Source organism: Amphiura filiformis, chromosome 1 (genome assembly GCF_039555335.1).
Source record: "Amphiura filiformis chromosome 1, Afil_fr2py, whole genome shotgun sequence".
NCBI classification, from domain to species: domain Eukaryota; kingdom Metazoa; phylum Echinodermata; class Ophiuroidea; order Amphilepidida; family Amphiuridae; genus Amphiura; species Amphiura filiformis.
Window position 1 is genome coordinate 50,961,711 of NC_092628.1, and position 72,089 is coordinate 51,033,799.

Consider the following 72,089-nt stretch of genomic DNA (forward strand, 5'->3'; position numbering starts at 1 on the left):
ATCCGTCGTTCCCCCGGTGGTGTTCCCCCCAACAGATAAAAGACAACGTCGACGCCAAGAAAGAGAAGAGACCAGAATAAAAGAGGCACAGGTGCAGGTTAAGAACGCAACAGATGCTGCATCAGAAAATGGCAAGAATGGTGCTCAACAAGTTGGGTTTCGAACATCAAAGAAAAATTGCGAGAAATCTTTTGAGGAGTCTGAGCGTATAGAACGGCATGTTTGTACTCCTGGATTTCGTCTGGTAGACAATGGGAGGATTATCAGTACCGAGATCAGCGAAGAAGAAAGTGAAATAACGTGTGGTGATGGCATATTCACTTCACAACCGAGAAAGGAGCCTCGTGAGACAGTATCGAATGTTAAAAACATTCAGTCAACAAACTTGAAAACTTCGAAGAAGTCAAAGAAAAGTGGAAGATGTGTGAATATTAAAGCACCTGTACCAGATTTGCCAGTAAACTCGGATACGATTTTTCAAAACGCCGCATATCCTGAGCCCATTTCCAAGAAAGAGAAACTCAAAATTAACTTGCATTTGGCTGAAACTATCCAACATGAACAAGCCGATATTCATCCTAAACAGAAAGCTTTCAAAGCCCAGAGGCATGAGAAAGACACAAAGTCCAAGACCAAACACAAAGAGAAATCTAAAACGGGAAAGTCTCCCGTACGCATTTCATTTCACCTACAATTTCCTCCACCCTATATATTTCATATGACTCGTACCAGGGAAGCGTATAAAAGCCTCATAGGTACAAGGTCAATGTTTTTTCGAAGATATAAACCTAGCTATTACGACATGACTAATCGATGGCTAAAATCTTACATTCGACAAAAAATTTGGGATCCTTTGGTTAATTCTGCGCATACCTTCATGGAAGAAGTGGTGGACCGTGCAGTTGATTCTGCAACCGATGTATTGCACCATGGATACTATTACACCTCCTCATTATTCGGTTTTGACGGGAGTTACGCGGACTTCATTAACAATGTGATGACACCGGGTTGTGACCCTGTAAAGAGATTGCCAAAAATGACAACCTGGTTTATTTAAACCCAAGAGAAAAGGAACGTCTTGAGCAAGAGTTTGATGATATGACCATGAACACCAAGGCACGACACACTAAGGAAGATAACACGGATCCTGCTGAGGAGGAGCCTTCCAAAGCTCTAGGAATAACGATGGAAGAGTATAACCAATATCTGCTAGCCTATGCCGGGGAGATAACCTCAAAGTCACCTGATATTAATTTTGAGGTGCTGCGAGAAACGTCGGATGAGACGAAACTGGGGATTATAGAAGAGGTCAACAAACGTGCGTCGATACAAAGACGTTGCACGGAACGTAGTTTTAACAGTCTGAATGAAACGCGTAAGAAAATGGGACTGATGGATATCAATTACGCGGAATACTCACAAGAGGAGACCTACGTGAAACCCCAAGTAATCAGACCTAAGAAGAAGAAGAAAGGTAAAAAGAAACCTAAAAATGCCGTGGAAGCAATCGATCAACTGTATCCAGATTTCTCAAGATTTGATTCAGACGCAATACCATCATGGTATCCTGAGAGTGTAAGAGAGAAAGTGATCGCCAAACGTGCCACCGAGAAAGCTGACAAGGAAGCTGACAAGGAAGATGGGCTAATTAGGGCCAATACCTATCCTCCACGTAAAGGTGTTCCTTCTGGGTTGACGAAAGTGGTAAGTGGGCACGTGTGCTTTACGTTACTGCTCCCCTTAAAAAGTAAACACGCAGCTTAATTGTACTCCCATAACAATTCGTTATCTGTCCCTGAGATGATCGTATTGTCAAATCACCAGGGAAATATTATGATTGAAATGGTGAATCAGTTACATGATGTTGGTCAAATATACTTATCCAAGGAGGTATGGAATATCTAGCTTTGGTCAAATCTCATCAGTTCTGCAGATAGGGCGAGCAGTATAACTCATTTAATTATTTGACCGTGATCAAATACATGTATTGCCTCAAGCTAAGGTCCTGGAATGTGGACTGAACTATAACGTCATCTGATTACGTCTTTGACGCAGTTTGAAGCATTCTGTAATCTCATTATTGGTGCAGTCGCTAAGAGGAACTCTCAGGAAACAATGGGGCCTGCTTATATTGATTATTTTATCTAAATACCATAAGCAAGCTGCTTTACGTTTTTGGGTCTTCATATTATAGGTACAAGATGTAGGGGAAACTCTCAGGATGAAAGAGACAGAATGTCCTGTACAGTGGTCAGATTTGACCAAACCCGAGTTGCCACCACCATCGATTAAGGACTGGCCAGAATGGCGTCGCATAAAGGACACTATTGGTGAGTTATTTATAAGAAATATATTCATTAGGTAGATATGCAATGGACAGCGGATGACTTACAGGTCCACTTAACGACCCCACCACCCCTACGTGTGAACACCCATAATTTTTTTTTAAACCCACCACCACACACCAATAATGCTTCAAATGTGTAGCTGACAGACAGTCGCAAGTTACGGCAGAAACTAAATTTATATATTGGGGGCCTAGCTTATATTTGATTTGCATTTGTCTTATACTTCCTGTCAGTGATCTTACTCGTCCCCCTATTTCTTTCAGGTTTCTTTACAGTTGTTTTCGCCAAACGTTGGTGCAAATGTTTGTCAAACGTGTATAGTCAAACGGTTTATAAACGGATAAGGAGCCGTGATCGCTGAATGTTTGTCAAACGTTTGGTGAAAGCGGCTATGTATAACCAACACGTTTTATTTCCTTTTTCCTGTTCCCGCCAATTCTTCCATAGCAACGTCTGCACAGACAGTGGAGCTGAGGAAGGAAGCACTCTTACGTAAGCAAGAGGAGATTCTCAGATCTACAAGACTCCACACCGTAGCTAAAATGCACTCATTAGACGAAAGGCGACATCTTGATGCCGATCACGAAGTACATCCTAGAATTGTTTCTCGTGAAGGTAAACAAGAGAGGACGACACAACGTTGGCTGCATGAAAGGACACTGGGTAAAGACGCTATGCTGGGATGCGGAGGTTGCCGTCTACAAGGTTATGAGATGAACTTGGGAGGTTCCAGACCACGAAGAGTGCTATATCAAGGAATTACACAGAATGTTGATGAGGATTACGATGAAAGGAGAATTGCAACAGATTTGGACTTACTACAATTGGTTAAGGAAGGGTATGTGGGAAGACTGAGAAACAAGCGTTTTGGTTAAGTGACTGGGCAGCTAGTTTTCCCTTGGTCTTGTTGGTTGTGTGAGGGCAAATTTTGTAATTTCACATTCAAACTGTTTGAAAGGCAGTGTGTAACCTTTGGTCACCTTATGAGATAAAAAATATGATTGTGGGATAAAAAAAAAAAAGTATGACCAGATCAGGTCGGTGAGGCTTTGTGACCGATTTGGACTTGTTAAAATTGGTAAAGGAAGTGCATGGAGTGAGACAAAGAATCAAGAGTTTAGGTTTAAAGCCATTTTTGTTAAAAGGCAAACTTTGACCATAATTATGTCTGTCAGACAGTATTTGAAGACCACAACTATCAAAAGAAATGCCAGTCAGTGTTGTCAAAAAATCATGAAATGGCAAAACAATTCCTGAAAAATGTGCTTTGCCTATACATTTGTAAGGATCATCAGAGTAAAATTTCCTGAAATCAGGAAATTTCCTGAAGACTGGCAACACTGTATCAAACAGACCTCCCCCACCCCCGAAAATGGCACAGGATCGTACAGGGGACAAAAAGCAATTATGTCATATTATTTATCAATTTCACACACAAATAGTTATGATTGGAAGTCAGCACGTCTTATGAATGGTTTATTTATTTTATTTATTTATCAATCAATCAAATAGTAAAAACCCATCAACATGGCAATATTCATTTGAAAGGTTCATTAGGTTTCACTACCTGAAGAGAATTGATCAAAAATTGAATGCCTTCCTCAGGTTGGTATCTGTCAATCAATGAGTTGACAGATCACCAGACTGTCATTATAGCTAGAGGTGGTTTACCACACAAATAGGTCAATGAGTTACATAAAAATGACCTTTTGTGATGTTTAGTTACCATGAAGTGATTTTTGCCTGAAGCAATTTGTTGTTAAATGTTGATCCCTCACTACAAGAGTGATTACCGTCGATTTGGTTGAAAAAGGAGGTGAGACATGATCAATTCTGTTCAGGCAGTAAAACCTAATGTTTTAACACCGTAAGTAACTTTCTAGCTAACAAAAGGAAGTCATATCAAAATATAAGAAATATCTATATTTATATTTACATACCATGAAATATGAAGTATTTAGACAAAATTTACCAAGATAAAATTTAAAAAATGTGCACTGTGTCTTTCAATTCAATTACAATTATGTTTATAAACTGATTTTATGTTTATATTTGTTATCATTCATGAAATGGAAAGCGACACAACAGCAATATATTTTCTTTTAAATGATAATTACAAAATGCTGATATTCCCAACTTCTTAAAATTATACACTTAGATGAAGCAAATTTACAACTAAACATATCAAAAAAAGTAATTGACCCCCCTTAAATAATGACCATTATTCAAAAACGGGTGATTGTATTGCAAATCTGTAAAATGCATTGGAAGCGGAATTTATTTCTGCACATTGTGACACCTCATATGTAGCAATTGACTAAATATTGACGTCACAGCGTACATTTCAATCAATGTAGCCCAAGATCTGAAAGTTGCAGTGAATTCTATTGATTTTGCATTCAGTGTAACGGAAGAAAATCTGTGTAATGATATCTGAGTGTTTTTGTATTGTACACATTTGTATGTAAGTGCAACTTTCAAATCTGGACCTCACTACATTAAAATGACCGGTGTTTTAATGTTTTCTGGGCTATCGTATCAAATGAGGTGTCAAAATATGCAGAAATAAATTCTGCTTCCAACGCATTTTTCAGATTTGCAATACAATAGCCCCCTTTTGAATAATGGCCATTGTTTAAGGGGGGTTAGGTACTTTTTTTGAGATGTTTATATACTTGTAAGGGAACAAGCCAAAAGTTTAATGACGTTACAGGTAGGGGTCAAAAAGTGTGATTACATTTGTAAAAAACTAGCTACAATATCAAAGTTGATCTTTGGAGGTTGGAATTCTCAATATTTCACACTAACATCACAAAGAGGGAGGGAGGGAGAGAGGGGGTCAGCCTTCTAACGAAAGCACCTTTCGTTTACAGACATCATCAAACTTATGAGTTGTTCACCAAGAAAACAATGAAACATAAGTGAACATCTGGAACAAGCACATAAAATAATGCATCATACAACAACACTGCAACAACATTTTATATACAGTACTTCTAAGGCCAAAAAAAACCCATGTTTGTTTCCTGTAGCAGGTCAAATGCGAAATGCGTTTTTTTATTTTTATTTTATTTTATAATCCATGACTTAAAATGAAAAAAAAAATACCTTTTTTGCTGCAAATTCATTGAAATTGGAATGGAAATTTACAGTGGGTCTCTCCGACACACACAAAAAATCATATTTCTTCATATTCAAGAAAATTTATGATCCCCTTTCAACCTGCAGATTAAAAAAGTATTAAAAAAATGTGTGATGTTTTCTCCAGTAGTTTTTCACTAAGCTTGTTTGTTGTGTTATGTGTAAATGCTTACTCCAGTAGTGTTTTATATTATTTTTTGCGATTTTTTCCGTTTTTTTTTTTTTTTTTTTTCAAAAGTGAAAAAAAAAATCTAAATGTGCAAAAAAGCCGTCAAAAACGAAATGCACTTGCGCTACAGGAAACAAACTTTTTTTTAGGCCTAAGGGACTGTGCAATAATTGTGTGTACCAGAGGGGATTCTCAAAATTGTCTGCCAAAATATATTTTTCCCCTACCTTTGATGTGCCACAAACATTTTTTCCGACCTCCTCTTTACACATGCCACATCTTAAATCCTTACATTTATATAAGCATTATCACAATTAGGGTTTAGGATATATAAATGTTGTGATGCTTACAATGAAGTTAAGACCTTGGCTAACCATGTGGTTATGCCTTTTTAGGGCATAATATCAAAAAGGTGACCCAACAATCTGTGCCAATATCACTTAGAACCCACTTTTTGATGCCCCTTTATTGTTTATATATGATTACCATTATAATATCCTGAATCAACAATAGCTTAACTGCCACATGATTTTAATGCATTAACCAAATCAAATTACATTATTTGTAATATTGGAGTGCAACAGCTGCAATTGGAAATAAATAACAGTGCCTCTATATGTGATTATAACTTTCAAAATCTATACCGTTACTACACCTTTAAATTTAATCATTTTAAATGATTAAAACCTATGATCTCAACACAAAATAAAGACAAACCTCAAATTTTTGGTCACAACTTTGACCTTCATCAGGAAACTGAGATCAGTGAACTTTTTGACACTTGACCCCTGGTAACTTAAATTGGCCCCTGTCGCATTTGAACGATGGTTGGTTGACTCTCTGAAGTATCTTGCGTCCCGGGCAAGGATTCCAACTTTGTCCAAATCAACTTGATGGCTGGGGGAATCAGTGTGGATGTGCTGGGAGACTTCCAAGCGAGGTTGAAATCGGACGTGTTCAAGGAATCAGGTTTTTAATGATCTTTCAATTTTGTGTTGTGATCATAGGTTTAAGTAATTAATTACGAAGTCTACCAACACGATTAATTATCATGCTGGTATCTTATATTTATTTAAGATATAAAACCCGAGAATTATAAACTTAAGAAAGTTCATACATAATAAGGTGGCATTCCCCACAATTATAAAAACAAAAGCAAAAGTATGTTTGTATTTCTGATATTTATCTTAGAATGAACACTAACTGTTGATGGTGAAAAAAAAACCCAGTGCAAGTGCAATTAATATTTTGAGTCTAATATCTCATCGTCCTAATCATGTACATAAATTACACTACTTTCAATTGTGACCCAAAATGAGCTTTATGTAAGTTTGTAAAAATTAAGGTTGGTCTGAACCCTGGAATTATGAAAACTTTCGGGCCTCATAACTGCTTAATTATTAGTCTAAAGAATATAAAAGTATACATTTTAGAATGGAAATGACTTGATGAATTCATCTGTGAGGCCCAATTTGGGCCAAAATGCTCATTTTGGAGAAAATCCTAAAAACGGTTTTTTGGCCCAAATTTTTTGTCAGTAACGTAACAAAAAATTGTTTGGCCAAAAAAATTTTTATTGATTTTAAAACTAGATAAAAATATCTAGGAGCGTTTTTTCATTTTTTTGAATTTTGAACCACTTCACCAAAAAAATTTGAAATTTGGGCGCAAATCAGGCTTTTTTATGATTTTTTGGAAAATTTTGCATTTTTTGACCATTTTTTTTTCTTATTTCTCAAAGTTGGTCAAAATTCAAAAAAATAAAAAACGCTCCCTAGATATTTTTATCTAGTTTTTAAAATTAATAAAAATTTTTTTGGCCAAACAATTTTTTGTTACGTTACTAAAAATTTGGGCCAAAAACCCGCTTTTTGGGATTTTCTCCAAAATGAGAATTTTGGCCCAAATTGGACCTCACAGATGAATTCAGCAAGTCATTTTCAGTCTAAAAATGTATACTTTTATATTCTTTAGACTAATAATTTAGCAGTTATGAAGCCCGAAAGTTTCCATAATTCCAGGGTTAAGACCACCCTTAAGTGCTTAAAATAACTTTTTATATAAATCCACAGTGACTCCCTTTCCTTTGTATGCTGTATCATAAATATGTAACCAGCTCCAACAAACCCAGAACAAGTCGCCAGACATGCTTTTGAGTTTATAGGCCTTTAAAGATGACATTCCCGTACAAACAATCAAATTTTAGAATTCTTAATTTCATGGTATTTGACTGTGTGCCTAAATGGACTTTCCAAGGTGTCATTTACAAAATTATCCATATCTTGAAAAGTATTGATGTTATTTATATAATTTTGGTATCATTTTATAGCTTACTGTCTAGTGCTTTCATTCTTATTCAAATCATGAAATGTCAAAAATGCGACTTGTTCCTGGTTTTGTCAGAGCGGGTTACAATATGCTAAGGCCTAAAAAAAAATTTGCAAAAAATAAATAAAAAAAGTTAGGGTCGGGTCTAATTTTAGGGTAGGTCTGGTTACGCCAATCAAACAAACTTTTTTTAGGCCTAATTACAACCAATGATTAACCCTTATCCATATAATATTTACTCTATTGATTAGAATACTCAAGAAACAGTATATCAAGGTATTGCCCAAGTTTTGCACATGTTGAACAAATTTTAAATTATTATCAAATTTCTACCAGTGACATACAGTAAGCAAAATAATTAAAGTACCAGTTGTGTTCACCCCTGTATATCCTAAATAAAGACAAATGTGTCAAAATTAAAACAAGCAGTTGACTCCTGTACTCATTGATGTCATTTTACAAATATGTCTACTTTTTTTTACAAGCCGCAAAAAGCTGGTTCCAAGCCCCAGGGTCTAGAATTGTATTTTGAGATGCGCCTACTGCCCATCTAGCGCCACCTGTAAAGAAAGTAAACATACTAATGAGACCATTATTGGACCATAATGTACATAAGGACCAGTGATTACACTGACAAAATTTCATCAATATAGCTCTTTTTCTTCTGGTTGATGTCAAAAACTTTTGGATACCCCCTCGTATATTGTTAACTTTTTGTTACAAAATAAAAGTAAGTTGATAAGATGCCAGTCAGTGAGCATATAACAAATATGATCCTGGAGCAGTGTACATTCAAAACTTGCTCCTGGAACATGTTGGACTTAGAATAGTACTCCAGATTATTCATGCTCCAGGAGCATGCTCCTGGAGCATCTGCTCCTGGAGCATAATTTCGGGCCAAAATCTCACAGAAGCAGTCAGTGTTGTCAACAAATCCAGATTAATTTCTAGAAAATGCGCCTTTGCCTACACTTTTGTACAGGATCATCTTAATATGCTGAAAGATGTCATGACTATGGCCGGCAGATTGGCCGCTAATTCTTATCTATTACAAATTCGACTCAAAACAGTGGATAAGTTAATATTTTAATTCAACATTGATTTTGTAATGTTGCATTACCACAGCTCTTTGAATGTTACAGTTACCCCATATACTCTCTTAAGGGATCTGGAATGAGCGTTTTAAGCGTTTCGACAGTATTTTTTGTGCAACATGAGAGCACATAAGACATATTGAATTGCATTCTGAATACGAAGAATGTTTTCTGATATCAAATAATTTTCATTTTTTGAAATTTACGATATAATACAAATTTTATTTTTCACATTTTTGGCCTAATTTTTTTTTGGTGTTTTGGGGAACAAAATCCATATCTTCAATACTGAAAGGTCAAAATTTTCAATTGATCGTCGGCTTTTCATCCCACCTACATACACTTTAAGTATAAATCATCAGATTTATAAAGTTTACTTCAGTACTGTTTAATATCAAAATATCAATTTTTAATGATTTGCCATAAAATGTGTATTACATTGCAATTTCAAAAACCAATATTTGATATCAGAAGGACATTCTTCGTATTCAGAATGCAATTCGATATGTCTGATGTGCTCTAATGTCCCACAATAAATACTGTCCAAACGTTCATGCCCCACCCCTTAAAGGAGAAACCAGTATTAATAACCAGAACATCCTTATGTTCTGGTTATTAATACTGGCAACATTTTGGAAATAGCAGAAATGTGCTAAAAAGCTTCTTTGAAATAAAGACAGACAGGTCTGAGAAGAATGCATGCTACATACTATCATATTGATGAATACATGACATTCTTTCAGGGGTCACACACAATGTAGGAATAGCATTCTCATACAAATGATACCAAGAAAATACCTGGTATAAAGTTTAAGCTTGCAGATAATCATGGAGTCAATGAATGGTAACATACAAGCTCCCTTCCAACTCCAGTTATAGTTGATTATGTGTTAATCCAATGGCAATGGCCCATCCACAGGGCACCATTACCAATTGTGCTCCAATTGCAGATTGCTATTCAAAGTCACAGGCAAAGACTGCAGAAAGCACTTGCCAAAATGTGTACTGAAACCACCGAGTAATGTTTGTTTCTTGACAAAGTCAGCATGTACATCTTCCATGGATGGATTCGGCAAAGAGTGTAAATCCTCAATCATTGTTGGCAATTTTCTGCCATAGTTGCATCATACATTAGTAGCACCCAGAATTTACCATCACATCATCTTGTGCTCAATCACAGCAATGTTTTTCATTTCATATCCTAGAATAAACAAGAAAAACACAAGAACTGGTAAGTGGGAATAAACTATTCTCTTTCATATCAATAGCTTTCTATTACAATTAAGGCAATATGTGCCAGGTTGCCAGCTTGATTGCCCGGGGAAACTTCAATTTTCTTTTGAGTTGGTACAGTTTTGCAAGAAATATGCCTGTTCAAACTTAAAGACCCATTCAGTGATCCCAGCAAAAGAGTGAAAAAAATAAAATTGTTTATAAATTGCTTAAAAATGAAGGATAAGTCATTCAAATTGTCATTTGGTATTTTTGAAATATTTGTCAAAAAACAAAGAAAACAGCAGTATTAACGAAGTTGAAGCCCCATTTGAATATAATGTAGCTAATTTAGATACTGTCAGTATCTAAATTACAGATTCATGTAAATTCCTTATTTTTGTCTTAAATACACGGCTTTCGGCTGAACCACTAGCAGGCTACGTTTACATATTTATGACAATGACAAAGGTACCAAAAGCTGAATTTTGATGATTTTTACGATCGTTCGGATGAGCAAATCACTGAATGGGCTTTTAAGTGAATTTACACAAGCTAAAATTTCATTGACACCTGCAGTAATGAAAAACTAATAATGTTGGCCAATTATAAGCTGAACAAACTGTAATACGAGAAAAATTGGTCATTCCAGTTTAGAATGCAAATAAACACACTGCGCTACAAAATCACACAGGAAAACAAAAACAAATCAAGCACAATGAAAACAAAAACAAATCAAATACAAGGAGATAGTAAAGACATTTTGCAGGCTATGCTTGAAGGCCATCATCATATGATACCAAAGGCAGATTACTTATTAATCTGGATGCAAAGGATTGCAGATAACATTTCACACCAGAACCTGGCATGTCTCATGAGAATTACGAGTAATATGGCCACTTCCAGTTGCAAATCGCCAGCCATTAAGGGGGTACTACACCCCTGGTCAATTTTGTGCCTATTTTTGCATTTTTCTCAACAATTATATAGCGCATTGGTGACAAGTAAGACATGCATATTATAGGGGCAAGGACTACAACTACTGCACTGACAATTCAGCAACTCAAGGCAAGTAATTATTGATTTATTGATCAAATATTGGTTTTCCCTCATTTTTGACTGTAACTCCACAACTGTTGTCTGTGCTGAAATAAAATTTCCAGTGCAGTAGTTGTAGTCCTTGCCCCTATAATATACACATCTTACTTGTCACCAGTGCGCCATAATTTTGGTGAAAAATGCAAAAATAGGCACAAAATTGGACAGGGGTGTAGTACCCCCTTAAGCTTATTCCCAGGGGTGTGTGCTCCTACGATTCAAAAATACAAATATCAAAACAGCATGTCTGTATTCAATTCCTGTGTAAACTTTGGATCACGCACCAAACGATTGAAATTGTACACACAAACTCTACAGGGACAATATAGTTCATTATTATGTTCTCAGAATCTTCCTTCCTATACTTTGTACAGAGTTGAAGAGTCCAATATAATCAACACTTGGACTCGCAAAACTTGGACTGTGTTGGATAGGCTCACTTTTTCCCAAAAAATTGTTTTCTACAATTTTTTGACCAAAACTCATTTTTGACCAAAAAAAATCACATTTTTGACCAAAAATCACATTTTTTACCAAAAGTCATGTTTTTGACCAAAAAGATTCTGAAAACATAATAATGATAAAATTGGATGGTTTTTTCACCCAATACAAAATTTATTTGTCTCGCTATGAGTTTAAAAATATTGGACTCGACTTGTCCAATATTTTAAAACTCATAGCTCGACCAATAAATTTGTGTATTGGATTCAAACCATCCAATTTTATATCAAAATTCTTCAAATCCAAATTTAATCCAGTCCAACCTCTCTTATCCAGCCATAATAGGACTAAGCCTTGGCTGGATAAGTGAAAAATCCGGACAAGGGAGCTGACATTGATGGCACTGTTTGGTTTAGGACTTGGTCATAAATATGCGCAAGGAAATAGTTCCCCTTGTCTTAGTTGTCATATTAAGTACGCCATCTGGATAAGAAACGGGGGAATCAAAATACTCAACTGAGATGAAGAGAACTATTTCTTCAGAATTTTGAGCTATATATTTCACTGACAATTCTGATGAATATATTTGTGAATCTATATGGACAAACTTCACAGATGATGATTTCTGACGGGAAGTAGTCATATTACCCACAATACTCTTGGGACCGACACTGCTCCAAAGCCTTTCAAACAAGCCTGCCTGAATTAGTAGTATTAGTGAAAGGTTAGGGTTAGGGTCCATGCACACTCTATGGATCCCATACCTCCTTGTTTCTTGTATTTGTCTTGACATCATCATGTGTTTTTGTCTTCCCTTGCTTTGCAATGACGCCTACTTGTTTGAACTGATTGTTAAGCTGCTGGTCTAGTGAATTAGCCAACTCCATGTTCTGGTCTTCTTTGTCATCTACTAGTACTTGGTGTTCATCCTCTGTAAATAAGAAGAACATTTTAACATTAGCAATAATTAGGAAATGAACCTAATTTGCTTATAACAAAGCAGGGCTGTCAACTCTCACGCATTGGCCGTGAGTCTCACGCATTGGGTCACTTTCTCACGGTCTCACGCCAAGGTAGTATAATCTCACGCCTAGGCAGTAAACCTCACGCAAAAAGCTGGAAAATTAGTACAATCTCACGCATCATCAAAATAATTTGTTGTCCCTACACCCCTTCCCCCCCCCCTTTTCAGATTCTCGAGTGCCGTGGCTGAAATATCATGGGTCAAAATGAACATTTGTAGTCGGCAATCCCGGTACACCTCTGTCTCACGCCAAGCAGTTCCAAAAAGTTGACAGCCCTGCTAGCTAGTAGCTATAGTGTGTCTTGTGACTCGTCTCAAGTTGAGAGTAACGGCATGTTGGATTTTGCAGTGGCAGATTCAAATCAGTGCGTTTAAGTGGTTACGTCACCAGCATATGGACAAATCGCCTTTCTATATGTGTGTACACGCCCTGCAGGATTAAGTTAAAGCGTGCAATTCAAATCTGCCACTGTAAAATCCAGCATAGCATTACTCTCAACTTACTCTCAACGAGAGGAGACAGACCATAGACAAAAATGGTTTGTGATCATCATGTCAAAGCAAGCCTGTATCATAAAACATCTTAGTATTATGCATATTGATATTTAACCTGTTCCAGGAACAATTTTACAAAGACGGTCAACCCTTTGTAAGTGTCCAAACAAATAATTAGACAAGTTCCTTATGAATTTGATTGTATGGGATTACAGGGCTGCTAAGGATGGCCTTTTGGTGCATATAATATATTGCAGGTCTTTGTAAATTGGGATTCACAATAAATTTACCTGATGACCCTGATTAAGCATGAATTCTAGACATTATGTAAGATATAGTATACAAATATTGACTGCTATGAGGGGAATGGTTAAAATTATAGGCCCAAGGTGATCTCAAAACCATGACTATGGCCCGAGACGTAGTCGAGGGACATAGTCATGGTTTTGAGATCACCGTGGGCCTATAATTTTAACCATGCCCCGAATAAAAAGCAGTCAATATTTGTTTTATATACCAAATCTTAAGATTCTTGTCATCTGTTTGGTTAAAGCATCGATTTTGGGAAGAGAAATTAATAGTTTTAATGTGAATGGCACAGATCATTACAATCCGCGAAAGCATTAACGCATGCGTAATATCATTTTACACTGGGAACAATGCACACGCAGAACTATGCCCACGCTTTTACCCAATCAGATGACGGGAATCTTTAGATGAGGTATATAACAGTCAATATTTGTATACTATATTTTGCTTTTAAGGCCAGAGTAATGGAAGACACATTCGTTCACGCCCGAATTTTAGATTTCTTGATATTTATCAACACTAAGATGTATTCTTTCACTTAAAACTGATAAAATACAACTTGCTAATATTTACTCGTATTTTTGCTTGATTTGTTTCACTCTTTTCAACTCTCACAAGTCACATGGCTCAAGACAGCTTAGTAAATTGGCGGAAAATAATGAGTCAGAAATGCTTGCGAATCGAAATATTGTGATTACTGCCAGCGATTCGCGTAAGCGTGACGCCGGCGCAACTCTCTGCGTATGTCCAACGCAGTCAAAGGCGCATTCGGTATGTTGTTCACGCCAGCAAATGTGGTGTAAACAAAACAAAAATTTGCAGTCAAAATGCCACTTAGATTTTTTAATTATTTTGAATTTTGGCGCACTGAAAGCAGATATTATAGATTTATTGGTGCAAAAAGATGCATATTTAGACCATGCACCAGATACACTCGCTTTTACAAGCGTGAAAGTCTTACCGTTTTAAAATATAAGGACGTTTTGTGCATAATTTTGACATTTTTTTACTAAAACGTCGATTTCTCAGAGTTCACTTTCGACAATATTGCACGATTTTTGTGACAAGATAACTCGAAAAATATGTAAGCAAAAGGTAAACTTTTTGCACTATCATTTAGAGTACATTAAAGCCTAGGGAAGGTTTTCTCATTTTTTCAAAATATTTGTTTTAAACAAAAATATACACTATTATGTGCAATTTTTAGCTTAATAGAGTGACAAAATTGCTTTTTTCACATGTTTTTTTTAATATTTCGAAAAAAGAGACGAATTTCAAAAAAATAAAAAAACCTTCCCTAAGTTCATGTCTCTTCTTTATGAAAAGCTAACTGAATTTTTTTTACTCCCAACGGATATTTTTCTAAGTTGTCACAAAAAAATTGGGGTAAAAAAGTGAATTTTTGTGATTTTTTCAAAAACTCGAGATTTTTGAACAAATCTGACGTCACCATGGGATTCCTTGACTAATTTCCTTTCCAAAAATGTATAGTTTTATATACTTTTGACATACAATTCAGAAATAATGATGTTCTAAAAGGTCCATGTTCGCTCCCATTACACTGCCCTTAAGTTCATAAAACATTCCCTTTGGCTAGATTTAACCAAATGATGTGACAATGTTTTCTGAATCAGTACTATAATATGTGCCACACTCATATTAATTCTCACCATTTTTTTCAACTTCTACAACCTTGCCTTCCTCTTCATCTTGTTTAAGGTCCTTAGCCTCTCCTTGTAATAATGTATCATCATCATCATTTACATCCTGATCCTGCTTAGTTCTTTTCCTTTCCATTTTATCAAGATCTGTGTTACGCACTTTCTCCTGTTTCAAATCATGATCTTGTTTTGAATCTGTATTTTTTAGCTGTCTATTTGCAGCATTGGAGTCTATTCCTACAGGTATGATAGGTTTGAAATCCTGGTCTAATCTCTTCTTTTCTAATATAGGTACTTGCTGATCAATTGGTTGCTGCTGCTGTACAATGGCACCTTGATTTAGTTGCTGCTGCTGCTGCTGCTGTAACATTTGATTACCTTGCTGTAACCCAGAATCTGGATTTAGAGGTACCTGTCCTTGTTGCTGAAAATTATTGCCCTGCATAGGAACCATCTGCTGTTGTGGCAAATTCTGCTGCTGATTAACTAACTGCAGATTCTGCTGTTGCTGTAAATTACCACCTTGTGATAGTCCGCCATCAGCCATACCCTGCTGTGGTATACCAACAAGCTGCTGTTGCATCCCAGGATCAACTTGTACCCCATCTTGCAGGCTACGTTGCTGTCTGTCTAATACCTGCTGAGGTATACCCTGCTGTTGCTGTTGAACAACTTGTCCTGGAAACTGGTCCATGCCTCCTTGCATACCTGTAAAAAATGTATAGCATTACATAATTAGATGCCACCTTTGAATATTTGAAATCATAGACTAATACAGACTATCCATCAACAGTGCTTTGTATGCTGTGAATTCTGGCATATTCATGAGGGCTGATCATTTGATTTTTTACCACACCATTATGTGCACATTTTTTGTTTACCCAAAAGAACATTTCTGTACCAATTGTGAACTGAAGCAAACATAGCATATTTTGTGCATTTTTTTTTTATATATATAGATGCTAAAGGAACATTTCACTTTTATTCAAGGATATCCCCCCAATACTTCTTGATTTCCTTCTGTACCACATTGATAAACAAGTTCATAAATATGCATAACCAAGCAGTACACATAATTGGTCTAGAGCCAGTCACAAACTAAGTTAAGCCCATAAAAGGGGGAAAATCACATTTTTAAATGTTACATCAAATGTTTGCATTTTGATGAAATAAAATAACTATATATTCTAGTTTGTAAGAACAGGTTAATTTGTAGCATGGGGCGTGTCCACTGCTTACCTTGCTGCATATTCAAGCCGCCATCTTGCACGGGCATTTGACCTCCGACCTGTTGTTGAACAATGGCTTGACCTGCCACTCCCTGTTGACCTATGACACCAGCCTGCTGTTGCATAACTCCTTGCTGTGGCTGGAGTACCTGTTGCTGTAAGAAATAATTATACAATGTACATTGCACGAATTTTGATTGATAAGGCCAGACCGACTGACCCTACTTGAGCGATCTATATATATGCCCTTAGAACAAGTTTTGTTTATTGCTTTCTTTTTGCCAACATCATAGTATCTTTACTGAGGCATAAACCTGAAATAATGAAATTCTTATGCCTTAATTCTTTGTGCAATTTCACACACATGCATAAATGTAACAAGAACAAATACTGTAAAACACTTTAATTTCGCGTCAACTTAATTTCGTGAATCGCCAATAAGCCACATTTTCGGGCAATTTAAATTCGCGAATCGAGAAAAAAAAATTAGAAGCTTAAAATGCACTCTATTCTATGTCAAAGTTTCCGAATTGATAACCTCAATTTTCTCTTGTTTTCGGGTAGAATTTTTTTAAACGTTTCCTAATATAATGTTGCAATTAATTTAGAAACGAAATATGTCTGTTTTATTCTCAGAACTTAAATGCAAACTATGAAGAAAATTATTTTTATTTGCGAACTTTGACCAACACATTTTACAATGGAGGCTGCCATTTTGGATAATCCCACCATGCCTTTGTACATCTGGGAAACATAATTTTAAAACTTTATTTTTTCATCCTACAACACTAAAAAATAATATTTTTATCATTTCTAAGGTGTGAAAAAAATATTTAAAAACATTCAGAAGTTATTTTTACACAAATGATGCGAGAGAAAGCATAAGATTTCAGAGTCACTATTTTTCAAAGCAGTGAATGTATCAACACAAGCAAATCAATCCTCCAGCAAGTTTTATGTTTTTGGGAATTTATATGATCTTTCATTGTCATGATAAACAAAGTAATGTTAATGATGCTACAAGGTAAATGACTAACAAATAATAATTTATGCCATAACATTACGATATTATGGTTTAATTGGTTGAGTTGGGTTGTCAAATTCGGCACCAGTTACAAGTGTATTTTCACAAATGTAATTTCGCGGCAATTTAATTTCGAGAATTGGAGGTGCTCGCGAAATTAAATTGCTCGCCAAATTAACTTGTTTTACAGTACCTGAATTGCAGCTGGTTGTTGCCCGACAATTGGCATCTGCTGCTGCTGTTGAAGCACACCTCCATCCAAGACAGGTTGTTGCTGTAAACCTCCACCCATTCCATCTCCAAGACCTGGCTGGAATTGTTGCTGCTGTTGCTGTTGTTGCTGCTGTAGACCTAAGTCACCAGCAAAACCATCTTGGGGTACATGTTGAGGTACTTGGTTCACTGGTTCCATTCCAATACCACCACCAACCTATAAGAGATGCAAGTTATTATATACTTAGAGAATAAACGATAGGAATTTTTATTTTGACTATCCTCTACCATGTGATAGACAGGCAGGTCCAATATTTTGAGTAGTGGATGCCAGCGCAGCCGGTATCCACTACGATAAAAATATTGGACCTGCCTGTCGTCCATCATAGGTAGAGGATAGTCAAAATAAAAATTCCTATCGTTTATTCTCATTCTTAGTCAGTTAAATATTATTTTAATAACTGTAAACTATATTTTAAAGCAAAACTTAAGTTAACGTCATAAAAACTCCCTTTTTCATAAAATCAACTTCTCATCATTTGTTGCGCGTACTGCTAGCGTGTGCGAGTATTCAGCACTGCGTCTACGCATACAACGCGATACATACTCGCACCTCTATGATCGTGTTACATGTTATCAACACTCATGATGACGTGGGGTCGTCTACCGCCTGATAGACGACACCCAAAATCATGCAATTGTCCAATCAGATTTTGTGGCGAAAATTGGGCTTTCTTATGATTTTTTTGAAAATTCAGCATTTTTGACCATTTTTGGTGCAAATTTCTCGAAGTTGGTCGAAATTCAAAAAAATGAAAAAACGGCTCCTGGATATTTTTATCTAGTTTTTAAAAATTAATAAAAAAAATTTTTGGCCCAAGAATTTTTTTTTTACGTTGCACGATTTTGGGCCAAAAATGAGCATTTTGGTCCAAATTTGACCTCACAGATGAACTTATAATCAAGTCTTTGCCATTCTAAATATGTATACTTTTATATATATACTTTAGACCAACAATTTAGCAGTTATGAGGCCCGAAAGTTTCCATAAATCCAGGGTTCAGACCAACCTTAATATAGTATGTATGTGGTATGGACCAGTGGACTTAAATTACTATAAGGCCAAAAAAAAAATTGTTTGCTTGCCCTCGAATGGATTTTAAAAATTGGGTCGGTCGGTCGGTCGGGAAGTTTTTTGTTTTTTTGTTTTTCTTTCCGTTTCCCAGAAACAGACATGGCGAATACCGAATGCAATTAATGGTTCAAGCATTTCCGTAGCAGCAACATCACGCCATGGTCCAGCATCTGTGCTCGCCACTTGCACCTTAAACAATTGTAGCTCTTCTACATGTAGGCCTACGTTTAATGAAGTGTACAATTCTCCTACATGTAGTGTTTTCTGCTTTTCAAAACTATCATATTAATCAGCGTGTTCGGTCCCTTTCTTCACCTGTACAGCTAGCGCTACTGTTGTGTCCGCCATGTTTCAAGTGAAATCATATTTATACTGAGCGATTTGTGCTCTTAATAAAAGTAGCCTCAACAAACATGTTGAAAAAAATAGTGCAATGTTACTTCCTAGTCGATACAAACAAATATCATGAATCTAAATATTTATAAACAAGAAATGAGTATCTGGTACAACTGTTTTCAAATTGTATCTACTTTTACCATATTTTAACATCTGCTATATTGTATCCATTCTTGCACGATATGCACGGTTATATTTTGTCTGTAAATAAACTCATCCCTAGATGCGCTGTCCGAAATGTGCAGGTGGAGAGCAAATTGTATTAGAGCTTAGACGCTGAGGTGGTATACGAAATTACGGAACACGACAGTCAGGTACAGCCGGACACGTAAGCATGCAGGATACGGTATTTTACCACGCTTTTTTAAATCATCGCTTTTTCAGATTTAAAAATACATGCCATTTTGGGAAAATCGCAAAAAAAGCTTTTTCAAATAAAAAAGTTCTACGGTCGGGACTGCCGAGACGGTCGGTCGACGAGGGCAAGCAAACAACTTTTTTTTTTGGCCTAAATAAAACTCTCCTTTTGAAGAGATTGAACTGCACTGAACATACTTTCTAATAGATGTTTGATTTCAGTCTTCAACCAAATTTCGTAGTCTAAATGTGTAACAATCCATTTAGGTTTTCCACAATGTAAAATACTTGATTGAGTTATAATTTTCAATTTCTTATAAACCAAACAATCAAACTCTATTATACAATTTATCTGCTTGGAATTGACAGTCCTAATAATTATGATTTTATGGTATACATACCGGTTGCTGGAACTGATCCTGACCAAGACCTCCTTGTCCTTGGAATCCACCTGCTGGAAGTTGCTGTTGCTGTTGCTGCTGCTGCTGCTGTTCTTGTTGCTTCTGCAGTTCCTGCTGCTTCCTCTGTAGTTCCTCCTGTTGCTGCAGCAACGCATCTTGTTTGGCTTTCCTTTCAGCTTCTTCCTTCTCTTTTAGTAGTTTCTCTCTCTCCTCTCTTTCCTTTTCTAGTTTTTCTTTCTCTTTCTCCTTCTGTTCTTCTTCATGTTGAATTCGGAGCCTGTCTAATTCTTCTGCTTGAAGCTTGATGATCTCTTCTTGTTTGTCTTGTTTTTCCTGTAAAAGATCATACATAAAATGAAATTGTGTAAACCTTAATGAGTAATAAACCTTCCATAAATGTAACATATTATTGGCTCCATGAATCTTCTGAAACCATCTTATATTGCTGTTCAAGGTCCTTTTCTCTGTGATCAAAACCTTGAAAATTTGAGCAAACCAATGTTAACCTGTCAGAGAGAGAGTCGGCAAGATCAGATTGCATAGTTACCAATCACAGAATAGTGATATAATGCACATTACATGCCCCATGCTTAAAGCCATAATGTACAATCTTATAATATGAAATTGGTTAATTTTTTTCAAACCTGTTTTTTTTGCATATTTGTAATGTTTACACACGTCCCAACTTGCACCGAAATGGAATCGGCTACATTTGTTGTCTTTGTAAGTCAACAGAGCAAAGTTCGACATATATATGTCCTCCCATAGAACTGTGTGTTAAATGGCCAAAATAACCAGTCGGATTTCTTTCACTTTACCTTGTTATTTCAACCTAAAATGGACAACAACCCTTCTTGTCAGATATTACTAATATTATTTCAACATTTTGAATAAAGAATAACAAAATCAAAATTTGACGGAAATCGTACATTAAGGCTTTAATGCACATGAAACTAAGAAAAAGAGAGCAGATACTTTCATCAAGTCCAGTTATACATGTACAACAAGCTAGTATGACCAGTCATGTCACAAGGGAACACTAATAGTGCATAAATTGAATTTCATAACACAATCGTTGCATGGTCTTGAGTAAGATTTAATCTTTCCCTGGAGAAGTCCTTTTCAACACAATCGTTGCATGGTCTTGAGTAAGATTTAATCTTTCCCTGGAGAAGTCCTTTTCTAGGGAAAGATTAAATCTTACTCATGTTTACCGACCTAGAGTACCAAGTAATTTTAAATCGTTGCACAGTCTACTTCAAAATCAGCAACTTAAATGTGAATTTGTACTATTTTTAAATAGTCTTTGCTTATCTGACAAAACTGAATAATTTTTAAGCCCTTTCAATTAAAAAATACCGTATTTCATCAAATAAACGCCCCCGGGGGCATTACATTTTCCCCAAGGGGGCGTTTATTCAAGGTCAATTTTAGAACGATAATTCCAGTTAAAATCATTAGGTAAACTTAAAACTCACGCTAAAATGACGAACTATGAACTAGAAACACTGACTTCTGGTTCACTTCCGGGTTTCCAATCCAGATTTTTGCCAATTATTGACGCTATTATCGACCATGTGGGCAACTTGGTAAGCTTACTACACAAGATAGCATGGAAATATTGGCATTTTTGAAACATCTTGGTTGAAAAAAATGGTGGGGGCGTTTATTTGAGGGGGGGCGACTATTTGACGAAATACGGTAGGTCAATATAAGGAAATTTAGAATCACAAATTTAAAAACCAAGGGAGCCAGTTGGCAAAGTGCTAGAAAATAATTGTGCGAAAATTTCCTGTTTTTTACAGTAAAACAAGGTGTCACAGAAAGAACTGTATAGTCTGAAAATTTCATTTTGGAGTGTTTTAATGCTAAAATTAAACTCTGATGGTACAGTTCTTTCATGGACACCCTGTAATCATGAAAAAGATTGTGAACAAAAACATATTTTTGTAGATAAGCAGATAATTTGGCCACTGTTTTTGGATCATTATGGACAATTCATACACTCCTACATATAGCTGCAAATCAGAAAAGCTGTTAAAAAATGCAGAGTGTATAAATTGTGTCTAAATTGCACACAACATACTACCCACAGTGCTTGTGAACTTGTTTGCATACCGGCGTGGTGGCCTAGTGGTTAGAGCGTCCGCCTCACGATCGGGAGGTCGCGGGTTCGAACCCCGGCTGGGCCATACCAAAGGCTTTAAAAATGGTACCTACTGCCTTCTTGCCAGGCGTTCGGCATTGAAAGAATGGAGTAGGGAAAGTTAAACACATGGCTACAAGTGGACTAACCCCCCACTGTAGCTTTTCTGCTTGCAGACATGTGGCCTAGGGTTATGAAATGGAGATAGGCACCGCCCAATGGGCCAAAAGGCTTGGGAAGGATTTAACTTTTAACTTTAACTAACTTTTAACTATGATTGATTCATTTTCCTTGGAGATGGATGCATTTATATTTGCTCATAAGTTAAAAATTTTGATGGATATTTTGTTTTTAAAAATAGCAAAAATCATAGGAGTTTTTCCTTGTGTATAAAATAGTTTAAAACTTTATTACTTGTTGTTTGAGAAATTGAACAAAGTAATGCACTTGTGCTGAGATGGTGACTCATCTAATGCACTTCCCCTTTGGGGCTTGTACATCAGATGCATCAGATCCAGTGCAAATGGGCAAAGTCCAGCCTAATCTGTTAATAAGGGTCAATTGTTCCATGACGTGCATGAGATGGAATTGCTACCATACGCTCACTGTACACTTTATAACTTCATGTTAAGCATATTTTTCAAAGAATAGTCATGATATCTTAAAAACCCTGTGTGATTTGTTACAAGCAGTTAATAGCACATTACACCATAATACAACCTACTGGGACTTAACCCACTTGCGCTGCATTGGTTATTTTTAAAAATCTGTGGGCATTATTCACATAAAATATAATGGCAGAATTACAAGATTTGCAGAAATGCAGAATTTAGCAAAGTTGTGGCTTTGTGAGTTCAGCAAGTAGAAAAGTAGCTATAAATTTATTTAAAAAATTGTACTTGCAACGTCAATATTTACTCAATTGCAAAAACAATTCAAAACTTCCACATAATTTTTTTGCCATAAAGATCAAACCCAGAACTGAAAATAAAAATGCAATCTTCTGGCGAAGTTCTTTAAGTTAACAAACCTTAACATGCTCCAGTAATACTACGTCAAGCTTAATTCCAATAATTTGTGAAAAAAATACATAATCTGTAATTACTTATGAATAAAATATAAATTTCACAAAGTTAAGTTGTTAGTCAATGGAAGTTCCAATACCCCAATTCTAAACAGAATCCAATAGAGGCCTTGCATGTGACGTATCATCCCGTAAATATGGCGGACTATTCAAATGCATTCAACAAAAGCATGATTGCAATCTACCATGACAGTTCGTCTCACACACAGAACCCTGCACTACGATCAAATAGGTTGATGACAACATTTGATTGAATGGACTGCACTCCGCCATAACTACGATGAAGGACACCGGTTCAAATCCTTTGTTTGGAGCCAATCGATAATTTCATGCAGGGCCTCTATTAGCAAAATAGGTTAAGTCAATTATTCCAACTTGGGATCTCTGCATTGCGGAACAATGAAGGTTACAAGTTTATTAAAATCCCAAATGAACACCTGATGCCCAGCTATATGCCACCTATAACAGTAAGTCTGCCTTTTTCCCAACTACATCTACTTACCATATCAGAGCTATAAGGGCAAACTACTTGAAAAAGTACAGTAAATCAGGTACTTCTTTTTAAGACAGACATTTTACAAGATAGTACCCTAAAAAATGGTCCTTACTACATGTGTTCTGTTTTTGGTGTATATATTTTTGCTATATTTCTGGCACAATTGTTTCTTTGAAATACCTCTATCTACAAAAGTAGGTACCACTTTGTCTATCCCCCATGGGTCCCCTAGGTCAAAGGCCATCAAATAAATTGTTTTGGTATTTATTTTGTCAAAAGGAGTAGTTTGAGACAAATTTCCATGAAATCAGAGCAATTTGAAAATTTGACTTTTGAGTAAAAAAATGTTGATATTTGCTATTTTATAAGAGGAACAATTAGAGGTACAGTACCAGATTCCAACTACGGCCGCCTGTACAAGTATTTGGTTGGTACTGTGCAGTGCCAGGAAAGTACCAGGTAGTACCAGTGCAGTACCACTGCTGGTGGGTCCTGTGCAGTTGCAGCATAATGTACTTTGTATGTACTGTGTGTGTACCAGTCAGGTACCTTGGCGATGGTGTAACTGTGCAGGGGGCCGCAATAGGAATCTTGTAGTGTATATAAATATACAACCCGATAGGATAATTGTGAAATTTTACACTTACTGTAGACCATGGGGTGGCAGGACCTTTGAGAACAAAATGGCAATATAACCCTGGTTTTGTCATTTGAGGTGTATGGATGTCCACATTGGTTCCACTAAGGCTAAAAAAAAAAGGTTTGTCTCAGGACCCCATGCGCATAGCATTTAAAATGAGATTTAGCTTGTAGCACAAAGCGGCAGTGCATTTTTTTTAATGATAAAATCACTGTTGTTTCCAAGAAAATTGGGCACAAAACAATTTACGATCATTTCAGACAAAATAAATCAAAAATAAATACTAAATGAACTGTATCACATCGTTCGCTCTGAATACCGATCTGTTGAAACATCATGCAAGTAACGGCTCTGCGAACGAAATAGCGGGACAATATAGATCTCTGCCTAGTATAGAAAACCATCACTGGGAAAATTTTACTGCTCGATTTCATATCGGCATAGTAGAGAAAAGATCGTCATTTAACTAATTTGCATGTCATGCCGAGTAAATATGTGACCATCCATCACAAACCGCTCATAAAGTCGGCAAATTGTATTTCGAGTTACAGTGCAAAGTGTGCATAAAGGTTGTATTCATATGTACCTAATGTTTGTCCTACATGTTTCTCATTTTAGTCCTGTCAAACACCAATCTTTAATCCCATTGTTGAAGAGGATAATAAGCTTATACTTATGTCTAGAATAAGACAATAAGTAAATAGTTTTAGTCTTTGTTTGCTTTGGCTAAATCCTGTTCAAGTGGTGGGTGAACCAACAATTAACAATGAGAGGACATTTATGACCATTTGATATTTGATACCAGCAATGTGGAAAAAGAGAAATAATGTAGCACCAAAATAATGTACCCTTTTACTGAAGGAGCAAAGTTTAACAGCCATCACTCCGTTTCTGGATATCATTTGAAGTCAAATGATATATCATTGTAAAGCTTATGATATATATTTTCTAAACACGGAAGAAAACAAATTTGACCAGGGGCCGACTTTACGAGCGTTTCGTCGTGGATGGTCACATATTAGAGTTTCCTCAACACATGAAAGTCAACATTTTGTACTCCTTACTTAAGGTGATGGTTTAATGCAGGTTAAAATAGTGGTAAATTAGTGCCACCCATCAACATTTGGGGTGCTGAATTTTGCATCATTGACATTACCCACAACATTGCATTGTCATGCCACGGCGCGCCATGTATTGTGATCGTGATTTTTCAGAACTGCATTTTTTAAGGGTTTGAATAATTAACGGTTTGAATTATTAAGGGTTTTAATTATTTAGCATATTGTTAGTTTTAGGTCTGGGTTAGGATTTAGTTAGCATAGGTTAGGGGTTTAGGAAGTGACGGTTAGAATAGTTAGATTAGAACTACGTTTTCGTAAGGCATGTAACTTGGGGTGGCGTTCTTGCTAAATAAAAAGCCCTAAAAGGATTGAAAAAAAAAAATCGCATAGGACATACCTGTTTTTCAAAAGAAAAAAAGCATAGCACATGGCTTTTTAGCCAAAAGGTTCAGAGACAAACCTATTTTTTTTGCCTAATGTAGCAAGAAAAATTTGCTAACTAAAAAATTACTACATGATACCATCCTTTGCGAGGAGATAGACAAAGATTAGGAAAGGAAAATTACTCTAAGAGGATGGTACACTGCAATAAGGTTGTCTTGCTAAACTTGATTGTGTTCTACTGTTATAGAAAACTATCCACCACACCCAACATTAGGCCTAAAAAAAATTGTTTGATTGGCGTAACATGAAAAAAAAAAAATTAGGGTAGGTCGGTCGGCAATTTTTTTTACACACACATTTTAAGCTGAAAATTTTATTTTAATCTTTTTTTGATTTTTTTATTCATTTTTTGCAAAAAAATAAGAAAAAAAGTCTAGGGTCGGGCATATTTTTAGGGTCGGTCGGGTTACGCCAATCAAACAATTTTTTTTAAGCATATACCAACACCTGAGTAGTGATACACCAATGTATCATTTGATATGTGCTTCTATCTCTATACCAGCAAACAAACTCGCTATAAAGCAAACTACTTGAGATTGTAAATGGGCTACTTCTTTCATAGGTAGAGAAAGAACATCAAATGGGTAAACTGCATTAATGAGCAGGTATAGTTAACTTGTTATGTAGTCTACTGTAGTATAATCCAACACACCAAAGAATGGCTGGCAATGACAAGAAATCACGCAGTAGATGCTGAAGTAAACATCCATATATCAAGGATGTATCCCATGACATATGTTTCTACTTCCCTGCAAGCACACACAGGGATTTCAAGCACATTTTGATGACCTCACCTTGATTTCTTTGATCTCTTTATCGTGTTCTTCCTGCCGTTGTTCCTGTTCTAAGACTTCATTAATCTTTTCAAGACTGGCCTGGTCTGCTGTTTCCTTCTGTTAACAAACAAACACTGCATGTCATTTGTCACCTTTTTATACCGCTGATGATTGCCAAATCTTTGACATCATGATGCTCTGTCTGCAGTCTCTTGCCATGCTCCATCAGTCAGAATAATGCTATCCCTCAATCATCCAAACAAGAGGCACACCATACATTACCTGTCTATAGGTACATACCGTGTTTGCCTGAATTCCTGACTCATTTGGGGCATCACATCAAAACCGTCAATGCAATGCTCATGCTACATTCACAGTGGGTATTCAAATGACCATGGATTACTTTTTGTTAAATCTTAATGACTTGCTCAGCTTATGTCAAACAAAGCCACATATTTTTAGTTACAAATCCTGAGGCCTGCACATTTGATTTAACAAGGTTTGATGCTTGATGAATCGGACATATGAATGATCAAGAATCTTTGCAAAACAGCCATCAGGTTGTTCCCATATTATGTGGAAATAATGTTGGTAATCTTATACACTACTCAAAATATTTTAAGGATCAGAAACAGCCAATCTTGATTTGTATGCATTCTCTTCTGTTCTCGTAAAGTGTTTTTGGTGTCATGTGACTCCAGTACCCGGTAATGCAAGTGAGTGCTCTGTTGCCTAAAATTATTGAACTAAATAACACTCGCATGATTTACAATATTAGGCCCTATACTGTTGTTTTAGAAAAAATGCTAATAAATAAGTCTGATCCTCTAATTATTTTGAGTAGTGTAGTTTTTTCCACCTTTACATACATGAATGCAAAGTGCAAATCATGTATGATGTTTCCGATTTTCAGTTAGCCCTCAAATCAGTCAGGAATTTTGCAAACACAGTAGTTGTGAATCGTGGCCAATGTGGTTCTTCCACCTTCATCTACAGCCAGTTGCACTGTTAAACACCATGCTTTCTATATTACCAAGAGGGTGTTATTCCAGACCAGCATCACAAATTCAGATCTCCTCCAATCTTACCTAATCTTTCACCCTCATCTGTTGCCTGCTGCACTGCCAATCATCATGCCTTCTACATTACATTGATACAAAGACATTCTCCAAACCAGCATCACCTGTTTCCAAGGGTTGCACTATCCATGCTACCCATACCATGCACTCTTCATGTCAACCTTACCTTCAGTTCTTTGAGTTGTTTATCTTGTTCACCCTGCTTTAACTCCTGCTCGACAACTTTGTCTTGTACAATTTTTTCCAGGCTTTCATCTTCTGTGTCCTTCTGTTGGCAAATAAACACTCATTGTAATTCCTCCACACACCTTGGAGATGATCTAACTTTGCAGTCCATTGGACAGGTTGCTTTTTAACGACAGTTCAGTCCCATATACTATACTATTGGCATCTTTGATTTGTTGGGTGTTTTTTTTTGGGGGGGGGCATTTCTAACTACACTTCTATCAGTACTAAAATGGGCAGAATATTTCTTATCATAACAATACAGAAAACTTCAGTGTAGAATTACTTTCTTATGAGTGTATCCTTTCATTTTCGAAATACATATATTAACCCTAACACCCAACCCTGCTTTTTGCTATCGAGCGGTAGCCACACGGGTTAAACTGCCCGCGGCAGCGATGTTGTGAGCATATAGCACTAGGGTGATTGCGTCATCGCAGACCCTGGGGTTCACACATGCGCAGTGGTTTTCATCATGGTATTTTGTGGTATTTATGGGTGTCAGGGTTAACTGACTTTTTGCTTATGTTGTCACACAAAGGGCATACTTTTACGCAAGATATCCTGCCTAATAAGTATCGATAAAAAGTGTAGTTATTTTGGTACCAAGCTGCAAAACTTGCCTTAATTTCTTTGAGTTGTTTATCCTGTTCTTCCTGGCGATGCTCTTGTTCAATCACCTTGTCTTCTACCATCTTGTCCAGATTGGTTTCATCGTCGTCTGCTTTCTGTTGACCAAAACACATTTGAATAGCACCATGAAACACCATAACCGTAGATCCCAGGGGGTAAATCCCCCCCCCAATATTTTGATAGGGGGAATGGCCCATACAATCATCCCCTCAATGTTGACGCCTGTTTGTGGATTTCCGACCAAATTAACCTTATATTTGGCCATTTTAGCCTAAAAAGGGCAAATTTTCACACGCATGTATTCTGCTTTTCCACCATATTTCACCAGTTTAGCTGCAATATGGCAACAATTTCCCCGGGTTTCGTGCGCATTTGTACCATAACCTACATTCTATTGCCAAAAGGTGCTGTATTCACTATACATCAAGAAATTATCTTCAACTCCATCCTCCCAATGTCAAAAAGAAATCTATGCCACTGTGAAACACAAAGTTGATCTTTTCACAACTTTTGATTTAAAACATTGTAGCCTGCAGGTGTCATCCACTTTGGGCCTTATAGTGCCATACCATGACAGCTGTTAGGTTTTGACCATGTCACATTAATGATGTAACTGTTAGAAGTGAAGTCATCACAATTGATCCTTGTAATATAGTGCTTCAGTTTTTTTTCCACACTTGCTCTGCATAATGACCATGTCACACCATACCAATAAGCTAACCATATTTTAATTATACACTTGATTTTTTTATACATGTATTCACAAATGCCATGTATCATAATATTGTATCATTGTACTGCAAGTTAACATGCATATATTTCTCAATTGACTTTTTTTATATGCCATTGCAAACATCATTGTCTGTCTGTCTGCACTAGTCTTATCAGTCTGCCATTTGCACCCCCGTCCTTGTCTTCTCTCTGTAGGCGTCTATTTGTTTTTTTTGCACTGAGGGCAATCACATCTTTCAAACTTTGATCTTTTGATTGGCCTACCATCCTCTTTTTAATATTTTGTTGCCGTGTATATATGATATGATGATGGTGAAATAAACTTGAACTTGTATTAAGTAGAGAGGGGTAAACAAGACATCTTTATTCTTATTTGAACTCAACATGCCAGTAACATTACAAGAACTTAAAATTATTAATACACTTGCATGTGGGGACGTCCATGAGAAAACAATATCTGAACATACAAAGTTCTCACCAACCCTACAATTAATAGTCATTAGACAGACAATAAGATTATCTACTATACCTTGTGTGGTTCGTCTTCCTTCTCATCCTCCCTGGCCTTTGGATCTTTCTCCTCTTCCTTTTCTTCTTTATCCCTGTTACTCTCATCACCATCAACTATTTAAATATAAGTGAAATGGAGACAATTTACATAATTGTCCACAAGAAAACAAACTGCATGCATAGCTATACAAAATTTGCAGTTAGACCAAAAACAAACAAAAAATGTTTTGTCTCATGTCCCCTGCGCAAATTGGATTTCTGTTGGTGAAAACGTTCAAAAAATAAAATTTTATTTCACTATTTTTATTTTATTTGCAAACTAGAATTATGTGGTTCATAATTAAGGTGGCCCCACAAACCTATACACCACATGAGGCCACCATATACCATCACAATACCAAGTCTGAAACCGGTGAGTTTTCAAGGGGGTAACCCCCCTGAACACCTGATTTATTGATAAAATAAAAAATAGATTTCATTAGATTTCAAACTCCCATGGGACATGAGACAATTTTTTTTTTTGCCTTATGCAGGTTTCTTTTTTCCAGCTTTTTTGACAGATTTCTTGATGTTCTATTGTTTTGTTTCACTTGCTCTAGCCATCAAAAAAAAGATAATTCCGTTACAAAGAAGACAAAAAAGTGAGTCCCCAGAAAACAATACATACAATCTGCACATTTCACATTGCCTTTTCTAATTTCAAAATGTGAAATAAAATCTCATATACCACTTAGGGTTTTCCCATTTTATTCAAACCTTGTTTTTGTAGTCAAAAATTAATTTTCCAAGTATATTATCACTTACAATAAGAAAGGAAATGAGACAGGTGGGATCAGGGAGAAAGAGGGAAGGGGAGAAAAAAAAAAGATATGAAGATGAAGAGGGTAAGAGAAATAGAGTGAGCAGGGATGGGAGGAAACAAAACTAACCTGGTGCAAGATGTTCTATTTTCTTGTTCTTTTCCTGCTCTCTATCTATATCCCTTTCAACATCACCTTCCTGTTCCTGCCTTGCCTCGTTGCCAGTGTCATCATTGTCTTCCTCAAATGCATCCTGCAAAAAAATAAAAATAGTGGATTTAAAAGGAGGATCAAGCAGATGAAGCAGAAAACCCTGACATTCACAAAACTTCTGATTTTTGCATTTTTGGAACAGCCGAAAAAATGAATAACATGAAAGCAATTGACCTTATCGGTAAATCCCATATACCTTTGCAAGGACCCCTGAGATGTTGTCATTTGACGTCACGCCGAATTGCAATGCGCAGTAACGATGTTCGATAAACGATGTGCGCATCAGCGCAGATCGGCGTGACGTCAAATGTCAACACCTCAGGTGTACTCGCAAAGGCTTATGGAGTTTACCGAAAAGGTCAATTTGATGACAAAATCTGACATTTAAAATTCAGGTAGGATAAAAGCATGTTCATAAGTCCATACTTTTGCAACCTTGTGTTTTGCCCACTGTGACGCCAGCATTATGCTGCGTATTTTGGGGGGGCTTTGGGCGCCAGCCCCTGGGGTAAAAAGCAGGGGCGGCCAAAATGAAGGGCGGCGGAAGAAGAAGGCGGCAACAAAGAAGGGGCGGCAAAAAGAATTAGTAAATAAAAAGGGCTGAAAATTTGATAAAGCATAACATTTTTTGAAAAAATGTTACTATAATGTGCTGCTTTTAGGGCGCTATCGCCTGAAACCCTTTTTTTTTTTTTTGCGCTTCACTTTTTCAAACGACCGAGAAAAAAATTGGGTCAACCTTTTCGGCTGTTGAGGAAGGGCGGCAAAATTGAATTTTCTTCAGCCCCCAGGGTTGGGGCAGCCACGGTACGCCACTGACTAGTGTACAGCTTTACTAAGTGGCTTGCTTGTATGACATCACAAGTGGTGTAAGCCTAGGTGTTCATACATACATCCACACTTTAGCAATTCTTGTGTTTTGCCACCCATGACATCATTAAGATAAGTTGACCCCTAGTTAAGGAATATACACAACTATTACAATTGTGTACAGCTCCACTACATGGCTTGTATGACATCACGGGTGCCATAAGGTGAGACTGTCCATACTTTTTTATTTACATTTTATTATCACACAAGTTTTTATTATATATCACATTATGACACCATAATGTGAGCAGTCACTACTGACAATCTCTGAAGGTTTGCATTCCAAAATTAAAGATGTTTCCAACTACATCAACTGGAAGTTATTCCAAATTTAAAGTGAGAAAAATAATGCTTCTGTACAATCACACATTTTGTTTGGTCAGTAACTTACTTTTGCTAGTGGTTTGGCTTTGACGTCATCATCTGCTGGTGCGTGTGGTATAGGCGGCTCCTTACGATGTTCATTGATAACTTGAGCTTCTAAAACAGCAAAATCAAACCAAGAACAACGTTTTTAGTTAAAATTGCAAGTTAAATATCAAGGACAAGCAGATTGAGTGGATTTCCATAAAATTAATTATGATCAAACAATAGAGGCCGTCAGCCTTTCGCCATCTTGTGGGTACAAATGATACGCTGGATTCTGCGCCGGACACTACGCTGCAGGGCGCAGCTTGCCACGCTGTTGTTATCACGCATCACCACGGTGATTTAGATGTTCACGCATGGACATCGAATGACCATCGCAGCCTGTACCCACAAGATGGCGGCATATGACGTCACGCTGACGGCCTCTATAGGTTTCCATGACTTAGGCTTTTTAAGGTACTCAACAAGTTAGTAGACATAAACACTAACAACTTCCAAGTTACCTCATCACCAAAGATCCCTTTGTCCAAAAGAAAATGATAGCAGCCAGGCCTACGAGCCCAGGTGGGCAAAGTTGTGAAAATCATCCCAAAATGTGCCAAGCGAAACAGTGCCGAGTACAATAATGTGGGTTTGACAGGGCCCCTGGCATGGGGTCTAGGGCCAGTGCCTGTGGAAACTTATAGGTTTGAAGAATTTGAATCTACCAGGTTACACTAATTTACAAACTCATATAATGATATTATATCCTTAACATTTCCCCAACTCAAATCCCCTTGTCAACCAGGTTATTGAGTACTTATTCAAATTACCTACTCATAATTGCCCTCTGCTATCCATGATTATGATACTATATCCCAGTATAGTCTGTAACAATTTCCTCCACACACTTTCCCCCAATCAACTCGTCCATTTACCTTTCACTCATATCAGGTGAATATGGGTTGCCGGTGTGAGAACATATTATTTGCAATTACCCCCATGTGACTTGTTCCCACAGAATGAGCATAAAATCGCAAGTTGGTGGTGTTGAGACCATCCAATTGTTGAGTTGCTGTTCTTTGAAGACATGTGTATAGTCAGTGGTCTGTCCTTTGTGAATGGAGACATAATATGCTGTATTCAATTCTGTCCCCATTCACAAAGGACATACCACTTCCAATACAGGTGTCTTCAAGCAAAGAACATCAACTCAACAGTTGAAAAGTCTCAAAATTCCCGACTTGCGATGTTACCCTCATTTCATGGTAGCAGGTCACATATTGTGAGCTGCTAAGTCTCCATCAACATCCATTTTGTCCAGGCAACATTAATTTGTTTTGTGTGGGCTTTTAACAGCAGTTTGCCAAACATAATAATAAAATGGGGAAAAAAAGCAAAAAAGAAGGATAAAACAGTGATTTTAAAAAATATGTTGCTAAAAGCCAAAGGGAGAGCAGAGAGAGAGGAAAATCATTCTGAATAATTAGCAAAGATGACTAAACTAGCAAAGGAAATTATTGAATCTTTCTAAAAATAGCATGTGTTGCATACACTGACTGTCCCTCTGTTAGCTACAGGTTTCAGATCTCCTGATAGTCCAGTGGTTTGGATCAGACCGTTGCATATTTGTACACTTGTTTTGCCTAAATTTCAATTGTTAACACTTTGGGATGGTTAAACTGTTCTTTTCTAGTATGAAATTTAAATGCACCAGCTAGCTATCACCTTAACCATCTGTCTCATGAAAATACGGCAACCCATCTACATTACACAGATGAGTATCATAAATCATTCTACAGTGTGACGAGTACCCTGAACCACAATTTTAATCTGAATCTAAGTAGCCTTCAACTAGAGGATTTAACAGGTAAAGTCATGTGCTAAAATAGAAATAGAATTCCAGAATGCCCAGTAAATAAGAGCCTGAATACTACTACCTTCTTCCTGTGATGCATCTGCTGATAACATTGATAAAAACAATGGACAAAGAAAATATGAAAAGTACACTCAAATTTTGACATAGTAATTATTTCTATTATTGTCTTTTCTAGTTGTTGGACATTTGATCCTGTGCTGTAGTGCAGTATGCATCATATAGAGGAGGTAGAGACTACATCACACTGACCATGTCCACTACCCAAATTGGTTTCATACATGCCATATGTTGCAACTTGACAATTGAATACCTGAGTGGAAGAAGGGCCCAACTCAAATTTTTTACAAAAATGAGTTAGACCCAGCATTTTATTGCCAGTAGACTGTTCTTCCTTGTGTGTGATGAGCCAAAATCCAGGCTAAATAGTCTTCCACATACACTTAATCATGGTTTTCATGGACGAAAGGCCCAACTCCATGGAGTTGGGCCCTTCTTCCACAAATATTGGGTTAAAGAGGAATTTTGTTCATCCATGAAATCTGCTTTTCACTACAATCAACTTTCTTGCTAACATATTATATGCTTCTACTTTATCAAGTTATCAAATTTCTGTAGCTATTTATAACACATCTGCTTACGGAACTGGCACTTGCAGTATATTACTGGAAGAAGGACCCAACTCCAGCTTGTATTAAGACCTGTACCATTGCCATGGAAGCATCATATATAATTTCGAATGTATGTAATATTGTATGTTCATGTATTAAAGGTCCCCTGAAGATGAAAATATTCTGTCTCTAAAACTTTTCCAAATATCAAGTTTTTTCTTAATACCTCAAAAACAGTTTTGATGGAGTTGGGCCCTTCTTCCTTTCGGGTATTCAATTGTTTGCAAATATACCCTGTTTAAAGGGTGGGGTATGAACGTTTGGACAGTACTTATTGTGGGACATTAGAGCACATCAGACATATCGAATTGCATTCTGAATATGAAGAATGTCCTTCTGATATCAAATAATTTTGATTTTTGAAATTCAAATGTAATACACATTTTATGGCAAATCATTAAAATTGATATTTTTGATATTTAACAGTACTGAAGTAAACTTTATAAATCTATTGACTCTTACTTAAAGTGTATGTAGGTGGGATGAAAAGCCGAAGATCAATTGAAAATTTTGACCTTACATATTGAAGATATGGATTTTTTTTTACACAAAAAAAAAAAAAAAAATAGGTCTTTTTGGGAAAAAAATCCATATCTTCAATATGAAAGGTCAAAATTTTCAATTGATCATCAGCTTTTCCTCCCAGCTACATACACTTTAAGAATATATCATTAGATTTATAAAATTTATTTCGAGGACTGTTATATATCAAAAATGTGAAAAATATCAAATTTTAATAATTTGTATAATATTGTGAATTTCAAAATTATTTGACATCAGAAAGACATTCTTCGTATTCAGAATGCAATTCGATACGTCTGATGTGCTCTCATGTCCCACAAAAAATACTGTTGAAACGCTCAAAACGCTCATTCCAGATCCCTTAATATCTCAAAAACAGTTTTGATGGAGTTGGGCCCTTCTTCCACTCAGGTATTCAATTGTTTGCAAATATACCCTGTTTAATAAATCCTTGCTTTTGAACAATGAAGTTATGACAAATTGGACCATTGCCCTTTGTTTTTCTGTTAACTTTTTCAAAGTTAACTTTGTCTATTTCTCGGAAGTTGATTTATGGTACATTTTGCTTGAATGGGTCACAAATTGTTCACATTATTGGTTGGCTGAGAAGTAGTATACAATGGAGGATGTACCTAACCAAGCCCATCTCACCTTTAGGTTTTTCTTTCCCTTCATCCACTTCTTGGTCTGCATCATCCTTCCTGCTTTCATTCTCTCTCTCATCTTTTTTGTCTGGTTTTAACACCTCCTCCTCGTGATCTTTTATAACCTTTGGCTCCTTTTCAATATCTTCTATCTGTTTGTCATCAGGCTTGTGATTCTCATCTGCTAGGAAAGAGAGAAGTTGATGAATAACACAACATGGTGATCAGCCCTTGAATTACCCACGGCACCCATGGCATTTTGCCGTGGGTGCCCAACCCCACTGCCATAATGCCCTCAAAATATGTCCTTTACCCAAGGCAGTCACTTGCCGTGCCCTCTAATAAAGTTGCCGTCAGTGCCCTAGCCCTGCCCCTTCATTATAAAATCATCTATCTATGTTTGTGTGTGTTTTCTTCACTTTTGTGAAATTTCCTTGGTGCCCTTCTCAAATTTTCAACAGTTGCCATGATGCCCTCTTGAAATATTACAAACTGCTGTGCTGCCTTGCCTTTTCAGTGAAAATCCAAGGCAATTATCAACTTGCCCTAAAAAAGTTGCCGTGCCCCTTCAGATCCTTAATTCAAGGGCTGATGGTGATGAATTCCTAGGGTTCATCATATAGTGACCGATATGATACACCTAATGAATTGTGATGTACTAATGTTAAAACCTGGTTAAAATATGGCAGAGAGCTCATTATTAATGAGCTGCAAAAGCTCATTTGTATGGACTTACTTCAATATACCTAGCTTTAGACCCAATCCTAATCTAAACTTTCTCAACCTGAAATATGCGACGCACGCATGCTTCAACCGAAAAATCCAAAACCTTACCACAGTCAAAATCTTATGTGTAACACTAGAACAAAGATGCAATGGTCATATTCCAGTACTGATTTATGTTGGGCTTAATAATAACAATCAAGAAAAAAATCTAAATGTCAAGAATAAAATTACAGGTCATGCTGAAGCAATGCTCATCTAGGCCAGATTGCCCATCTCTTTTTCCTTCACATTTTTGGCGAGAGTACAAAAAAAGCCTAAAATCTTTAAATACCAGGGCAGACAGCATCCCACAGGGGGTAAGAGGGGGAAAGACTTCTCACAGGGGGGGCAGCTGCTCCTCCCCTTGGCTACACCACTACTCACCATCTTGTAGTCCATCTCCCTTATTGACAGACAGTTGATTGGCAGCAATCTCTAGTCTTCTCACCTCGTCTTCAATATCAAGACGAGGGATATCAATGTCTGCTTCCTGCTGCATGCTTTGTAAATTGTCATATGTGCTGCATATTAGTAAAAATACGCCTACAGTTAAAACAATCTGTTGAAAAAAATAGATCAAACCAAAGAACTTTATTTTTACTTCTCTCAGTACTTCTTCCTAAGTAAAGCTGAATTTATACTCGATCGCTTTTGCAGAAAAGCGATTCTCACGCATGCTCAGTGTTTACTTACATTTCCAGAGCGTCGAGCCGATCAATCGATTCAAATCGCTGAGGCAAAAACGACGTCGCTTTTGCAAGTTGAAGAAATCTCAACTTCCCAGCGATATCGCTTGACACGTGAATGCGCCAACCAATCATATACAACCAACTGGATCTATTATTTTGCTAATTAATTTAACTTTCTCGATTATTAACTTTTGGTGATGAATTAATTCAAAGCAATAATTATTGACAGCAACTGATGTTTTAAAAATGTATTTTGTGGCATTTAGAATATTTTAATTGTTGTGTGCAATCGCTATCGTCGTGATTAGTATAAATGCAAAAGCGACGGGCGATGCATCGCAAAATTCGGCGATTGCCCATCGCTTTCCAAAAGTGTTTAATCGCAAGCGCTTGGCGATCGAGTATAAATTCAGCTTAACGCTACACTTTTCATGTCACTTGTTTTGCACAAGATGCAATTCTGATTATCTGATTAAATCATGTCATGAAATATTGGCACCTCATTTGCTGAACAAGCTGCATTGGATTGTGTGACCCTGATGTGGCCAAATTCTTTTCACATCATATATAGGGTATCTGCGCATCTTCAACGACAGAAGGACCTTTTCGATAACCATAGTCCTATCCAAATCAAGAATTTTAATAACACAGGTAAGCACAATACTGTTTAATTTTATCTACAGTCAATCTACATAATTATGTATACGTACCGACTCAAAATCAACTATAGCCAAAATAACAAATTCTCGATCATGAGAGGATGTACCTTCTGCGTCAGCATACTTTTCATAGAATAACACGATCGCGCGACCTGCATGACCGAACCTTGACCTTGCCTAGCGACGACCGTGTGATTGGCCAATTCTCAAAAGCTGTGTTTGCGCCGTAAGCATGGGTATTTGCGTAGTACGCTCGACGCAAATAACTGTGCGTACCCAAGTTGGCTCTCATGATCGAGAATTAATTATTTTGGCTATAATACAAAATTCTTTATTTTATTCTTGCTACAGTTGCAACACTTGAGGCGAAAGCTACTGGTAGATCTATCTTCTTCTTTTAAGTACTGTGCAACATTCCTTCTAGAACAAGACGCATAGGATTGTGGTGTGCGCGAATTAGGACTTTTTAGTCCCTAATGTTCCGATCCTGGGCTCTGATGAAATCACCCAATGTGATTTTGAAGTGTTCAGGATCTGGGATGCTGGTAATGTTGGACGGTATGCTATTCCAGTCCTTCACAGTTTTTGGGACAAAAGAATACTTATAACTGTCAATTCTGGCTTGGTGTTCGATGAATGCTCCTTGTGCTGATCTGCGAGTATGCCTCTGGGTCGGTCGTAAGTAGTTTTGCACTGGTAATGCTAAGTGCCCCCCTATGGCCTTGTGGAAGATATAGTCTTGATATTTTTCTCCTGGTTGACAGCATGTCCAATTCAGATTTACCTATGAGTTCTGTTACACTTTCTTTCCAGTCATAGTTATTGTGTATGAAACGGGCTATCATTTGATCTTTAAAGGTGGGTGGTTCTATAAACAAGTAACACACTGAGGTCCATTACTCAAGCATTCTTATTTCAAGTCGTGAGTTAAAGAATTTGCTCCAGTGGTTTGAATTTTAAAAGCAAACATGTGTATCAGAGTGGCACATGGACCTTTTTGTTCATAAAACCTAACAAAACATATTTTAGACATGAAATTTTACTGGGATTATGAAAAAAATTCATTTTGATGCGGTTAAAAGAGAGTGATAAAGACTGTCAATTGAGTCACACACCTTCGACATCACAATTTTTGCTTTGTTTGAATGCTCAAGTAAGAAAATGAATTACCAAACACACACCCCCATAATGTAAGGCAATCAATGCACCTATTCTTTGGTTCACCTCAAGTTCGGTAGTGACGTAAATGCCTTTTTGCAGTTGCGCTGCAAGCGTTCGGTAGTGACGTAAATGCCTTTTTGCAGTTGCGCTGCAAGCATGCCGATAAACCGCTCTTGTACTTGTGCGTGTACGCTTTGTGAGATTAACTTTATGCCGCGATGTAATACTGCACCTAGCGAAATGCGCACCTACGTCACAACTAAACATGAGGTGAACCATTGTATGACTTACCTTGCCTGTCCCTTTATTTGGGACACCCGAAGTTCTAAGGTATATAAGTGCCGGGAAAATGAAGCATATAAGGCATCCTAGAGTAGCACCAGTCAGACCTAGAATCACCTCAACTGTAAAGACACAATGATAACACACATACATGTATATCTTTTTTAGCAAGTTGATGGTGATATTACAATATTACCCCATATGAAAACTGCTTCAAATTTATTTAGTTTTTTCCCAAAGACAACAAAACTAAATAAATGGAACAGATATTGTTTCTAAAGCCTAATCTGACAGATAAAACAACTAAAAACTGGCCTCCACCCACCACTATGTTGAACCAACATTGCTTCCCACATTTCTGTACATTTTGTACACACATTACTTCTTTCACTTCTACACTCCTTTTCTTCCTTAAGTTCTGCCAATCAAACGCCACACATCCTGTGATTGGTTAGCAGGGCTTAGTAGTAACGCTATGCTAACCAATCATGAGCCATAACTGATCAACAGGGATGTCTGATGCAAACTAGTTTCTATTTCAATCTCTGATTATATCAGGGTTGTTGATTTTTTTGATTTTTTTTTTTAATTAAAAGAAACCAGATTTTTTTTATTTAAATCAGATTTTTTTATTTAAATCAATTTTTTTTAATTTTTTTATTCCAAGAACTGCTATACCCCATGATAAAGTCAAAAGAGCACCAGTGGAATGCTAGTCATATGCACAATCCTACCAGGTATTTACAAAAAAATCAAAACATGTTTTTACATGTGAAAATTTCAAAGAAAAAATTTGGTAAAATCATGGGAAAAAACTTGTTGAATTCTGCACCTTAAAAATAAATTTTTAGCAATAGATAAAGTGACATCATAGAGGTATTTTAAATGTATCCAAAAGTTGTAGAAACATTAGGAATGAAGTAAAACAGTCATTTAAAGAAAGAAATTAACTTATATTTATCACAAATGGTAAAAAAAAATTTTAAAAGTTGATTTAAATCAGTGATTTAAAAAATTTAAAAAATGTGTGATTTAAATCAAACAACCCTGGATTATATTAGTACAATATCACATTAGATAGGCAGGTGTGATATTTAATTTTAACATAATTTTTCATTTTTTACCATTTTTGATCAATTTAAATTAATTTCTTTCTTAAATTGACTGTTTTACTTCATTCCTAATGCTTCTACAACTTTTGGATGCAATTATACCTCTATATAGTCATTTTATCTATTGCAAAAAAATTCATTTTCAAGGTGCAGAATTCAACAGGTTTTCCCATGATTCTTTGAAAATTTCACATCTAAAAACACATTTTGATTTTTTGTAAATACCTGATAGGATTGGGCATATGTCTACTGGTCTCTTCTGACTTTATCAAGAGGTATAGGGGTTCTTGGAATAAATTTTATTTTTAATCAATTTAAATCAAAAAAATCCAATTTGAGTCAGATAAATCTTCTTTTTTTTTTTAATCAAAAAATTGCCAACCCTGTCTCTTTGTGTCAAGACTTACCATTTGGTATTACAATTCCCAGTATCAGAGTAAACACAACAAGTATGAGGGTGATGAGTTTAAACATACTGGGTGGAATGTATTCAGCACCACTGCCCCCTCCATGGGGGTTCTCTAGACTGTGAGCCTGCAAGAGTAATATATTTATTACATGAATGGCTGGCCAGGTAATACTAAGATACAGAATGGTAATAAAACTATGCCACAAATATATATCAATGGGAAGATGTTAGAAGTTTACTTTTTGACCTTTTCATTCAGCTGTATTCAAGAGTTTTGTGCACCTACAAATGGCCTAGACTGCTGCCCTCAGTCGTCAACCGTCTGGATTGACGACTGAGAAAACTACATGGAAAAAAAGTGACGGATTTTGCAACAGGATTCCTGTGGCATAGAGTATGCGCAGTCGTGTCCAAATTGACCTTTTGACCGAGTTTGTTGTTTTTAGAACTTCAGAGCGCAATCTTGTCACAGCGACGCGTTTTACACGGGCGCCGCTAGTCAGTCGCGCTACGGCGCACAACCAAAGTCGCATTGAATCGTTTTCAGATGTCCGTCATGATATGGACTATAAGAAAATCAGTCGTCACTACGCAGCATAACACAGTACATGCGAAGTGTAGACGGCTGATTGGAATTAGTCTACAAATGGCCCTTAATCTCACCAATCTTTTTATGCTTATTCATCAATGGGCTATTCCAGTTGAAATCCATACACCCCATATGGAAAACATGGCATTAATCTCCCACACAAGGTGTGTAGATTTCAAATCGAGTCACCTACTTAGGTAATCCCATTTCAAATTCATACTCCATGTGTGGAAGGTCATGTGGAGGTTTATGGATTTCAACTGGAATTAAATAGCCCAATTCTTGGGGCTGTCAGGCAAATCCTGTTTTACAGAATATTGCTGAATGGTTTATGGTATTTAATAAATCAAATTCAATTCTCAGGAAATTATTAAATCACATTCATTTAATAAATAGAACAAGAATGCTTAGAGCAGTTTACAACATCAATTGGAAGCAGCACATCACAAACAAAGAGCTGTATGGGGACCTACCGAAACTTTCACAAAAGATCAGAGAGAGGAGGACACGTTTCGCTGGGCATGCATACAGAAGCAAAAATGAGCCTGTAGCTAAGCTGATCCATTGGACACCAAAACATGGAAACAGAAAACCTGGTAGACCCCCTCTAACATACGTGGATGTATTGAAACAGGACACTGGACTGGATGTTATGGATTTGGGAACGGCCATGCAGGACAGAAGGGTTTGGCGTGATGTTGTAGTTCGAGGACACCACTCATCTTAAGCAAGTAAGCATGCATCTGATTAAAATGATCTTTGAAATATTTACTTACGTGAGAGAAAAATAGCGTATAAATACTAGCTCTGCATGGAAAGATGACTAACGGGAAACTCAATGCTACAGATAAAGTGAAGCCTAGACGTAACACCTCGGAAACAATCCCAGGTGCAAAATTCAGCAGTATATCACCTTTGATACCAGATTTTTTGAAAGTTACATAACCAAAGAAACCAACCTGCAATGAAAGTAAAATTGGGGCAAAGAGAAAATATTATACTTAGGCTCACCTATATAGTATAGTTAATCACGCAGAGTGTATATACACAATTACACATGTACAAGGGCGGTTTGTCAGCATGCTTGCAATGCAACAGAGAACAAGCATTGATGTCGCTACCAAATTTGAGGTGAACCAAGGCAAACGATAGTACAAGCAATTGAATACCTGAGTGGAAGAAGGGCCCAACTCCAATTTTATAAAAAATGAGTTAGACTCAGCATTTGATTGCCAGCAGACTGTTCTTCCTTGTGTGTGAAAGATGAGCCAAAATCCACTCTCTATAGTACACTTAATCATGGTTTTTCATGGAAGAAAGGCCCAACTCCATGGAGTTGGGCCCTTCTTCCACAAATATTGGGTTAAAGAGGAATTTTGTTCTTCCTTGAAATCTGCTTTTCACTACAATAAACACTCTTGCTAACATATTACATGCTTCTACATGTGCAATCAATGGATAATTACCAAATTTCTGTAGCTATTTTTAACACATGGTCGCATGTCATAAGTTGGGTACAATTTCCATTACATGGTCAAAAATGACAAAAAATATATTTTTTAATATGTTGTATATATTGACAATCTCTAATAATTAACACCATTTTTAACCTTAACACATGCTTAATTTTTGAGATAATGCTTAATTACTAATTAATTAATACACAGGCGTCTATGTAAATCTAAATTTTCAAATGCATTTTTCTCAAATCGGACTTCAATTACAAAAATGACTGTAAATTTTTTATTTTATGCAAGAATGTCATCATATTTGGAGGATATGTACTCAATACATTAATGCTTCAAATGAACTATTTAAAATAATTGTACGTATGTTAATTACATTGTGAAGGTCAATGACCTTTTTACGAGTAATTAGCGAGATGGTTATTCTATTATTGAGGAAATGAATATCAAGAAGAGAAATGTACATTTTTTGGACATTAGCATATTGCTAAAAATACTGAAATAACTGAAATAGGATTTCATTAAAAATGAAAAAATGGAACATATAACCCTTTAAGGTGGTACTACACACCTTGATAAATTTGTGACTATTTTTGCATTTTTCTCAAAATATAATATCACACTGGTAAAAAAAGTTATGTATATTATAGGGGTAAGGAATGCAGTTACTACACTGGAATTTCATTGACTCAAGACAAGTGGTACGTTATTTATGATAAGAAAAGAGGTACCGCTAGAATGTACCTCATTTCGTAAACATATATAATGAACCCTTGTCTTGAATCACTGAAATTTCAGTGAAGTAATTGGATTCCTTGCCCCTATAATATACATATAACTTTTGTTACCAGTGTGTAATTACTTTTTGAGAAAAATGCAAAATTAGTCACAGGGAGTGTAGTACCACCTTAAGTAGTCAGTAATTGTTTTAGTTGTACAAATTCAACACTCGAAGCTGTCAATACATCGTACCCTCCCTAGATTTGAAAAAGTAACCAGTAGTTTTGACATGCTGACATGTGAATTTTCACATAGGCCCTATTGCATACTCCCGCATCCGCCTGCTCCACATCCGCCTGCTCCTCCACCCCTGGCATTTTTCATTTCAACTGATGTAATTTTTTTACTGAATAATGTATAATTATATGCTTCGGTAGACTGAAAGAGTATAATATTAGGCTTAAAATGAGGTATCAACCACTACTGTAGGATATGGGATTACAGAAAGCCAATCAAATTTGTATCGCAATTTTCAGAAAAGTGTAATCCCTCCACCCTTTTAGCATACCCAACTTATGACATGCGACCACATCTGCTTACGGAACTGGCACTTGCAGTATATTAGTGGAAGAAGGGCCCAACTCCAGGTCATATTAAGACCTGTACCGTTGCCATGGAAACATCATATATAATTTTGATTGTATGTAATATTGTAGGTTCATGTATTAAAGGTCCTCTGAAGATGAAAACACTCTGCCTATAAAACTTTTCCAAATATTAAGTTTTTTCTTAATATCTCAAAAAACAGTTTTGATGGAGTTGGGCCCTTCTTCCACTCAGGTATTCAATTGTTACTGGTTAGTATTTCCAGGGTTGTCACCAGGACCAAAAAAGTACTGGTTAAATTTTTTTTTTGTGAGTGCCCCACGGACCCGTCCAGCGTAGTGACAACCCTGAGTATTTGTAGTATTATAAGAAATATATACAATATCTATACAACAAACATGAAAGAAGACAAGACCCCCTAATTTGACCAAAATATCGCTCCGAAAGACCCTGATAATTATTTATAAAATACCGTCAATATATACTTCTATATGTTAGATTTTCTTTTTCAGTAGACTGACCGACTTACCCATGTTAATATACCTTGATCCCTAGTTGTCATTTTACTTACAATAATATTAAGTGTGCCAACCATTTTAATAGCCTTAGACACTACAGCTTCCATCACATAGGGGTTTTTGGTAGGTAGAGAATCATACACAACAAATAAAACACTGCAGCAGAAAAAGTAGAAAGATTACTGTTAGTGTACATAATATATAAAGAGAGTAGTGTGTACTTACAATTATATAGGTCATGCCGACCATTGCCACAGCTCTATTCACCACACTTTCCATTTGCTTGGGCGTCTTTTCTGGTATAGAGTCGTACACCACAAAAAGGACGCTGCATGACGGAAAACAAAATGCATGACTCGGTCAAACTGCACAATGAATAACCCAGTTGCGTAACTCCTATGCGCTCTGGAAGGTCGTGCCCCTGGGCACCCGGGCTAAGGGGGCACCCAGGCTTGGATACTATTTCGACGCAAAAATACTTTGTTATAGGAAAGAAGTGGAAACCCATTCATAGAACCCGGGGCATAGAATTACTCTTCCTTTGGGTGCCCCCTTCCGGTACCCCATTAAACATAAAATTTTCGCGCGCATTGCATTATAAAATATCATTTGAAAAACCATAATTGAACTTGATGATACCAAATTAGTGGTATTTATGCACATTTTCGTGCGCCCGCACGCAATTGTTTTAGGAAAAAGGGTATTTTGTATTCTTGTCACCGGGCACAACAACCCCTAGCTACGTCACTGCAGCTAGTCAAGAATCTTCAAAAGTAAAGACGTTGGACAAGATGAAAACATCTTTTATTAACTATTGAAAACATGAAATAAATTTGATCTGAAACACTATTTGTAAGTTTTGCGGTAGGTATATATGGCTTTCAATACCAAAATTGATTTGCTGTGCAACATGCACACCCTTGGCCAGGGGCACCCGATCTACTTTCCCCTCCGGGGATCCTGACCCAAAGTTACGCCACTGGAATAACCACTTGAGTAGAAGTGACAACAGCATTCACATACATTTCTTATGACAAGGTCTAATATAAGTGCTATATTTTCAGCATATTTTAAGAGTTGACCTTTGATTTCAGTATGTTGACAGGAACACCACTATTAAATGACGGTTCCTATAGCTTGGCTTTTGGATTGTTCATATGCAATGCAAATTTTAACCAAAAGCCTTACATAAAAGCACACTAAATAATGGATACACTGACTGACACAATAACAGATACACTGACTGACACACACATTATATACTGCCATAAAATATGTCTGCCTTCTGATGACCTAAAAAGGAACACCCAATGCTCAGTGAAACTTGTAATCTTTCTCTGATCAGACATCCTAATTACACTACAAGATTCCTATTGAAGCCGCCTGTACAGGTACACCGTCATCAAGGTACTTGGCTGGTACTGTGCAGTACCAGAGTATTACCAATGCAGTACCACTGCTGATGGATCTTGTGCAGTAGCAACATTGGTACTGTATAGGTACTCTGTGCATACCAGTAAGGTACCCATGGTGTAGCTGTGCAGGCGGCCGCAGTAGGAATCTTGTAGTGATACTACTTACGTTTGACAACTGAAGGCAAGAGCGAATATTGACAGACCTTTGAGGGTTCCAGCAGGTCGCCATAGTACTAAATCATTTGACCACGTCCCTGATGTAAACATGGGTAAACTATTCCATACAATCTGTAAAAAATGAAACAAACCAATGAAACATATGATTGTATTATCCAACTTGGGCAAATGAAGAGTAAATGGGTTGTAATCCTTACATGGAAGACATTAATCTTTTTTAAATTGGGTTACCTGAATGGGTGACGCCATTTGAAATCTACACCCCCTGTGTGGGAGATTAAGGTCATATCTTTCATAGGAGGTGTGTGGATTTCAAATGGAATTGCCAAATGTTCCTAAGTCCTGTGACAAATATCAAACATCATCTACAAAATCCCATCCGACTTTCTAGTTTATGATATCTTCAGTGAGTGACCTGCTGTGTTTTTTTTGGTTTACATGTAACTCTGTAATCTATAATACTGACCCATACACCTAGCAGTGGGGAGATGATTCTCTGGTGTCATTGCAATCACTGTAAAAAGGATTCTCTGATTTATTTAGTTTCAAGTATGATTATCTGACATTATGCTAATGACACTGGAGAATATGAGCATGAAAATCTAACCCTAATTATACAAATACTTACTCATAAATGAACACACTATTGCATTGCGGATAAAAACTATACTTCTGTATGACTTCAAATAAAGATATTACGATTACTTTCCACGCTTTGCCGTTTGAAATTTGCTTTTAATCGCTCTCTTTGAGTGCTACAGGAGAGCACTAGGGGAGCATTTTTACTGTACTATATATATGTGGTTATTATTGTTACACCAAAAAGCTCTCCTCAGCTTTATTTGAGGGTAGTGATGGGGAGCAATTACCATAGCTCTCATCAAACGGCAAAGTCCGACTTTCGCAGCTTCTAAACATGCCATATAAAATAGCACGGTGATTGTTACAGCTTGTGTATTTATTTATTTATAACATTCGGCCGAAGCCAGGCTAAGCCCAATAGTGCTCAGAGGCTACTAAATTCAAGGGATGCTATCCGGATATGACGGGACAGGGATGATGGGAAGAGGTCCGATGATGTGAATACTTACATCAGAAGAAAAGAGTACATAAAATAGTATTGATACTGTGCTGATGCTGCCCAGGCTTTCCACACTCCTCCGTAGGCCTAGCGGCATTACTATAGCTGCTGCTATGAACACTAGTAGACCGGCACGCAACTCCCAATTATTCTGAATTATGAAATGAGATAACACAAAGACACTCACTAAAGATCTGTAACTATTTCACTTTCTGTGTCTTCTGTATTTAAAAACAAATCTATAAAATAATTCATTGTTGAATTCATAAACCTTCTTATAAGGGCAACATAATTAATAAGCTCATAGTGTAAAATTACAAACAAGTATTTTGATTGACATTTTTGAAGTGCATGCGGGCATATATTTTGCATTTTATGTCGTTTTTTAAAACAATGTAAAATTTAGAAATAGAACACAGAATTTGAAGGAAAAATAAGTTCTAAAAGCTTGAAAATACCAGTTTCCCCAAATTTGTTTTGATAGAACAGTGACAAACCATCTTAAGTGTTCAATAGATATGACAAAATTCTTTTGAATATTTTTTACATTAAGATTATGCATTGGGGGCAGTAATGAATTAGGATTAAAACTGAACAGAACTTACCTCAAATCCTCCCCATTTAGATACTATAGCTGGTCCTAAGTCACCCATGATGGTAAAGAATGCTATACAGGTGCATAGTAAAAGGCCTATAATACTGAAATTACAAATACAATACAATAAACTAGATGAATAAAAATACTGGGAATATATATTCAGTAAAATATCTCAAATGCCTTTTTTATTGGTCCTCAGACATCTTGATTGGTAATAACATGCACAGAAGTAAGGGAAGAACCTATAATGCTGGGTGAGGTCCCATGCAAGTTCCCTTCTTATTGATTCTGGGCTGGTCCTCTCTGTCTCGTAACTTCTTGTCCTTGTCTCCACCTTGCATATCATCACCAATCAAACATCCACTGAAGTCTGATGTATCAGTAGCAAAATAGCAAATTGGGTTGCAAAAATTTGATAACATTAAAAACTTGATTCAATTTCAAATACTACACCTATTTGCCTTATTGAATCAGCATCACATCAGCACCTCATTCGCCGAACAATATGCATGGCATTGCATAACGCAGGAATGACCTACAATCCTGGTGAAAAAGCTTGCCACACCAAAGCATTAATTGGCCAACATCTTTCCCCGCTCCCCTATTGCAAATGCAATGTTGATTTGGACAACATCATCATCATTTCTACATTACAGTCTCCCAACATTGAAAAAGGGGGGTGGGGAAGGGGAGACTGTAAACTGACTGTACATTTTCAAATATTGTACAAATATTATGCAGAAATGTATAACATATCACATATCTAACTCTGGCGAGTGCATGCTCTTAACAACAACGCTGGTGTGGCAACAAATTTCCGCCAGGATTGTAGTTCTTTTTACGCGATCAATGCAAATGTTCTTGGCAAAATAGTGTAGATGAATAATTACAAAACATTTTGCTTTTGTTCAATTCTGACAAGAGTCTCATATACTCATGTTAGGTCACATGTATCAATTGTTCATACATTCCCATGTAAGCTCTACATTCATTTGGAAAAGTAATCTTTTTGTGTTCTTGTCCTATAATGCAGTCAAATCATCAAATGTCTAACAATTAACATACACTACACTAAAACATACAACATACCTCATTTCTACAGCTAATTTACCGGTGGCTCCTAGTGTATGATAAGCTGGAAAAGATGACAAGCATATTTCTTTTAAATATAGCAGTAATTAATGCAAAAATATGATTTCAGTCAAATAAGGGTCGTTAGTTTGTGATACCATGTGATACAGTGATCGTCAGTAACATGGATCGTTTCGTATAATCCTGCGGCATTAACTACAATGCCCGGGTGCAGCCCAAAGCTTTACTACATCGCTCGCTTGGCGAACTGCAAAAAGAATTGTCCAGATTGCTTTTATCATTGCCGAATTACAGCGTACTGAAAGTAGGACATTGTTCAATGTTGATTTTCGGGTATAGGGGGCAAAGAATGTGAGAGAATACCTCAAAATGGATATAACAGGGTCTAATTAACCTAAGAAAGTCACTGTCGTCTTGGCCATGTGTAGCGAATAAATACGACAACCCAAAAATGATGACGTCATGCTATCTATATTTAAGGAGCGAGTGGGCGTGACTTGACTGAACTTGTTCATTGAAAGGAAACAATGAACAGTAAAACAGACATGATAAAACATCTTTTTTGCAGCTGTTTAATTAGACAATCCATTTAAAATCATTAAAACTCAATTCTCATTAGTCAATGTACATTGACTCTATAAACATTCAATTAATATTTGATGCAAAAACGTGTTGGTACTGTGGTACTACTGCCTTGAAAAATTGCTATGCAAAGTTTGGGAATAGCTATACAAAGCAAATGCTGCATAGCAATTTAGCAATTGAAATTGCTTTATGGAGACTTGCTTTGTGAAGCAAACAAACCAGATAGACTATTTGTAATGTGGTTATACCCCAGAGTTATAGTTCACTTCCATTTTAAGGGGGTACTACACCGCTGGCCAATTTTGTGCCTATTTCTGCATTTTTCTCAAAAATTATAGTTCATTGGTGACAATTAAGATATGCATGTTGTAGGGGCAAGGACTACAACTATTGCTCTGAAAATTCAGCAACTCAAGGCAAGTAGTTATTGATTTATTGATCAAATACTGGTTTTCCCTCATTTTTGACTGCAACTCCACAACTGCTGTCTGTGCCGAAATAAAATTTCCAGTGCAGTAGTTGTAGTCCTTGCCCCTATAATATACATATATCTTACTTGTCACCAATGCGCTATAATTTTTGAGAAAAATGCAAAAATAGGCACAAAATTGGACAGGGGTGTAGTACCCCCTTAAGGAATCATTCGGAAGTTCATTATTACAGTTTATAAGTGATAGCTTTTCACCTGTATATTAAACTTACCTAAAAATTCATATGATTGTCTTCTGGTAGCTTTTGAGGCTCGTAGTAACAAGTTGCAGCTCAGTCTTGTCATAAAACCTCCAAATATAATTAACGTAGTGGCTAAAATGACTCCACACTGAAAGGCAAATCATCAATAATTGGTGAACTTATGTCTTTATCCCAGAACATACATGTACATATATGCAAATGAGCATATTCATACTCAATCTGCTCTGTTCCCAATCATGACAATAACAGCTTGTTTATACATGTTGTAGAATTTAGACTTCAGCAGTTTTCCTCTTCATCTTCACTCTAAGGTCCCGACTGTGTCTTTTTTTTTTTTTTTTTTTTTTTTTTTTTTTTGATATTTTTTTTTTTTTTTTTTTTTTTTTTTTTTTTTTTTGAAATTTTTTTTTTTTTTTTTGAATTTTTTTATTTATTTTTTTGGCATCGATGGGACACCGTATAAAACAGTGGTTAGTATAAATTTAAAGAAAGAAAATGTAAAGAAAATTAACATTATAACATGCAGAACCATCTCAAGAGTTAAACCAGTAAAGTGCTGTGTGTTTTGACTTATTTACCAGTCTTCAAATTGTCAGTTTCAAGTGCAATATCTAAAAAAAAAAAAAAAATAAAAAAAATCCGACCTACCGACCCAACTGTTTCATAAGCCTCTATGGACAAACAAACATTTTTTTTTTTGGCCTAATTTCATTTTCCTTCCCCAACTGCATCTGCCTCAACAAGTTATCAAAATGAGGGCAATCAAACAATTGTCTTTCTACCTTATCAGATGAACACATAGCGCAGAATGTGAAAAGTCATATCATCATGATTCCCGCATACCTACAAACCCATATGATGACTACAGAAATGGACAAAACTGTTTTTGCTATAGTCGCTACTCGCTCTCAGCAAATCAGCAGGATGGTGTCAATATGTGGAAATCATAATGATATAACAATATCAAGAGGATGCTTATTTCAGTAGGAAAAATAATATCCCCTTCTACAAATGAGCTTGTCCAGGGATAATACTGCATTTTCACTGGCATTATAGAAATAATACCAAGCTGTTATTTGCTTCTATTTATTTCAGTTATAATAAATATTTTTGACTCACACTTTAACAAAATGATGAGCATACAGGTCAATTACATAAGTATCATTTTGATATGACCATGGACAGTCACAAATGTGTAAACTCACCTCTCGGAAGCACCATGGCATGGCTAAAATACTGACGCCAATGATGCTGTTGCCGAGGTTGATGACAGCAAACCATGGCACCTCCCTTGCAGACATTTTCCCTTCTTGTGCTGTCACAATGATATAAAGAAATCAAAATAAAGTGCTCCACTCTAAGTAGAAGATTCTAGTTGAGTTGATATTGCAGTCCTATTGACTGGAATATAATCACCTAAAGGTTGACATCATATCATTTTTGGTTAAGTCTAATTCTATTGCTGTCCACTGCAAGGGTCACGACTGGTATATTCTTGTATCCATCATCCTTCTTATGTCTGCTAACATGAATTTCTTTGGATTGCCCTGAAAATATAAAATTGAATCAAAACATGTCTTCAAAAATATAAATCAAGATTTCATAAGAGGTCGCATGTCATAAGGTGGTGTAATTTGTCTTACATGGTCAAAATTGACAAAAAAAACCATTTTTTGATATGTTGTACTTTTTGTAGGCAATGTTGCCCTCTAATCATTCATACCAATTTTTAGTTCAAAATCCCTCTCGTTTTGGCATTATATCCCAATTAATGACTAATTAGTGTGTAGGCGGCAATGTAAATCTGAAATTTCAAATGCGTTTTTCTCAAATTGGACCTTACAAATATACGATATACAGGGTGTGCCAAAAAAGGGTGATATTTTTTTATTAAATTTTAATTAATAATTCATATTTTCCCTACACTGCTTCCTACTATTTTATAAATGCAAAAATTAGTTTCCTTGTGCAATTTCCTTTCAGAAAATGTATACATTTATCATGATACAGTGAATATTAAAGGAGATATGAACCGTTGCAGCTTTTGTATGTGACTGCATTGACTTCTGTGCATTTAGAGGCAACCCGTGGTACAAAATGTAACGAGAAGTTAATGTGGAATATGAAATTATTAAAATTTGAAGTAAATCTTGTTTCTTTGAGTAATTGGCTCTAAAATGAAATATTGATGAGCTCTATGACAAGGGGTTATGAAGATACAACTATTTGTCCAACCAACACTACGGAAATCTTACTTTTTCCTATGCTTATACATTGGCCGCACCACCCGAGCCGCCACCCCTGATTTTTCAGATTCAAGCCGCTGTTATTCTGTTATTTGAATTCCTATTTCAATGAAACTTCACACAGTCATAGCCTCATCTTTTAGCTGTAACATGATGTATCAACCAGCTCAATAGGCCAAGGGGTTGTGAAGTAAAACAGAATTTTATTGACGACTCCATTCGGAAAAATGTAACACCGCCACCCTTTTTGCATGACCACATTATGACATGCGACCAAGATATCACTATGTACCGATGCAGTACTTCACCTAAAATGCTTGCAGCACTAATACAGACCTAAACCATTAAAAACAAGCCAATTTGGTCCCTGTTTCACCTTTGACATATATTTTTTATTTCAAAATTTGCGTAAATACCCATACCTATTTTAGCATATAATGTTTGGAAAAAGGAGGCCTTTTTTATTTTGTTGTTCATGTAGGTACATGTAGGCCCCTCTAATGATCACAAAACCTTCCAAAAGTGTTTCTTGTATTATAGCAAGGCTATAGAAAGCCATTCAACTTCCTAGACATGTTTTTTGGAAAGTAATAACTGAATTTCAAGAAATAAAAGTATAATTGAAGAAACTTCAAAAAAGGTAGCGTGAGGTGTGAACAGTGCTCGAATTTCGCGGCGGTCACCTAAAATGCTTGCAGCACTAATACAGACCTAAACCATTAAAAACAAGCCAATTTGGTCCCTGTTTCACCTTTGACATATATTTTTTATTTCAAAATTTGCGTAAATACCCATACCTATTTTAGCATATAATGTTTGGAAAAAGGAGGCCTTTTTTATTTTGTTGTTCATGTAGGTACATGTAGGCCCCTCTAATGATCACAAAACCTTCCAAAAGTGTTTCTTGTATTATAGCAAGGCTATAGAAAGCCATTCAACTTCCTAGACATGTTTTTGGAAAGTAATAACTGAATTTCAAGAAATAAAAGTATAATTGAAGAAACTTCAAAAAAGGTAGCGTGAGGTGTGAACAGTGCTCGAATTTCGCGGCGGCCACCGCGGCCATTGCCGCGGTGCCCTTTCATTTGGCCTTAATGCCCTGAAAAACAAGAACTTTACGCGGCCACAATGGCCTTGCCCTAATTTTGCAGTGGCCAGTAGCATTTGGGATCGAGTCTCGGGTCGGGAACAAAAAAATGCTCTTGATTCCCGAAGTGGAATCAATTTAAAAGTAGCCCTTTTATTTTGTATCACAATTGACTGTAAAGCTTAAGCTTTCATACAATCGCAGGTTACACTCAATCATTATGATCACACGTGTCGTTTCCTCCAGCTTCCTCGCCCACAAGCGAAATCACAACGGAGTTGCCAGATCTTTTGCGCACAAGCGCAGCAAATGCGCTGCAGGCTGCACACAACAAAGTTCATCGATATCGGGGCCACATGTTCCCTTGCTGACGGCGCCCAACACGTGTCTCCTTAGCGGGGTTGGCAAATATGTTTTTCGAAAGCGTTCTGCAACAGGTAGAGATCCTGTGACATCCTGCAATTTGTTTATCGGAGATTTATTTTACGTATTTTTATGCGTGATTTTTTTTTTCTTCCGTGTTTTTTCAGCGTTAAAAAAATGCTGGAAAATAAAAAACGCTGACATTTTCATGCGGAATGTATTCTAATAACGAACCTGGAGCGAATATGAAAATTGAAGCTGTATTATCATTCTAATAACAGGTAAAAGTTTGACTGTATCACTGCACCTCCCAGGTGTTTGTTTCTGTTTATTTACATACTCATATTTCACTGAATGAATCATGAAATAAATAAATAAATAAATATATATATAAATAAATGAATGAATCATGAAATAAAGAAAGAAAGAAGAAATAATGGTGGATGGATGGATGAACGAATAAATATATGAAATAAATAAATCATGGCCTCGGTGCCCCCTAAAATGTTAAATAGCCTAGGCCAAGTTGGCCTGCCCTAAAAATAACGAAATTTGCTTTGGCCTTGGTGCCCTGGCATGATGGCCTCGGTGCCCCCTAAAATGTTAAATAGCCAAGGCCAAGTTGGCCTGCCCTAAAAATAACGAAATTCGAGGCTTGGGTGTGAAACATGTTTATTTTTTATTTGGCCTGTATTACCGCTTACATTTGATTTCTTCACTCGCATACTGCTAAAATCAGGGCCGTTCCGTCCATTAGGCCAGGTAAGGCGGTCGCCTAGGGCAGCAAACGCAGAGGGGCGCAAAAAAGAAAAAAGACCGAAAAAAGCAAAAACAGGAATGGAGAAAGAAAAGGGGAGAAAAAAATGGGAGGAAAAAATAAAAAGGAGCGAAAAGAGAAACAGAAAACAGGGCGGAAAAGGAAAAGGGGGGCTTGAGAAAAAGAAAGAAATGGGGCAGAGAAAAGGAAAGAAGACACGGGGCAGAGAAAAAGAAAGAAATGGGGCGGAGAAAAAGAAAGAAGAAACAGGCTGAGAAAAGGAAGATGAAAACGCTGCATCGTTTTCTTTCAATTTATTTTTTTTGGTTTTTTTTTGTTTTTTTGAGGAATGTAACTTAAAGTTGAACATTGATGAGATTTGCATTGCCATGGCATGAAGACATGATTCTAATTTGTGACCGTCCACGGCGAATGAGCCGTAAATTCCTCCCCCGTCAATTTTGTTTTATTTCATGTTTAAATAATAAACATCATAAACTTAAAAATGGTATATCATTTGACTTCAAACGATATCCAGAAGCGGGGTTATGGTTTGTTAAACTTTGCTCTTTCAACAAAATTATAGCTTTTACGCTTTTACATGTGTCTCTTTTTCCACATTGTTGGCAATAAATATCAAACAGTCATAATTGGCGGTCATTTCAAATCATCCCCAAGTCAACAAGGTTTAAGAAAGTTCTCTCATTGTTAATTGTTGGTTATGCATACCTGTACAAAATACAATGCCTGGTAACCCACCACTTGAACAGGATTTAGCAATATAAGCAAACAAAGACCAGAGCTATTAAAAGTTCTATAGCCATCTAAGGTAGAAGCTTATTATCCACTTCAACAATAGGATTATTGATTAGTTTTTGACTATCGAAATGAGACGGATGTCGGGCCAGCTTAAGTTACCGATGAATATGACCTTCGTACACATTTTACACCGAAACTCAGAATACAATTTAGGGAATTTACGGCTCATTTGTGCTGCCGGGTCACATTTAGTAGGTATGCCAGGCAAACACATTTGCTAGTCAGCAGGCTGCGACAAATCGCATGTCCGATAGCCCGGGGCAATCACATTTTTTGTTGGGCAATTAAAACTCTGAAGAGCTGTGCCCGATCGGACAAGTCTAAATTTAAACCAATTAAAGCTTGATGATTTAAAATGGGGTATTTCTGTCCAACTTGGCGTGTTCACAGAAGTAAAAAATGTCAAAACAACGTAGAAAACTTCTTAAAATGGAACTCAAATTTCGCTAGGCACTCGTATCCCACACCAGACTTGCAGACATATACATGTATATATGCTAATGAACATCATGCCGTTACGTGACGTATTGGAAGTTTGGCCAATTATAGAACCTGTTTCGTGCAAATATCATGACGTCAATGACGTCAGCTGGCCATGTATTTGCATATGATTGAGATTGAGATGTACTTGTGGTTGGCGAAATACGTAAATCGCAGTGACTTTACTGACAAAATTTCACATAAAATACACATTATTTTCCACATCACATGTAAAGAAACAAACAGTGAAATAATTGAATGAAATGTTCATTTTTTATGCATTTCATGAATACTCATTTATTTATCAACTTAACTGAGAAAAGTATTGGATTTCCGTAAGAATGAAACTGCCAAATTCGGCACACTTACGGTACTATGCACTGCACTGCATGATGAGTACGGTATGTGACTTTGTCGACAATTGTTGCCGGGAATATGGGTTAATTTCGGGCAATTTCGGGCAACCAATTTTTGAATATTGCCTGCCCGATCGGGCAAGCAAATTTGTCGCGGCCTGCTAGTCAGCCAAATTCGCTGAAAATGTCAATGCATTTTTACATAGAAATTTAAAACAACTGGCCGAAGAAGGAAACCTACATAAATATGTTTTCTATACTTCACTTAATTGACCCAAATATATGATTTTTTATGGTGATAAGACACTCGCTCATGGAATTTTAGAGGATTTTGATAGCAGTTCCATTAAAAAAGCTGCTATCATAATGAGACAAAAGATCTAGAAACACCCCGAAATGCCGTTTTGGGGAATTTTGCTAGCTGAATCTTTTTGACATTGTTTGATGAAAGTCAATCTTTGACAAGATGTAACTTTGCTACGGAAAGTGCTATAAAAAAGGGTTTTCAGTTTTGGCTTTGTTTACTCAAGGGCTTTAATTTGATATATAAATGATGCAGTTTGATGGCAAATTTGAAGTCACTTAGCATACCTACATTTAGTCATGCATGCATAAATAATTTATAATTACATGATGATGAAGGGAAGAAAGCTTAAAGTCATCGACTTGTTTTTTAACACTATTCGTGCACGATCTAGCTGCAGTATTATAATTAACTCTTTCATACCTATCCAGTAAAACCCTAAATATGCTTACTCTTGATCCTGGTCAATACATCCAGTACATCACGTATCAGCAGTTTTGGTTGTATATTATGTTGACTTCATGTTCATTCATGCATTGACAGTCAGTGACAAAATTGATGCGACGTGTAATTTTTGAGGTCACAGGTCATTTTTTTTTTTTTGTACTACGAGCTTGCGTTAACAGTGTTTTTTGCTTTGGTGTTTTTTTATTATTATTGTAAGTTGATCCTCGTACATTTCTAAAAATAAAGAGCAGATTCTCTTTAAAATCACAAGATATAATTGTACTTTTATATTGCACAGGTATACGTAAAAGTATAGAACTGCAGGATGGGTGACAGATACAATTGGTGGTGTATAGAGATTCACCAATAATGGATTAGGCCAACGCATGCTAAGGGCGCACATCACCTAAAATCATTGTAAATTACTCAGCGACGCAAGTTCAACATTGGGTCAGGAACATGGGACAGTTCTTTTTGACATTCGGGGATGGGGTTGGAAAAACTTTTTTACAGTATGCATCTAGCACCTTTTAACAACATAATAAGTTTATGGTACAAATGCTTGTGAAGCGCGTAAAATTTTTGGCCAAAGCTAAAATGGTAAAATATGGTGCAAAAGTGAACAAATTACAAATTTGTACATAAGGGCCTATTGTACGAAAAGCGCAAAGATTGGCACTTTGGCTAAAATGGCAAAATCAATTGGTCAGAAACCCACATGTAGGCTTCAAACTTTTGAGGGATGATTGTATGGACCACAACCTCTGATATCAAAATATTTGGGATAAACACCCCTCTCCCCACCCCCATCCCCCTCCTGGAGACTGATAGCGATAGCGGCCAGTCATTTAAGAGTCATACTAAAACAGGAATGTAATAATTCTAGTTACGGGAGGACCCAGTTTAAGAATGAAGGCTGCGCAAGACCCCTCTCCCAGGGGGCACTTCAATATGAAATGGATATGGGTGCAGGGCTGACAATTTCATAGCAAGGGATATTCAGTGAAGTATAGGCCTAATATGATATGGGGTCATTTGGGTACATGAGAGAATGATTTTTGACAATCGGTGAGAGCAAAATGTCAAACTATGGGTCTTTGGGTAAGAGATAGATCGTTTGAACATAAACTAACGATTATAATCTGCGGAGTCCCACAGGGCTAAATATTTGGCCCTTTACTCTTTATTCTGTGTACAAATGACATGGCGAATACTTCGTCCATTTTGGACTTTGTATTGTTTGCTGATGATACGACAATTTCATATTCCAGTGATGATGTTGCCAATCAAACGTCGTTAATAAAATTTAATAAAGAACTATGTGAAGTTAACACATACGCCTTACATACGCGTCACCTCCAAAGTTGGAGTGCCCCCCCGGGACTTATAATGCCAGGAACAGCAGACACCTGTGTTATTTACGCCTTACCCAGCACTCAAACGTATATATATCAATCTTTAATTCTATAACAAGCAAGATGAAATAACACATATAAACAAAAAATGCGAAGACAATTATTGGGGAGATGGTCGAAAGGCCAATAAGGCCAGCATTGACCATTCCCTAACAGAAATGATATAAAAGAACAACAACAAAAAACAAACGAACACACAACAAATGAGATTGAGATGCAATTTATATTTATTTCGAAAGTGTTTTATTGAATTTGCTACACCAAATACAAATTTTATGGCAAATTATTAAAAATTGATATTTTTTATATTTAACAGTCCTCGTAGTAAACTTTGTAAATCTAATGATATGTAGGCTTACGTAAAGTGTATGTAGCTTGGAGGAAAAGCCGTCCATCATTTGAAAATTTCGACCATCCATATCGAAGATACACATCCCCCCCAAAAAGACCAAAATTGTTCAGGTCTTGGGGGGAATGTATAATTATCTTCAATTCAAAAGGTCAACATTTTCAAATGCTGGACGGCTTTTCATCCCAGCAGTGCACTTTAAGTACATGTGATTAGATTTATAAAGTTTATTTCGAGGACTGTCAAATGTCAAAAATATCAATTTTTATTATTTTGCCATAAAATTGGTATCATATTTGATATCAGAAGGTCATTCCTCGTATCAGAATGCAATTTGGTGTGTCTGATGTGCTCTCAAGTCCCACAAAATATACTGTGCAAAAGTTGCTATCCGACCCTTTAAGGGAGTTCCCATAACAGTGGGCGATCAGTGAATACTTTTTCTTGATTGATTATACTAATATTAGGTATAGCACACACAAAATTCAATTACACAGTAGGTCTACAAAATTAGGCGCATTTAAGAGATCTCTGAAAAAGAAAAAGAATGGTGAAAAAATCATCGTGATCGGGCTTACGGTTCTTGAGATATTGTCATTTGAAGTTCGGAAAAAATGACCGAAAACCTGCCACCGAAAGCCATTTTTGGCCAAAAATGAGATTTTCTCAAGTTCAAACACCCCTAAAAATAAAATTATACAAAAACAATGACTGAAAATCACAGAGACAAGACACTTTTCATAGGTTAATACATATTTAATAAAATCAGGTGTATTACTAATCCCATTTTTGTACAATACACTCTCGGATATGCCAATTTATGCAAAAATCACAACTGCAAATGAGAAAATCATGAAAAAAGCGACTAAGTACAGCTAATTAATATGCGTAAATTGAATATCTGGACTTCTACAAGTAGTTCAGTGATGAAACTTGGTATCATGATTACTTGTGCCAAGATGTATCTTAAAATGTGCAATTCAGCTAACTATCTCATTAAATATGCAAATTAGCTAATTACATATTCAAATTTCAAATATGCAAATTAAGTATGATATATCGGCACTTTTTCAACATGAATGTAATCCACAACATATCTATAGTATGTTTAAATATATCTGAACACTTTACACCACATGAAACATGAATATTGTTGTCAATTTGAAAGAAATAATTTATTTTTAAGTTTGAAAATATAACATGGTAAATGATCACCTAATTAAATATGCGAAAAACTTTGTTGAGCCACTAACCAGTAAAGAAATTACATATCATCACAGAATTGGTCAACAATCATAAATAAATATATGCCAATACATTCACAAGATGTTAAAACTCCTAAACATTTGGCAAATGCAAATAATTTAAAGTAAAGAAAGCCCTTGATTGCCTAATTAAATATGCAAAAACACAACATGGTCCACAGGCCAGCAAATCTTCAAATCATAATATTTAATTCAACATTTTTATTTCTTGATTATGCTGAATTTGTATAGACAGCTGATGGATTCATACATTTTCATTTCTGGATTGTATTGAATACATGTGTAAACAATTACATTATTTGCATATGCAAAGCCGATTAATTAGGATTCATTAAAGTTCTTTCCATAATGGATTCATTGTCAGATAATTTCCAATTTCCATCGGTGCAAAGGTTGGTCTTGGCAGGGTCATCAATACAAGTAATCTGAAATGACACAAAGAAAAGAAATAATAAATACCGTATGTATATCATGGTCTTCAATTAACAACATATTTTTCCTTTACAAAATACAATGTACAGAAAACACGTTCAGAAATTCGGCTTGAATCCAAGAATTCATTCTCGTAAAGATTCTCAATCAACAAAATTGCAAGAATCTAAATGGATTCTCATAAATATTTCAATTCATCATACAAAGTTATACGGCGAGAATCCATGGATTCTTGCGAAATTCCACTGGGAGAATTCTCGCAATTGGTTGCGAATTTCTGACCCTGGAAAAAATTTTCCATAAAAATAAATCAAAGTGATGAACAAAATATTTTTGATCAAATAAAATTTATTTTACTGAAGATGATATTTTTCTGTCAGATTTCCCCTTAAAAAATTAGGAAATGTGATAGACCTATTAAATCTAAGCCATGATATATTTATCTACATGTATTGGAACTGGATAATAATATTAAAATTATACACATTAAAAACTTCCAGTTATTTTGCCAAAACAGCACTAGAATTTTTTAAGTTTTCCCTGTATTTAGCTGGAACTCTTCTATGCAATTATTTTCCTTTGGAGTAAGCGCAATCAGTGGAACAGCCACAACAAAGCACTTCCACATACGCACAATACACACGTACATGTACATGCTAGCATACTCTTCCATGCAACAAGTTGTTGGTCGCAGTGCTCTTCACTTTACATACTCCCTAAAATATGCATGTTTAAAATATGTGCTGGTTTCCTCATTTATTCTACCATTATTATGCCTCTGATACTCATGTTATTTATTACACGTGTTATAAATATGTTTAAGTACATAAAACAATCAAAATATCTTACCAAAATAAGTCCGATCATGCACAAGATGGGTTATTTCGTCGGCCGACCAGCCTGTCAAATGAAGAATTTGTTCATGCACTGGCGCATGGCTTGGCGTCTTCAATCAGTTGAGTGAAAGTTGAACTGAAAGTTCTCGCGCATTTTCTGGAGTGTTACACTCAATGTACACAAAATATGAGTAGATCACAGACAAATATGGTGTTTATACTTCTATAATATAGTTTCATCTAGTCAAAACGGTCAAAAATTAAGCAATTCTGGGCAAGTTCACAAAATTCATTTGAACGATCGTAACTCCAAAAATATTTGTGTTGTCCAAAAGATGACCATAAGGTCATGTAGAGCAGGTCACAAGCTACCATATATGGTAAGGGTTTCTCTCTATATGGAGTGTAACACACCAGGAGAGTCCATTTTAAAAGAGGGGGTTTTGCAAAACTGAGTGGAGCTCTGTGAAGGCTGGTTAATTACGGCCACTGAAGTGACCATTTGTGCCGTGCATGAAAACATGGGTGCGGTAATAATTTTTTTTTAAATACTTCTGGAGTAATTACAATAATAATATTTAAAGGTAATAACAAGGACATATCAAGCTAAATAATGTTGAAATGATTATGTTTATAGCTACTTTCGTTTTCTCACAATGATTGTTGAAACATTGACTTGAATCAAGTGAAAATCTGTTTTTGTGCATGATTGCAAGGTTGGCAGGTTTTACTGTGTGTAGTGTGCTATGCCTACTAATATACATATTGCTGTTTCATTTGTGATAACTATGAATATCGGATCGTTTCATAAAGAAATGATCAAAATGAGCCTGATAGTTGCTTAACAGAATATTTATACACATATGTACCAAGTTCTAACTTGTATGTATAGAAAAGATTAAGAATATTGTATTTATGAAACAGTGGTCCAGCGGCTTCGATAGTCTGGTTCTCATTGCCTATTTTTGGAGCAAATTTATTTTCAAGATATATGTTTTACATGCGCTTCCCCATGTAAGTTGACTAAGTTCTCCGTAATCAATATAAGGCAAAACAAAATAATTTTAGTTTCATACCAAGGCGTGATTTTGTTTTTGAGATTCAGTTGATATGATTTTTTCATGTGAGATTTTCATCAATGGCCAAAAATAGTAGGGTAAATTGGGGTAAATGGAACGGTGGGGTAAATGGAACGTTGAGAATACAATTCCCTCAATCAAGAAAAAAATTGGGCAACATCATACCGAGTGTTCCATTTACCCCAACGCCATACGTTCTGCTTTCGTTTCATACCCCAAGCGTGGGTTTACTCGGTATTTGAGTGGATGAAAATCTCAAATGTTGTCACTGACCATGAAATGGTGCTACGGTTCAGTGAACATTACTAATTTAAGGGTATTGATTCCTAAATATTTGAATGTTGTGCTGAGAGTTGTCTTACAATATTGGCAATATGTTTGTTATCTACAATAACATAAATGTTTTAAACAATAAAATAGCAGATTTTAATTATTTTAAATTATGCAAATTAATATGCTAATTAGCTAATTAATTAGTTTGGTGTTCCATTTACCCCACAACAGATCCACTTGGGGTAAATGGAACACGGTTGACTGACTTCAAATATATATTACATGTTAATATTTTGAAGCCATTTAGAACTAGAAATTCGATTTTCGAGGTTTCTGTTGCGCTGTTTCGGCTCTCACCACCCAAAGATGCCATTTTAAAAAAAGGTCATGTTCTCACCCAATGACCCCATATTGTTTACATTTTGCTCTCACCGAATGCCAAAAATCATGCTCTCACCCAATGACCCCATATTTTTGACATTTTGCTCTCACCGAATGCCTCTTAGTGCGAAAGTGCCAGCCCTACACCCATATCCATTTCAAATTGAAGAGCCCCCCCCGGGTATAAGTCTACATTATAGTTTTCCATCTATATTTTACCTTCTCCTACTCAGTTTATCCTTGATACTTTTCATTCTGAGGGTTTGCTTTCCTGACAGCATCTTAGTGACAAATTTGCCAATGTTGTCTGTTGCCTTTAATAAAAATGGATGAAAAGGGATAGGCCCAGTGACACAAAGTCCTTTCGAGTTCAGTGTCGAAGATTTTTGGAATTTAGTCTTTCTCAAGACTTTAAGACCCAAGAAAATGAGAATTGCTTTGAAAAGCGGTCATTTGTTTTTGTTGTTGTTTGTTAGTCTAACTGCCTTCCTGTCTAACAATAATTTGGTTGCTTTTGTTTGCTTGTTTGTTTGCTTTGATGTTGCTCCAGCCACTAGGTCACTGTTGCTCGATGCTCGTAAAGCCATTAGCCTAATGTACGATATTTTAAAATGACTTTGGTAATTTTGTTCAAACCTAGTATTTTGGCATATTTGTAATCACATGTCCCAACTTACCCCTAACTGGATTCAGCCAAGTTCATTGTGTTTTTAGGACAACAGAGCAAGTTTGAATTAAAGCCACATACACCCCCCCCCCCCCCCCCCCACCCCTAGAACACCACAATTAAGCGGCTAAGAAGGTGGAAAGTGAGTGTTGTTTTTTGTTTTGTTTTTTGGTTTGTTTTACTTTCCAGACAGTTGTTTGGCAAAGATAACCAAATTAAAATTTGACCATAATCGTATAAGGCTTTAACTCAGAGCCAAGCCAATGATTGTGTTAATGTGCTCTAAACTATAACCATGACAACTCTTTGCCTTTTACCTTTTCTACAAAAATTACTACCATTTTTCAAGCTCTATCCACATCACAATTTGGTTTTTCATTGTTGTTTTATCTAATATCCTTTGATGTTATGTTGAAGTGACACAATATTTAGATTTGTTCAGGTCTGTGGATTTTTACCAGGATCATGAGATAAATGTTAATTGTTTCATGTTTTCACATGAAGCGACGTAACTCAGTGATTTTGCCAACTTTATGGGGTTACGTTTTTGGTGTTTGTTTGTTTTATGGTTGTTTTTGTAATATATAGTGTTTTACATTGCTAGCTTTAAAATGGTAAGCCTTCTGCCGCGGGTAGTGATAAGCAACCTGTCAAGTACCAAGTCATTTGCTGCAGTTAGCCTAATGCTATCTTCCGTAGATAGCTAGTAATTTTTTCGTCTGGCGTTAACATTGTTTTCCTTTTTTTTTCAATGGAGGTTGCATAATCAAGGGACTAGACTTAACGTTCTTAGCCACAAGCTGTGTGAACTCAAGGCCATCTTAAGACTAAGGCTTACTAAGACTCCTGTCGGGAAACTCGCCCATAGCGACCTTTTCAGGTATCCGGTAATTACACGTATTTAGGAAGGCGGATTATCTTTAACCAGTGATATGAGTGACTGTGACATCAGGTTTCTCTTTAATGAAAAATGTGCAAAATACCGATTTTTCACTATTGCCCAAAAGTGATCTTACTCTGAGATCAATATGAAAGTTCTTAAATAACAAAATAACATATAGTTATTTCCTCACACATGATAAGCTATGATAGATGGTGTAGGTGATATTTACTTTTCAACATGTTCAACAGGGACTAACGTTAACCTGAAAAGGGTTGTTATGAGGCCCCTTAAGGGATCTAGAATGAGCGGTTATTGCGTTTCGACAGTATTTTTTGTGGGACATGTGAGCACCTCAGACCTATCGAATTGCATTCTGAATACGAAGCATGTCTTTCTGATGTCAAATAATTTTCATTTTTTGAAATCACAATATTATACAAATTTTATGACAAATTATAAAAATTTGATATTTTTCAAATTTTTGATATATAACAGTCCTCGAAGTAAATTATATAAATCTAATGACATATTCTTAAAGTGTAGTAGGGAGGAAAAGCCGACGGTCAATTGAAAATTTTGACCTTTCATATTGAAGATATGGATTTTTTCCCAAAAAGACCTTATTTTTGTTTGGTGTTTTGGGAAAAAAAAAATCCATATCTTCAATACGAAAGGTCAAATTTTTCAATTGATCGTCGGCTTTTCATCCCACCTACATACACTTTAAGTATACATCATCAGATTTATAAAGTTTACTTCAAGTACTGTTAAATATCAAAAACATCAATTTTTAATGATTTGCCATAAAATGTGTATTAAAAGGCGAATTTCAAAAAATCAAAATTATTTGATATCAGAATGGCATTCTTCGTATTCAGAATGCAATTCGATATGTCTGATGTGCTCTAATATCCCACAATAAATACTGTCCAAACGTTCATACCCCAGCCCTTAACAGCAAATAATAAAAAATTATGTGGCTGTGGGCGAATAGAGGGCAATGACTCAAAGAGCTTCAAAGCAATACTGACAAACCATGCATGGGGAAACTTACGCTTCAGATTCTTCTTTTTCATGTTTTTGGTTAGAACAATTATTGTGATATTTAGCTGGCATCCTTTTTCCATGTATGCATGGAATGAAGTGTAGGCCTATTATTTGTAATCACCTTTATACAGACAGGATCTAACACAAGTACGTTGTTTTGTTTGTTCGTTTGTTTGTTTTTGTTGTTGTTTTTGTGTGTGTGGTTTTTTTTTTTTGGGGGGGTTGTTTGTTTGGTGTGTTTTGGGTGTTTTTTTTTTATAATCGGATAAAGTTCGACCAACCTTTGTGACTATGAAAAATGTGCATATAAAAGTCCATCATGTGTGTCAAAATTACATTAAAACTTTCATCGAATTTATACAGATATTAAGTAATATCAATATCTTATCATGTATAAAATCTGCATGAACAATAAAAGATATTACATTTATAAATGGGCCAAGGCGACCTGAAGGCGCGTGTGTGACTTGAAAGTGCTTATTACGCCCCCTGCGGGGGAAGTTGAATCGCAATATATATACCAACCCAGTGAACACACAGCCTTCTCAAGACTCGCATTATCATTTTCTACTTTGCAAAATTGCAAACCGTACCATTTATGTTTTTTATAATCGGCTATTGGATTTTAAGTGAACTATAGTAAGTGTGTTTAAGCATGACGACACCATGTCAAGTACGATTGCGTACAAATCTCAATCTTGCAGTACAATGACTTTCACTTTCCGGCTCAAAAATCGTATTGTCTGCTAGAGGAAGCTGGATACCAGTAATATCCGCGCTATATGACAGTACTCAGTGGCTACTATATCGGAAAGTTACACATATTCATGATATTGCTGAAGGGACACTTTTGCCATTAACTCCAAGTAAGATTGCTTTCCTGACTCCGGTAACATTCTTATCTGGTTTTCAATTGTGATAGGAGAGCCAGTGATTCCATCGTCAACATTAGTGTTGCAGAAGCGTACATGTACAGTGGTGAGCCGATTTACCGAATTCTGCAAGTTTATTTCTTCAGCAACAACAACCTGAGATAGCACTGAGACGATTTCAAGAATGAGTGGACAACACAGTGGTCGTAACGATGTTAAAAATGTGCAAGCTTCACGAGACGTGAAAGCCAAATTAGCGTCGTCAAGTAACCAACTGGTCTTGACGGACACCCAACGGAGACTCCTGGAGGAGAATTTCCAGACCTATGGTCGTGGAAGGAACATGGATGAAATAACATTACAGTTGGTTGCAGCCGAAGCTGGTTTACGGACAGAAGATGCAGAGGTGGGTTGACCATAATACCGTCACTAAATTTAGATTTGATGATGGGTTAATATTTGTCTGACCTGCCTTTTTAAGCCGTTACTAGTGAGGGGTGAATGATGCGAGGGGAAATGGGGCCTGGGACGAACTCACTGAGAACCCTTAAAAGTTTCAGAACGAAAAAAAAAACCTGCCGGGGCATTGTTCGTCTGAAACTTTTTTTAGTATTTTAGTAGTTATCAAAGCTTCAATATAATGATACAATTCGAAAATATGAAAAAAGGTCTGGTGCAGGCAATGATTACACGATTCTGATAATTGCGCGGAAGTCGAATCTGGTGTTTTTTCTAAGTTTACTGGTATGCATGGTAACATCAAACGGCATCTATGGGTAGTCCTTTTCTAATAGTCTAGTTCTAGGAATAGGGTGAATTGCAAATTAGGTCAACTTTAAATTTCATGAAGTTTAGTTATCATTTACACGTGCTTGACACCATTTAATTTTTTTTTTTAAGGATTTGCTTCAATGATAAATTTGCCTCAGAATAAATTGTCTCGGCTCATGTTGAGTGCCAGTTTGTTATAGAATATATTAGTAATAGTTATATACCGTACTAGGTTATGACAAGACTATCCTAATTCACGTTGAGCTAACTCACTGCAGGTCCATACACTTATACCAGTATGATATGAATATGACAATTATGAAAATACTAAACATTATTATTAGTGGCATGGAGCGCAAAATGTCAAAGCATCAGCCGTACGCCGTGGTTAGCTCCAATTCGCTGTAACACTCTTTTCACATGTTGGCATCAAGATATCGGTGGACTAGCTTTTAGGATAATAATTATGTCAACGTGTATTTCACCAAGAGTAATAGTGTATGATATAGCCTATATTTTTATTTTACTCATCACTGAGTTTCATCACGTACAATGTAAACATGTTAAAAATGGCGGGAATGTTTATGGGTGATGTTTTCCAATAACGACCGGGAGTAACGAAGATGAGTGAAAATATCAAAGCGATTTGTATAGCCTCCCGAATAGCTATAATTTAGTTTATTCTAAGGTACTTAAGTGTATTGATAACAACAATAACAACTACAAAACAACAACAATAATAACACTAATAATAATAATACTAAATAATAATAATAATAATAATAATAATATAAACTTATAAATAAGCAACTCTGAGAGAAAGAATAATTGTTAAATTCAGATTTTGACCCTTTTATTTCATTCTTTATCATACGTGCAAAGCTGTCGCGCGCATTTGTTTTTGCGGCGGTGCGCATTATTTTGTTTCATAGAAATTGGCCAAATAAATTTTTTCTAGTCTTAATTTATTTTACCAAAATGACGGTAAAGATATGTTTTAAAAGCATTATTTTAATGGAATAATTGTTTGATTAACAATCAAATGAATTAGTGACAAATATTTCATTTATGTGAATAAGAATGTGAGTTTTGAACTGATGTTGATTATTCTAAACCTGTTGTAAAAGAATTATTCTTAGTTATTTTATGTCAAATTTACATTGCAGCCGATTGTGTAATTCGTGTGCAGTATAAAAAGTTTTTAAATTTACAAATGACATAAATTGCAGAGCAAATGGCATAATAACTCATAATATAATATTGTATACATAAACAAAATAACTACCCATAAATCAGGTCATTGTTAAATAGTATTGCACATGGTTACTCTATGTGCATACGTCCACGAAATTGGATATTTCCAGGTCTCTATGTGCGTAATCACAAATTCATATACCTTTACAAAATATTTGACCCGAAAAAAGCGTGGGAGGGTCCAATAGTATAATTCGTTATCCGAACAATAGATATGTGCATTTTAGCCATGAAGTGTTACACTTTTGACTCATTTGGTAAAGATAGCCTTTTAACCTGTCGCCTACCTGTTCGCTACTGTTGTTGTTTTTTTAATTCCAAGGTCTGGTGAATAACTTCATTTTTCAAAAGTGAAGTGTCCCATGCAGAACTTGTAAGTTCGACTGCAAAGAAGCTAAAAGAGAGAAAATTGAGCTTTTCCTACACTCTAAAATTTTAAAAACAGAACTACCAAGCAAACACAAAAATGTTTTAAAAAAACGTTTAAGGTCATGTGAGTGTGTTTTGGTTTATTTAAAACATTTTAATAACATTTGTAAATGTCGGATTTTATAACATTTTTAACACTACAAAATTTGTAAAATGTTGTCAAAATGTAACTATTTTGTCAACACTTTTATAACATTATGTTTTGCAATAAGTTTTCAAACATGTTTTTGAATGTTGTAAGAAGTTTTAAATAACCCTTACAGGCTTTCGAATGTAATTGTAAAATGTTGTTGGCAAACGTTTTTGCAAACTATTTTGTCAACCATTTTTTAAAACATTATGTTAGAATGTTTTGCAGCAATTTTGTTCAAAATTGTTATTAAATGTTATTAAAACGTTTATACCAGTTATATCCCCGTTATAAATATAAGCCGCCATTTAAACATTTTCTTGATTTTTTAACAGTATTTTTACTAATGTCATCATGGTTAACTTCCCCGCCGCTGAAAATCTGATTTCATGTGGCGTTTGTATCCACAATATATAATTAAATTTTGCAGCATGCCGATGCATATCGATTTCATGTTCATGTTTCATTTCGATTTGCTACATTTGAATTTTCTTTATTATGAACCATGCTGATTTCAGATTGGCAGATGATTAAAATTCTCATTCAATATGGCTATAAATTAAATTGGTCCTGTGTGTAATTGGCATTTTATACAACAGACTATATACAAAATAGGATATAATATAGTAACGCTTTGCAATTTATATTATTTAAGAAATCTGAAATGTTATATAGACTATGCTATAGTCGATTTTGATAGATAAAAAATTATGTGCTTTTAATCATGATGAACGCATTCCGTTGAACTCAAAATTATTATACTGATATTCAATAGTATAAATGGTCATAAAAAAGTTTATATAATTAGTGACACTAAATGCAACATATCTTGGCATAATTATACTGGCTCACTTCAATACTGAACAACTCTGATTTTGGAATCTATCAGTTTATTGATCGCGAAAGCCCGAGTAAAACAAAATACTTGAGAAGCTAACAAACAGAGGGAGTACGGTGATTGAAAAGATCAGATGTGAAAATCTATCAATTGTTCACAAATTAATACAAATCAGAGTTTTATGTTTAAATGTAATGTACAGTGGGTAAGTGGACTACGGAGAAGTCTAAATGTTATACACGTTCAATATTATTGATCAATATCAAAGACCCTAGATACAAGAGTGGATACAAAATCTAGCATTGAACACGCACAATGGTAGATTTTGTATCCACTCCTGCATCTAGGGTCCCCAATATTGATCATTATTATTTATATCAGGTTTTTGAGCGATACTATAAAACTGTATATTGTACAATATTTGCAAAATACCCGGATACAATACAATATTTTTTTAATATTGTACACGTATCTCGTACGCGTCGCGCGTTACTACGGTGACAGCACCAACACGAGTCATGATACAACAGCACAACAATACAGACACCGTAACGGCTCACAGGAGATTTCGTACTGTATAAACAAGTAAAAGTGGCTAGGTAAGCTTAAATTTTCATTTTACCGCTTAGCAAAAGCCTGATAAATAATAATAATAATATTGAATGATACCACATGTTTCTTACAAGGGGATTTATAATCTTTCCAATTTCTCTTCAACATCCTTGATAAATTTGCTCCCTTTTCAGGTTGCAAAATCAATATGTCAAAATCTGAGGCCATTCATATTGGCAGCTTAAAAGGTTCTGATTTCCATCCCTTTGAAGATATTGGGCTGAAATGGAAGACAAACACCTTTAAAACCTTCGGTGTTAATTTTTCTCTTAATACACATGCTCTTTTTGAGCTCAACTTTACCCCTAAACTTCATCAAATTGAGCAAACACTCAATTGCTGGAGGAGTAGATATTTATCTCTCTTGGGCAAAGTTATACAGTTGTAAAATCCCTGTTGTTACCCCAGCTCTTGTATCTCTTTTCTGTTCTTTGTATAAACATTCCAAAAAGTTTTTTCAAGAAACTGAATAGTATGTTTTATAAATTCATTTGGAATGGAGGGAATGACAGAGTTAAGAGGGATGTCATGTGCCCGGTCATGTGTAATGATTATGATAATGGTGGTCTTCGGATGATTGACCTTTTTGTGTTCTCACAGGCTCAAAAATTTGTGTGGGTTAAGCAGCTGCTTGATCCTAATTATTCTAGTTTTTGGAAACCCCTTGAACTTTCTGTTTTATCTTCTTTTTATCCAGATTATACTGTCTTGTTGAAGACAGATGCTCCAGATTGTGTTTTAAATACCCTGTCAAATTGTCAGCTAATTGAGACTATCAAATTATGGTATTTATACAAATGCAAGATGAAGGAAAATTAAACTGGTCTGATTTCCATCTCCAGGACCCAATTTGGTGGAATAAAGATGTTCGGTTAAAAACAAAAAGTTTTTCTTTTACCCTACTTGGGATGAAAAAGGGATCCATTGCATTTCAGATCTTTATATGGGTCACAATTTAGTTAAAACCTTTGAAGATTTGGTTTTAGAATTTGATATTTCCATTAAAGACAGGAGAAAATGCAATTATTTAATGAATGGGATTTATTTGGATTGGTTCCAGAACCCTAAGAACATTCAAGAAAACATTTTTGATACTATTTCTGCTTCGCTTTTAGATGCAGAGAAGGTTTCAAAACATGCCTACTCAACTCTTAGGAACCAAGCCACTGTTGAAGCTGAAAACAAATGGGTTGATTGTCTCGATGTGTTTGATGAAATTGAATGGAACTGTGTGC

General features: G+C 36.1%; 2 protein-coding genes and 1 non-coding gene across 10 annotated transcripts in view; 2 read left to right on the plus strand and 1 right to left on the minus strand.

The window, feature by feature from the left end:
• Nucleotides 1-9,743: 9,743 nt before the first annotated feature.
• On the minus strand, nucleotides 9,744-57,445 carry LOC140148436 (uncharacterized). 8 transcript variants are annotated; one of them, XM_072170387.1, is made up of 25 exons: nucleotides 57,327-57,445; nucleotides 51,668-52,009; nucleotides 50,472-50,589; nucleotides 49,182-49,227; nucleotides 48,100-48,193; nucleotides 47,505-47,645; nucleotides 46,403-46,524; nucleotides 44,875-44,977; nucleotides 42,288-42,470; nucleotides 40,921-41,047; nucleotides 39,411-39,523; nucleotides 36,995-37,169; nucleotides 35,853-36,029; nucleotides 32,176-32,264; nucleotides 30,831-30,954; nucleotides 29,921-30,015; nucleotides 28,650-28,754; nucleotides 27,968-28,069; nucleotides 26,741-26,839; nucleotides 20,076-20,408; nucleotides 17,767-18,003; nucleotides 16,560-16,704; nucleotides 15,330-16,028; nucleotides 12,596-12,762; nucleotides 9,744-10,281 (listed from the first exon to the last, which is right to left on the minus strand). In XM_072170387.1, exons 2-25 carry the CDS (start codon nucleotides 51,761-51,763, stop codon nucleotides 10,270-10,272), a joined length of 3,702 nt encoding a protein of 1,233 aa, XP_072026488.1. In that variant the 5' UTR covers nucleotides 51,764-52,009; nucleotides 57,327-57,445; the 3' UTR covers nucleotides 9,744-10,269. The 8 variants fall into 8 exon arrangements, with proteins under 8 accessions (XP_072026488.1, XP_072026496.1, XP_072026513.1 ...); XM_072170395.1 differs by lacking the exon at nucleotides 44,875-44,977 and adding an exon at nucleotides 45,047-45,149 and having other exon boundaries at nucleotides 35,853-36,026; XM_072170412.1 differs by lacking the exon at nucleotides 44,875-44,977 and adding an exon at nucleotides 45,047-45,149 and having other exon boundaries at nucleotides 27,968-28,066.
• Nucleotides 22,195-22,267, plus strand: Trnav-cac (transfer RNA valine (anticodon CAC)). Its single transcript has one exon. It is a non-coding gene; the product is annotated as a tRNA-Val (tRNA).
• Nucleotides 57,446-66,487: 9,042 nt separating the features above from the next.
• Nucleotides 66,488-72,089, plus strand: part of LOC140148488 (homeodomain-only protein-like) — a 15,679-nt gene continuing 10,077 nt past the window's right edge. Inside the window, exon 1 of the mRNA XM_072170473.1 lies at nucleotides 66,488-67,226. Within this exon, the coding sequence (XP_072026574.1) occupies nucleotides 67,005-67,226 (222 nt within the window). The 5' untranslated portion in view covers nucleotides 66,488-67,004. The remainder of the gene's footprint in view (nucleotides 67,227-72,089) is intronic.

What these genes read in the sequence shown, in the direction of transcription:
- LOC140148436 (XM_072170387.1), bottom strand. Translation starts at nt 51,763, where the DNA reads ATGTCTGCAAGGGAGGTGCCATGGTTTGCTGTCATCAACCTCGGCAAC. An exon ending in AAATTAGCTGTAGAAATGAG is followed by an intron (nt 48,194 to 49,181) that starts GTATGTTGTATG and finishes TTGTAATTTCAG; the next exon opens with TATTATAGGCCTTTTACTAT. An exon ending in AACAACCAGCTGCAATTCAG is followed by an intron (nt 16,705 to 17,766) that starts GTACTGTAAAAC and finishes TATTTCTTACAG; the next exon opens with CAACAGGTACTCCAGCCACA.